Source organism: Lynx rufus, unplaced genomic scaffold (genome assembly GCF_022079265.1).
Source record: "Lynx rufus isolate CCGP_SWC_20201006 ecotype Redwood Valley unplaced genomic scaffold, mLynRuf1.p SCAF_12, whole genome shotgun sequence".
NCBI classification, from domain to species: Eukaryota; Metazoa; Chordata; class Mammalia; order Carnivora; family Felidae; genus Lynx; species Lynx rufus.
In genome coordinates, this window is record NW_025814826.1 from 13,518,064 (window position 1) to 13,590,152 (window position 72,089).

Below are 72,089 nucleotides of genomic sequence, written 5' to 3' on the forward strand. Positions count from 1 at the left end.
AGAATGCCCACTCACAGCACGGTGCTCTTTTGCACAATGTTAATTTCCTCATGCCCCAGCACCTCGTGGGACTGTCCTCCATGTATTTCCTGATTGTTGGCATTCTGAAACAGCTAACCTGTTCTACCCCTTGTAAGTAAGGGACACGTGTTCACTGGTGCACAGTAACAGTTATTGCCGTCCAATTTTTGTTTGAGTGAGCGGATGCACAGAGAGGTGAAGCAGATTGCCCAAGGTTGCGCAGCTGGGAAATGTGAGACCCAGAACCTAAGGCCAGCAAGTGGAGATCCAGAGCCAAGCTCTGAACCACCAGGTTTTGTTGACCCGTCAAGAGTGAACCAAACCAAAGAAGAGTCCTTATCAAAAAGAGAAATATGGGGCGCCCGGGTGGCTCAGTCGGCTACGTGTCTGACTCTTGATTTCAGCTCAGGTCATGATCGTGCAGTGATTCGAGCCCCTCATTGGGCTCTGCACCGACAACCCCTGCTTGGGATTCTCTCTCTTCCTGTCTCTCTCTGCCCCTCCCTCATTCTCGCTCTCAAATAAATAAAAACTTTTTTAAAAAACAGAGAAAGGAGCACCTGCGTGACTCAGCCTGTTAAGTGTCCAACTCTTGATTCTGTCTCAGGTCATCATCTCACCGTTTGTGAGTTCAAGCCCTGTGTCAGGCTCCGTGCTGACTGTGCAGAGCCTGCTTGGGATTCTCTCTCTCTGTCTCTCTCTCTCTCTGTCTCTCTCTCTCTCTCTCCCCCCCTGCTCCTCCCCTACTCATGCTTGCTCACTCTGTCTCTCTCAAAATAAATCAATAAACTTAAAAAAAAAGAAATAGCGGCCTCACGTATAAGGAAACGATGCTTTAAAGCCAACAAAGTAAAATGTGTAACAAGTCAGCCAGAAGTTTCACTGCAAAGCTGCAGGAAATGGAATCCTTGCTTTCAAATGCAGCAAGAGCAAGGACACCACAGGCCTGGTCTTGGCCTCCGCCCCAAATGAAGGGAACTGGAAGGTGTAGGGCCTCCCATGGAAAATGCGGATGAGGCGTCCCATTGCGGGAAAAGCAGCTCCCTAAGGAATGGAAGTGTGTGCCCTGAGGCCTGTAGCTGCAGCCCTCACACAGACCGTCCAGCCGTAGGAGTTGGAGAGCTTAGCCGGTGAGTCAGGCGAGGTCTGCCCTGGGGAAGTTCACCAGCCTGAAGCCTCCCCTGCATATAAATCCTCTCAGTTGGCCATTTCCCTCGAAAACCTGTTTAGATTCCTGCCCTCCTACTCAACAGTAGGCATTTGAATAATGTTGTTCGACGACAGCCAGTTGTGGGGTTCTTGCCTCGGTCGGGTCCGGTCAGTGGGAGGCAGGGAAGCCCGTCCGTGAACCCCGCAGGGGGACAAAGGTGGTGCTTATCTTACGTAACTGTTGCCGCTTCAGAGATTTCTCTCAAACTTAGGGGCTTTAGAAAACATTTATCATCTCGTGGCTTCTATGGGCTGGGGATCTGGGCGCAGCCTGGATGCCACCTCCGGTGCTCGCAAGGCTGTCGTCAGGGTGTGGCCCGGGGCAGCTGTCACCTCAGGGTTCCGCTGGGGCAGGACCCGCTTCCAGCCTCCCTCATGTGGCGGTTGGCAACCTCAGTCCTTGGTCACTGCCGGCTGGAGACGTGAGTTCCTTGTCCACACGGACCTCGCCACAGGGTAGCTCACAATGTGGCTGCCAGTCTCCCTGAGGGGGGGGTGGGGGGGAGAGAGAGAGAGAGAGAGAGAGAGCGAGAGCCAGGACGCAGCCGGAGCCCTCGTATAACTCAGTCTTGGCAGAGGCATCTCATCGCCCCTGCCCCATCCTGTTTGCCAGAAAGGAGCCAAAAGATCCAGGCTACCCTCGGGGAGGGGCTGACATGAGGCCAGGAGTACCAGGGGGGCTGCCTTAGAGGCCAAAGGAAGACAGAGACGGTGAGAGATGCGATGAGGGAAAAGCCTTCTCTCAGATTATCATCTTTCATACAAACACTCTCCTCTGCATATCTAACTGCAAGAAGCCTATCAAATTATATACAGATACCTAAGGAAAATGCGGTGGCCTTTTCTTGGTTTCTGTCTGAGTTGCCTGCAGACCGTTGGCACTTCTCCTTCCCTGGCTGCACCGCTTGCTTGACCCTTCAGAGTCCCAGGACTGGTGACCTGTCACTAGTTGTGCCGCCAGTATTTGGGGCACGTATCTAGGGTGGTAATTTATCATCCACGGCGGGACGCTCTGAGAGGAAAGGCTACTGTTGCTAATTATATGGGAACAACAGGCAAACCAGGATGCAGAGTCACCTCCTCTTAGGCCAAGTTACCATTGTAGGGGTACCTCCCTCTCTCCGTCCTTCTCTTCTGTCATTCAGTCTTCACCGCGTCTCTCTATACCACTGGTTTTATTTTTTTTAATGTTTATTTCTTTTTGACAGAGAGAGAGAGAGAGAGAGAGAACGAGTAGGAGAGGGGCAGAGAGAGAGAGAGAGAGAGGGAGAGGGAGAATCTGAAGCAGGCTCCAGGCTCTGATCTGTCAGCACAGAGCCTGATGCGGGGCTCGAACCCATGAAACGGGAGATCACGACCTGAGCCCAAGTCGGACGCCCAACAGACAGCCACCCAGGCGCCCCCGTGCCTCCGATTTTAAAAGTGAGCTGAGATAGAAGCATCGTTCGTAAGCAGCACTGCTGGCCATGCTCCCCTGCTCCGTGCTCCCGCGTTGCCCTCCGCTCTCCTGGATCTTCTTCTCCAGCTGCCTCTGAAGATGAGAGATCCGCCCGCACGGTGCTCCCTGCCGGGACTTGGGTTCCAAGCACCCCTCGGTTCTTTCACTGTTGCGTTTACCTGACGCTGGGGCCACTGTGGGGCGTGTTCTCCTTCCCACCGTCAGCCATTCAGGGAGTGTGTGTGTGTGTGTGTGTGTGTGTGTGTGTGTGTGTGTGTTTGTATGGGGTGTTCCTGGTCAGGGTATCAGAAATTGGAAAGGATTAAGAGGAATACTGTCAGGGTTGTTGGGTTGCTTTTTGTTTTTATAAAGCTTTTCTTTGGCATCTCCTTGTACAGAATATCTATTAGCTACTGTACCATCATTTTATGGTATTTTTTTAAATTCTGCATTTAGAAGTTAACATATCATTAAAAATATGTACTCTGGTGTTTGCCCCTAACTTGGGATACGAACTTTGTAACCAAAATTGAATATAAAAACGCGGAACCATTGACATCACTTACCTAATATGTCCCAGTCTTGTCCCTCTTTAAGGAAACAATTTTTTAATTTATTTTTTTATATTTTATTTTTATTTACATATATATTTAGAGCAAGAGAGCATGAGTGGTAGAGGGAGAGAGAGATTCTTAAGCAGGTTCCACACTCGGTGTGGAGCCCGACATGGGGCTCAATCTCACAACCCTGAGATGAAATCAAAAGTTGGACGCACAACTGACTGAGCCACCCAGGCGCCCCAGGAAACCATTTTTTTAAACTCTATTCACTATCGCTAGTGGATAGACATTAGCCAGATTGTTGCTATATAAATAAAATTAAGGAAACTACATCCGTGAACTGACTTGCTCATTGAAATAATACTGTTTCCCATTTATTCAGTTACTCTCCCATCTTTCTTAGTAAACATCCTTTAACTCGTTCTAAGAAAGCATGTATATGAACAGAAGAATATTTTCTTAAAACAAAAAAAAAAGAAATCTCTTATGATCTTAACAGCAATCATTTCTGTATCATAAACTCAAGAGCAGTCCAAATTGAAATTAACAATTACAGTTTCTAATGATCTGGAGAAGCCATATGTCTTTTTAACTGTTCAGTTGTTCAAGACAAATGAGCACAAGAGTGGATTTTTTCCTTTTTCTCAACTCATCCAAATTGAATTGGCAACAAATATGAAATCATTTTTCAGAGCTATTACGGAGAGCATGTACAGTATTATCAACTATAGTCTAGACCGCTATTATTTTTGTAGCAAGGAAATGTTTCCATCATATGGTCCTTATCAAGAAAACTAAATAGAAGGATTGATAACTGGTGGATAATAGTCTCTCATAAGCTAGCTTTTAAATGGGTCACATTGTTCTCCATTGCATTGGAAACTGAAAATAGATGCTATATCAGCAATGTTTGTGAAAAATAGCACATTATCTGGAACTGACTGGTAGGGGTAGGGGGACAATATATTTCTTTATAAATTGAGCCTCCAGCAGAACCATAAAGTTTTTAAATCTGACAGGGGCTTTACAGCTCATCCATTCCAAGCCCCTCATTTTCTATCTGAGGAATATGACATCCAGAAATATTGAGGAACCAAAGTAAAACAACTATTTAGTATTAGAATTATAATTCCAACGGTAAAAATTCCTGTTTCATCCTAAATGCATTGTCTACAATTTTTTTCTGAATGAAGATAGAGTGGAGAAAAAGAAAATTTATCCTTAGGTTATCCAGTGTAGTAAAACTCCTTTAAGATTCTAAAGATTTTACCACTGATGATCCTTAAACTAGAATAAAAGTTGAAACAGAGAAAAACAGAGAAACCACTTTTCCTGTGAATAAAATGGAAGCCGCTGCTTCTCCCCATCTCGGCCAATAGGCCGTGGCCCCTGCAGTGACAGAGTGTGCTCCCCCCGCCTCACGGGCGATACCACAATTGTCCCTTCTGCAAGGACCCAGCACAACTATGGCCTTGACTTCAGCCACTTGGGTCTCCCTGAAGTCAGACCTTAAGGGTCAGAGAAAGGAGTCAGGAGAGGCTTTGCTCTCCAGGCTCCAAAGGAACCAATATGAACAACACCCTCGTTCTTGCCTTCCCAGAACCAAGGTGACAGTCAAGCACAGTCTAAAGCCAGTCTGCAAAAGCACCTTTTGAACAAGATCAAATACCCATAGTACCAGATTGCCTTTGACCTCTAGGCTACTTGCCGTTTACTGAATACATTACAGGCTGTAGTTCATGTATTTCAGGCCTGAAGGGGGCTGAAAGTGAAAGTTTTGTGTCCAGAATACATTAAATCAAGTTCCACTTTCGAACAACTTTTTTCCTGTCTCTTGCTTGCTGCTCAGAGCCATTTTGAAAAACAAGCAAATGAACAGCTGGAAGGCTAAGCAATCAGTTTTTTTTTTTTTTTTTTCTTACATACTTGGTCTCCTGCATCTCAGCTCAAGGACATACAGGGAGACTGTGGGCTCTGCTAAATTAGTAGCTAGTGGAAGTCCCTTGATAAATTAAAAAGAAATGAATTAATATCAGTGCTTTGTAAGGTGAGGCCCGAAGCACCCCTCTGGCAGAGATAACTTAGGATGACCCAGTTATGATTATAATGAAGAGCTGAACAGGGTGATATTCCCAACAGAATTCTGAAACTTTCGAGATTCTGCAGTAATGTTAACCCATGTATAGACAATAGCTAACATTTACGGAGCACTGAATGTCTGGTAGACAATCCGCCAAGCTATTTACAAACATCATCCCCTTTATCCTCACTACAACCCAAAGAGAGGGTTTGATTATGATCTCCATTTTATAGATGATGAAACGGAAGCTTGGGACGGTTAAGTAACTTGACATAGGTCTCACAGCCTCGAAAGAATGGAATCAGGCTTTGAATCTACGTCGCCTGACTCCTGAGCCCACACTTTTAATGCCGTTCTGTAACTGATAAGGAAGACATTTCTCAAGTTGTGATACATTCAATCACTTTTAGTATGCACAAAATTATTTAAAGACCAGAGTCAACTTATTCAAAGACCAGCAGGGTGGGATTTCCTGCAGGTTTTCCACCTGAGAACTCTCCCTGGGTCCAGGGGTGAAGATGTGGCCGGGCTCTTGAGTAGCTACCTACTAAGACAGACTCTCAAGGTGAAGGCAGGCAGGCAGGCAGGCAGGCAGAGTCCCCTTTCCTGAGGGGAAGGGGTACCAAGAACTACTAACCCACAGGACTAGAGGGGACAGGAATCTGTCTTCTGTGCTCGCCCCTCCTCAGTGGGTGCTCTGCCCCAGTATGTCTGTTCCACCTCCCCTTCCCAGCACTCATGTCACGAGTCAGAACCCAGAAGTTCATTAAAGAACATTGAACCTGCTCAAAAAAAAACACAAAAAAACAAAGGTTTCCAGAGTTGAAAAGGAGGTTTGCACAAAATGGCCAATTCAGAGACAGGAGAGGTAGAAAAGCCTGTGCAGGGCCAGAGAGGATGATGCTGGAAGGTCATTTAGGAGAGAAGGAAGCAAGTCGACACTATGTTTTGTCGTTCTCAGGGATAGCATAGAGCAAAATTTTCCTCCCCGCCCCCCCGCCTCCCCCGCCTCTGCCAATGACCCCAATTCCAAGTAAGTAAAACAAAATAAATTCACACAAGCAGCTGTCATTGCATTTCAACCCCATTATTCTTGTCCCTGAAAATGTAAGAAATGATTAAGAAAGAATTGGAAAGGGGAAGTCCGTGGGCCTCCCCCTCCAGAGTTCAAAAATATGTGCTTGGGCATGAAAAATCTCCACTCTGGATTTGTGTCCTTTCACGGGAGTGAAGAAGTCTGGGTCTTTGGTTTGGGAGAATGTTCCAAAGATATTATGCAGCTGGGAGAAGAGTGAACAAATGTTGGGAACAAATAGCAACCTTAAATTGAAATGAACCCAATTTTAACTTAGGGGGGAAAAATCACCTATTTTATTTGCATGAAAAGGCCTGTTTTAAAGAGGAGTAACAGCCCTTTCTCCAGATTGTGTCACTCGTGTCGTTTAATCTTGGTTTTGTGCATCTGAGGAGGCCTAAGATTTCGTGTTATTTTATGTAAATAGTTTCTAAACTTGACGAAAATAGGGTTTCACTCTGGCCGAGAGGATGGAAATCCCCACACTCCAGCCTTCAGTTGAAGTATTCCCAAGTTCCATTTTCCTCTACAGAACAGCCATTTGGTTTATGCAGCAGTGTTTGGACTAAAGCGTGTTGCCAACTCTTGTACCAGATACTGGCAGTTTTATTACAAATTACAAAATCGGAAAACCACAGGTATAAATGTTGCACGTTTCTAATTTATTTAGTGTAACAAGTGCTAGTTTTGCATTGGCCACAACTTCTTATGTTTACATGTTGAGAAGTTACAGGAATATACGTTGGATTACGAATTGCTTTCCAATGATCCCTTTGTTAAGGGAAAAGCCGCAACATTGGAAATGTACCTTCTGTTCATTGTGTACCTTCTTTTTATTCGTACGTTGTGGCTTCGGCTGACTTAAGAGAGGCCAGGGGCCTACAAAGTTCAGTCTCGACTCTATAAACAGTCTGGTAATCTTCCAAAGCGTTTAAGTCATGAATAACAGTCGCCTGACTATGCTTTAGAGGAACTGAGCTGGGCTTAGACAACAGTAGTATTGTTTTATTTCCAAAAGCACGGGACCGACGGGAAAGGTTTATTAAGAGTCTGACCCCAATGAAAAGGATCGTATCAATTTAAATCCACGGTGCAAGAAATCGCAGAGGATGAAGCGACAAGGAATGTGTGTTCAGTGCCTTCTGTGGGTCGGGAGCTCTTCAAATGATTTGGACGCTGGATACAGTGGCTTTCAAGATGCTTCTGGAAGGACCACCCCTCCTGGAGTTTAGAGTCTAGCTGAAGGATATTGGGGGAGGTGAGGGTAGGGGGGTGGGGGGAGGCAGACAATGAAGCCCTCAATGGTAGGGATCTGTGTTAAGTGTTGTCTTCCAGGAAGCACAGGCCTGTAGAAACCGTGTGCATAGCAGAGAAGGGGAGGAGAGAGACGAGGAGGGGGAGACAATCCCCGCCTCGGCTTGTGATGTAGAGAAGGAGATAAACATGCACTAAGTAGGTTTTGTGTGTGCGAGTGATCTTAGCAAGGAGACTGACCGCAGTTGTAAAGATCAGAGAAGCTTTCTTCAAAGAACTGATATTTGCATCAGGGATGACAGGGAAGTATTTCCGACAGAGCAAGGACTTGGAAGCATTAAGACACAGAGAGAATTTAGGGCACAGCAGGTAGCACAGATAGAGAGCAGAGGGCGTGCCGAGCAGCAAACCGGGAAGGCAGGTGTACCAGATTTCAGATGGGTATCGGAACCCGAAGAAATGCAAAGCTAAGTTTTCCCTTAAGCAAAGATGTAAGTCCCGAATATGACTTAGCTCATTTTTATACCATTAATTCAATAGGAGAAAAATTGATCACTTTGCTCCTGAAATCTCTAAAATCAGAGGTCTCCCAAAGGCACAATTAGTATTTGGAAAATGCCCGAAGGAATTCCCAATCTCTTTAATGTTCTTTCTGCCGTTGGATTATTTATTAGGTGTTCGGAGACTTCAGCTGCCTGAGGTAAAGGAATGTAGGCACCTTGTCTGCCATTAGCTTACCATGTTACAAGATGATCGTTTTCTAGTATAGAAAACAGGAGAAGCCTTTGTCATGCATCGTTGCTACCCCTTACCCCCCAAGAGATCAATGTAAGGTGCTGTCTCTCTATGGCAGTCATATAGAGACTTCTTTGTCTGTGGGTCATTTTAATAAGTTCAAAATGCAAGGCAGGGCAAAGTTTTACAAATCAGGAAGCCCCATAGCAGCTTTATCCCAAATGAGCAGGCTTTATCTGGATGCTGAAACTCTAGATCATTCCTTCACTGGTTCAAGGATTACTTTTCTCCGTTGAAATTACTCTGCCTCCAAGAATAGATTTCTCAAAAGCTAGACTTTTATATACTCACCATCTTGACAGATTACGGATGTTACAAATACATGTTCTTACGTTTTCCCAGCCAGGGAATTGGTCTTACATATGACCAATGGCTTCTGTGAAGGATCACTTTGGTTTTCTTCTCTCAAACACATTGGTCTTTTAAAGCACATCCTATAAGATTTTAACCCATTATTATGAGATACTGTGACTTGATAAAAGGCAATATTGATGCTTTTGAGTTTTCCTACAATAACTGAGGTAATTTAAAATATGTGATTTAAAATATGGGGGAAGTGGAGTTTTAAAGAAAATCACCTTTTTCCCCATAGCACTTTGCATGAGCCTTGTACCTTCTCTAATAGATCTCTGTGATGCTGTTTTAGTGTTATTAAAACTGACCTCTTCCCTAAACTTATTAACTTCAGTCAACTTATTAACTGTCTAAAGACAACCAAAAAGATGTTAAGTCAAACTCTACTTCTACTAGGACTAAAACTGCATTTGTCCAATGTAGTAGCTCGCCGAGTATAAAGTTTTAAGAATTCCAAGTATTATGGTAATCTTTCCAAAGTGAACAATCTCTCAGATTTCTCAAGAGGCTGTTCTGAGAAGGAATGTGAGGCCCCGCTGATCTAGAATGAAGCCAGCAACTAGAAATGCACCAGGGCAGGGCTCCAGGGAAGATAGAAGCTCATCGTGTTCTTCACCGAAGCTGGAAGTTTAGACATTCTATGGTGTCCGTGGTTCCATGGGGCTTGGTAAATGGGAGTCTGTGCTCTCTGGCCCATGTGTAGTCAGCACGGTGACTGCATTCATGGGTTCACCATGTCAGCACCAGGGTGATTAATAATAGAGACTGGCTGATATCAACCTGCCGGATCATTCTGTCTGTTCCCTTGTCTCGTGCTGTTTCTAAGGGTACGCTCTCACGGGTTTTAACATGTGACACAAAGGTCTTCACATTCAGGCCCACTCCTTACGTCCATCACATGCATCTGTGATCTTCCAGCCTTTTTCCTTCCACGGTCCTGCCCAGCCAGCCAAGCCATTCAGGATGTCCCAAGAGTCTCATGATTTCCTAGCCATGGGCCACTTCTCTTTCGTTACAAAGCGGGTGACTGAGTACACTGCCCGCGGGGAGGCTTTTCTCTCGCCACATTCTATCCAGGCCACCTCTGAGGGAGCCTGTGGCATGGCTGTCATCCATTTGTGGTTTGCCTCCGTATAACAAACTCACCCTCTATAGAGCCAGCTTGGGCCTTTTCTCCCATCTGTAGGATCCCCCATAAGTATAGGAGCACGGTACCACAGTCGTGGCTGCATTGCTCACGCTGCGTGCTCATGTCCACTGGTGCTGTTCACGCTTAATCCTGGATGCACCCTCCTCACCATCCGATACAGTGGATTGTGGCTCAGCCAGCCCGACCTTATGATGTGCGAAGTCTGCCCAGCTCGCGATGGGCAGATCCAGCTGAATGGTCACTTGGTGTTCCTTGGTCGGTCATTCTGTCTCTACCAGAGCCCAGTAGCAGGTCAGGAAATGTTTTTCAAAGAGCATATAATTCTACGCTGCTGATGAAGTGGCATCCCGCCAGAACACTGGGGGCCTACTTTTTTATTCTCCCACTAGGAACTGCCACAGATTCCACGTCTTTTCCCACCGCTGATACCGCCCCCCGCCCCCAACACCTGCTGCAGAGGCCTTTCCTGCCCTGGCCACATTCACAGCTGGTAGGTCGCCTTTGGCTCCACTCAGTATTAGAGCCGGAGCGATATTCCCAGCTGTGGCATATGCTGCTTCTGGAACCCAGAGAGGCCCAGTAGGTATTGTGATGCCTTCTTTGTGGTAGAAAAGGGCAAGGTGTAGTACTTTGGAGATGTCCTGGCACATCCCTAACCACCAGATCCCTGAAAATTTTATAAATAGGGTGACCACTCGGTCTACTGTATTCTTGGAAGTACCTACAAAACCTCCACACTCCATTGTAGGACTGGCTTTTTTCAGGGCGCATTCAGAAACTCTTATCTTTCCTCCATGCCAATGGTTTTCAACTCTAGAGTGCATAAGAATACATGTGAATGCTTGCCAAAGTTCTCAAGCTCTGCCCATGAAATTCTGATTCCAAATACATCTGCATGAGCCCAGGAATCTGCATTTTGCAAATTACCCACCCCCACCCCCTGGTGCCTCTGATGGGCTTTAGGAAGCTCTGCTTTATGCCTTTGAACATGCTGTTCACTCTGCCTGTGATGCTTTCCTGTCTTCACCTGGCCAACTCCCACTCATTCTTCAGGACTCAGCTCAAACAAATGTCACCTCTTTTGGGAAGCTTTTCCTAACTCTCCTCAGATTGGAGTTAGTCCATCAAGGTACCAGAGCAATTTTCATGCCTCTTTTTAATTTCCATAGTTATTTATGTGAAGTCTTGTGTTCCCACAAGCCTGCGAACTTCTTCAGCACAGAGATTTTCATGCACTTTTTATGCCCTACAGTTATCCCAATGCCAGGCACGTACATGAGAGGCACTCACTGTGTATTTCTTGGATTCATGAGTGCATGAATCCTGGGGGATATAACCATGAAAATCGTAACTGTGAATTGGTTCATTTCCACAATGTAAAAAGTTTGCATAACAACATTCGTTCCTTTAATTTTCTCACTAAATGACTACTATATGCTTTCTCCCGAAGTCTCATCCTATCCTTTCCTTAATCTCTTTATGGAGCTGTAAGACAAGGTCCTAATCCCTTAAGGACCCACATTTGATGAGCCCTTAAACAGCTCTAAACGGAGCATAGCTTTTTCCTGAAGCGTTCCAGGAAAAGTTTCCTATGAGTTTCCCATCCATTTCATGGTTGATTCTTTTGCTAATTAATTATTAATTTGCTTGACCTGACCCATTTTTGAAGTGCTGCGAGTTCAGTCCTCTGTGGATCCCATGTTTTTAATAAACCACAGCATGACTGGTAGATACATCTCTACTCCACCTTTGCCCTGTGAAATCCCACAAAGATGAATTTCCTTCAACCCAAGCCAGATCAAGTTGTTGACGGTGGTGGTGGTGGTGTTAATGCCCTTTCTAAATGCTCTGATCTGTTTTAGAAAATGGCACAATGCCGACATGTTAATGGACTCCATACTTGTGAATGCTATTGGTATCTGGAAGGAGTGAATCAACTAAAACATCAGAGCCACATTTGATGGAACTTGAGAAATTAAATGAATTCCTCGGGAACAGCCTAGGAAACGAAGAACCTCTGAGCAGAGCCTTGGTCTTGTGTGATATTTACTACCTTACCTGGATCTTAACTACTGAACCGTGCTAGGTAAACTCAACAAAAGCTGTTGAGTTTAAGCTTGTTAAGAATGAGTTTAAGAATGTGTTAAGGCACATTCTCTTTTATGTCACTAAACTATTTTCTCATACTGAAGAACCCTGGTAGCTTAATCCACCCTGTGAGAAGCTTCTAGTACATTGAAATAAAGTCATTAGAAATTAGGTAACAAATAACATCAAAACATGTATTGAGCTTTTTCGGTACAATAGACACTAACAACTGCCCTAAAAGAATGAAGAAATTATTTTTAATTACTTTTTGAGAATTTACTCCTCTACACAAAATTAAAGACAAAAACACACGAACTGTTTCCCGTACACCTGAATGTATACTGCCTGTTACCAACAGGATAAAATAAAATTTTCTTCTTAATAAAAGCAGAAAGTAATTTAAAAGTCACCTAATGCAAAATCACACTAGAAAATCTCCTCTTTATTTGAATAGTCCCTTCGATCTTTCCTTGCTTTTTATGAGTAGATACTTGTCAAAAAAAGAAATTTGAATTCTAAAAGAACAGGAAGTTGTTGCAGTGTAAACAGAGGACCAGATCCATTTATCTTATCACTGCTCACCTACTCGATGTTCCCCTAGCGCCTAGGAACTGTAGCAAACTTTTTCCTAGTTCAGAAAGAAAACAATGAGCTATGGAAACATTTCTAGGATAATCGAGCAGAAATTTGCTGAAAGGAACCACGAAGAATTTTTTTTAACAATGCAGGAAAATAGTCAGTGATTTTAATACTTATCAAATCTTCACTGTAATCGTAGGAGAGTGGATGGCATGTAGAGAACTATCAGTTTTAAAAGAGTGAATCTTCCACTAACCACATGCCTATTTACACTGACAGTTTGTGAGATGGATCAACGACCCCGTGGGCCAAATAAAAATAACTCCATTACGGAAATATATTCCTCTACCCACGATTCTGACATGTTTCACCCTCTTACCCCCAAAGGAAGCATCCCTGTCTATAAACATATACATATACATGCCAGCGGCAGCGAAGCACACGTTGGAAATTGCTTTTCTGGTAAGGGCATCCTCCTCATGGACCTACTTTGAAATTAAAATATTCCTAGGGAGGAGTAACACACGTAATTATTATCTTACTGGAAGTTGTTTATCGCATCCTTCTTCTCTGTGACCCAGGTTGCAAGAGAGGAAGTGGGGAGGAGATAGATGAAGTACGTGGACAAGAAGGGGAAGTAGTGGCCTCAAAGACAAACAGCCCTGCCACACGCTGTTGCCAGCCCCACGGCCAGCATTTGGGGCGCTTGCCAACGCGTAAGAGAGTTTTCGTGGCAAGCGCTGTTCCAGAGTAAATACCATTCATCGCCACCGTTAGCTACTGACCACATTCTTGTCTTTGGGCATGCATAAACTAATCCTGTGCCTGATAAACATTCTCTTGGTGGAAAGGAAGGATGCCATTGCTCTCTGCCATCTGATTTGTTCAAATCCCAAAAGGAAATTGTGGTCTGACATGTAGACAATGTGCACGGCTTGGTTGCATTTGATTCACTTACAAAGAGATTCGTGTGGGCCCAACTCTCTCTCTATTGTTGGATGTAAAGGACACAGATCCTGTCCCAAGAATCGATCATTAATCACTCTCCAAGCAGAAAGATTGATGTGGTGGTGGTGGTTTTCTCGAGTGACAATGGTCACAAGTTAGCCAAAGCTGTTTCACCCTGACGACACAATAGTTCTCTTTCCAAGGGATGGAAATAGATACGGGCAGCTGCAGATACGGTCTTCTGGTGCTAAATGATTTTATCTCATCACTGAGGAGAACTTCTGCAACAGAGCTCCACCCTACAGCGACTACACCTGTGAAAGTTACTTTGCTAAAAAGTCTTCCAAGCTCTAGATGAGTATTTTTGGGGAATTTTACCACTTAAAGTCAAGAGGCAGCTTCTGAGTAGAAAATCAGCATCAAGTGTTCAAAAGTCAGTACCCCATTTCAGCAGCTGTTTCAGGCAAGTTCAAATATACATCAGAAGTCAGAACGGTCTGGAACTTGCTGGGGGGAAATATGGCAGCTACTAAACAAACAGAGCTCCCACATACACACATTTAATCTGGTTCTAGCCTGCCCTTACCTTTCTGCCATCAATACTTGGAAGATTTAACAGGTAGCGACTTTTCTTGTAAAACACTGTCCTTGAAGTATATTTCTCTAAGCCTTACCCTGCCTGTCCACCATACCACTAATATATTTGCTGGCATGCAGGAAATTCAGTTAAAGAGTAGAAGATGTTTGAATCTAACCAATATTTACACTGCAGCTGAGTGTGAGCCTTTCAAAGGCCTCAAAAATGTGCATATTGTTGATCTACCAATTTCATTTCTAATAATTTTTCCAAAGAAAATAACTAGAGGTTTGCGCAAGGATTTAGCTACAAGGATTCTTATTGTAGAGTTGTTTTATAATATAAAAATAAGTAAAAACCCTGAATAGACAGCTATGTGAAATCTTTAATTTGTGGTGAACCCATATACTGGACTATTTTTGCTATCATTTACTAGTATTAAGTCTATCTGACTGGATGGGAAAATATTTGTAGTATAACATTACATGAAAAAGCTTAGAAGGCAGCATTTTCAACTATATAAACTCTAAGGGAGAAAAAATTGAAAGGACACACACCCAGACACTAAGTGCGGTTATATGCGAAGAACGGACAAGCAATGCCTTCTATAGTCTTCTCTTTGCTTTCTTCTATTTTCCAAATAATCTACAATAAATATCTATTAGTTTTGTATTCACAAAAAAGAAATTTCCTGAACAGTAAAGTAAATTCAGAAGTGTGGATGTTAGGGGCACCTGGGTGGCCCAGGTCATGGCTAAGGTCATGATCTCACAGTTCAAGAGTCTGAGCCTCAAATGAGACTCTCTGCTCTCAGTGCTGAAGCCCACTTCGGATCCTCTGTCCCCCCCCCCACCCCACCCCTTCCCCACTCATGCGCTCGTGCTCGCTCACTCTCTCTCTCTTTCTCAAAAATAAATAAACGTTAAAACAAGAGAAGTGTAGTGTCAGTGGTTGGAAGCTCCGAGCTCAGGGACAGCAAAGGCTTGCCACTATGTGTGTAACCTTTGAGATGTGTTAGGTGGGAATGTGTGCTGTTGCTACGTCTGTGTTAACAAATTACAATGCTTCGATTCCCTTAAGCGGGAACTTTGGATGAGTATTTCGACTAGTGGGTAGGAGCAAAGACCTAGGGAATAAAATGTTAGCTAAGGAGTAAAATGTAGGCAATAACACTAAGCTTCCTGCAGGTGCTGTGCTCAGAATTGCTGGGAATAAGGATAAAGGTTGACCATTCCTTTGACCCTATACGTGGGCTGACTTTTCCTCTGCCCCTAGCATCCTGTTGCCCATGTGTCCAGGTGCTACAGGCACTCATGCCCTGTGGGCTCAGCAGAGCGGGTGACTTGGCAGCTGAGAAGTCTAGAACACCCAGCACTAGTCTGTTGACAAGCACAGCCCCAATGGCTATGTACCAGTGCAGATAGGAATTGAAGCAATTCAGACTCACAGTGGAAGAAATGTTCCTCAGGATGCAAATGGCTGAAATAAAAAACATCAACCACAGGAGACGATGGGAAGGAGCCAAAGCACAGTTTTAAACTAGGTTTTGGTGGCAGCAAAGCACTGAAGTCATTAAACTCCACCGAGTTGAATCGTAGCCATGCCATTTACCTACAGAAAGCCCTTAGGCATGTGACCCTGGGCCTCAGCTTCCTCATATGCAACATAGAGACACCAAGTGATTCTCCTATTCACAGTAGTTATATTCTAGAAAGTTGCTAGAGATACGGAATTAGTGAACACTGAATCACTGAACCATTGTTCCCACAGGAAATATAGGGTTAGGTTCCTATGAGATTCTGGTTACAATATTTTTGCCGACTTGTCAATACATAGGCTTGTTTTATGTGTGTTTGTGTAAAGATGCCTTGCTTAATATTGACTCCTTGACATTGAACTCACTGTCAACAGCCTGTAACCCATGATAAGCAAAGCCTATCTAACACTTTTTTCCCACAAGGCACATCGTGGCCTTCTTGCTCTTAGGAACACTGGACAGCACGTCAGCCCTTTGCTTTAAACAATGTTTTAACAATGAAATGTCCAACATAAAACACAAAAATGCACACACACACACACACACACACACACACACACAGTGCTACATAGACAGCAAAAAGGACACTTGTTTACAGTCTGAGAGCTTGAACAAGAAGGTAAAACCTCGTCTTGTCCAACCTCACCTGGGAACGTGTGCATTGAGCAACTCAGATTTTTTCCTGCTCTGCACGTGTGCACATCCACGAGTAATTGCAAAGGTGCCACAAGTATTGATTTGGGATTACAAATAAATTTTCACAAGCAGCTGAATTTCCAAATACACAAGCCCCACACGCTGAAGAACGATGTTAATAATAGCATCATCTTCAGCAAGTTATGTAGAGATAAGTGAAACATTTTATGTCAGGCACTTAACACAGAATTTGGTACACATATACCATATATGTGCGGGAAAAAATGACTGCTGTTTTGTAAAATATTTTAAGCCCCTGTTCAGTTGTTCAGGATATAACTATCCATATTCCCATACACCGTAACTGAATACTCTAGAAAGAGGATTACAAAACAGCCTAATGTTAAAATTACCTAATAAACTGGTACAATTTTTGCCATGACTTTTTTCAAATTATCTTTAAAAAATCCACTTAAAATAATACCATCTATATTTTCTGTAACAGGTTTGTTGAGTTGTCATTAAGACCTCTGGGAGACCTGGAAGTGGGGAACCATGGGAACAGATCAATTGTTTCGCAAGAAAAACTGCCCTGACAGAGAGAATTAAGCCTTACTCAGAAGTAAATAGGGATATTTCCTCAATAAAACATTAATAGGACTCTAGAAAGGATGCTCCAGTGTAGTCCTTTTTAAACTTTAAGAACTGGGGCACCTGGGTGGCTCAGTTGGTTAAGCATCAACTATCGATTTCAACTCAGGTCATGATGTCACAGTCGTGAGGTCGAGCCCCACATCAGGCTCTGCTCTGGGCACAGAGCCTGCTTGAAATTCTCTCTTTCCTTCTCTCTCTCTCCCTCTGTCCCTCCCCCCTCTCTTTAAAAAAAAAATAGTAAACTTTAAGAACCACCTTGTTTGGCATTTATTTCTACTTAGGTGTAATAGTAAACACAAGGGATCCTCTTTATTTGGCATAGAATCTCCTTGCCAGAAAGTTAATATTTGATGGTTATGTAAGGAGCTATAAACACAATCTCCTGAGAGATCTCCTAAGAAATTTACCCGCCTAGCCAAATGGATTGAGAAGATTTCGAATCTAACCTCCCTTCCAAATGTAGCCAGTTGGGCATTTTGTTCTAATTCATTCCTCCCAACCCTACCACACTGGAACCCTTCTTCTCTTCTGGGGGTGTAGAGTTCAAAACTCTGTGCCGAGCTTTTCCTTGCAGTTGTTGTTGTCTAAAATACTTGTGCGGTGCTATCCATAGTATCTGTAACATCTCCCTCGGTTGTCTCCACTTCCAGACCCACTCATCCTGCATTCCTGGCTCCATTCATAGGATCACCATTCTTGCAGTTGCCCAGGCTTGGATTCGGCATTTTCATCTTCCACTTCTTTGCCACAAGCCAGCGGCATCCTGTGACTTCATCCTGAAGGGACCACATTTGCATGTTGGTCACATCAGCCCCCATCTGTCCATCCCTCATTGCCTTTTCCCTAGTCGAGTCCCTCAATCTCATTGCCTGAGCTAAGGCAATAGCTTTGTAACCCCCTCTCCCCGAAACCATTCTACCCATGGCTACCGAATTCACGTTCATAAAGCACTGTTTTATTGTCACACCCCGGAGAGAATGCTTCATTGGTTCCCCAGCGTCCACAAAATAAAATGCTGACTCTCCTTTGCTTGTCAGGGAGAAGCTTCGGGGACCTATCCGTGATCGTCCCCTGTAGCCACATCTCCCGCAGTTGCCTTTCGGGAAGTCTGGGCCAGACCAGAACGTCCTCTCGCAGCAGTCTGTCCTTGCATCCAGAAATCCCGCTTCCGGTCCTCACCTGCTACATTCCTTCTACTCACATCTGCCTTCCCTAACTCTTGGGTACTCTCCACCACTAAAAGTTATTTCAGGCCCGCCTCAAATGCCACCTCTTGCCTGACACCTTGCTTAATTCAGGCCACCACAGTCGCCTCCCTCCTGAGATCACAGCGCAGACTCTGAACCACACTACAGCCTGGGCAAAGGGTTCACGGTTAAGTATTGGATGCAGTAAAATGATCAGCCGCCTTCCTGGAGGGAACCAATGATGCAGCCGTAAGGTGAGGGCCTGAAATTGCGTCAAGGCAGGGTAGGCCTGTGCAGACCCAAGAACTGAAACCCCCAGCTGCTGCCTGCCAGGCGACACAGTTTAAAGAAAAGGACAAGACGGGCGCTTGGGTGGCTCAGTTGGTTGAGCACCAAACTGCAGCTCAGTTCACGATCTTGCAGTTCATGAGTTCAAGCCCCATATCGGGCTCTGCACTGTCAGATCCTTTGTCTCCCTTTCTCTCTCCACCCCTCCCCTGTCTCTCAAAAATAAATAGGCACCGTGTGTGTGTGTGTGTGTGTGTGTGTGTGTGTGTGTGTGTGGAAAAGGGCAAGATAGGGAAAGAATTGAATAAATAGAAAGGAACATATTTGAGAGGTTGCTGGGGACAGAATGTTTGTGTCCCCCTAAATTCATATGTTACAATCCTGATCCCCAAAGGTGATGGGATTAGTAGGTGGAGCCTCTCAGGGGTGCTTGGAAGGGTAGAGCCCTGAGAAAGGGATTAGTGCCATGTGAAAGACGCTCCAGAGAGACCATGTGAGGTCACAACGAGAGGGCGCCAGGTATGAACCAGAAAGAGACCCTTCACCGGCCCCTGCTGGTGCTTTCGGATTTCCTGCCTCCAGAGAAATAGATGTTTGTTGTTTATAAGCCACCTAGTCTATGCTCTTTTATTATAGCAGCCCATGGACCGAGACAGAGGTGTTTTTCCATTTTTAGCGAACAGCTTCGGGAAAGACTCACACTCAGAAATAGAACAAATTATATAAGAGAAATATTTTACATGTACCAATTACTAGGTTGCAGCAATTAATTCTTCACGTTGTTTGAAAATATCTCATAGAGACAGAAACAGACATAGATAGAGATACAAAGACCACAATGGCAATGGTCATCATTTTGGGGTAGTGAAATCACTGTATTTGTCTGACTGTAGTTTTTCACTTTTTTATAACAAATACTGTTAGCGTCTAGGACAGTGGTTCCCAATCTTGGCTGCGCCCCTTAATCACCACAGAAGCTTTTCTTTAAATGTCTAAGCCCCACCCCCAGGGATTCTGGTTAGTCTGAGATAGGACCCAGATGCTAGTGTCTTTTAAATGTCCTCTAATGAGCAGACTGGTTGAAGACGCTGCTCTAGGAGTCCTTTCCTCCCCATCCCACCCCCTCGCTCTGTCCTGAGAAGGAAGTTCGCTCAGACTTTAGAGATGAAGACACGGGGCGTTAAATGAGCAAATGTGCTCTCTACTGTCCACTGGCTGGTGCAGTGGTTTCTTGTTCCATTGCGACGCAAGTTCCCAGACCTACCTGTGTGCAGGGGTCAGCCCAACAGCACACAGTGTGCCTTGTTCCAGGCCCGGCATGGTCACCAGCCTCAGGGAAGCCTGCCCTCCCAGGAGTCCATCCCAGTCCCTGCTGCTCTGCAGGGGTGTCTGGAGCTAAAGCCCAACTCAGAAGAATGTACTTCTTTCCAACTTCATGTGTGTGTTATTCCCTGGGGTTACATCTTCAGGAGAAAATGAGAGAGCTGCGTCAACAAAGGATTCAAAACTTGGTGTTCCTTGATCAAATACAGGTCTCCCCGCTTTCCAAAAGTTTGCCTTGTGCCACTCGGCTTTTATGGAAAACCGACCTTACAACATGTTTTCGCTCACCCAAAGAAATTTGAGGATTTTCACATTTACAAACTGGTAACTGCTTCTTCATGACGTTTCACTTTATGACAGGTTTCAGAGGAAGCTCTACTCATGGGTAGCGGGGGAAACCTGTCCCATCCAGTATCAATGAGCCCTTGACTTTTCACACACACGTTTTGCTTACGTAATAAAAAATAATTTTTATGTACGAAAAATTACTGCTTGTTTGGGGAGTGGTTAATACTGCTTATTTCAATTACCAGCAAATACTCCAGGGGAAGTCAGCCATTCCCTGGCTCTGGATGGCCCTGTAGTTATATTTCACCGGGCAGTTTTTCTATCAGATAGATTTAATAGAGATAGTACCTGAAAGAAAATGGTGGAGAGAAGAAAGCGAAGTTTCAGTGGTGGAATCTGTGCTAATGACCCAACAAACATGAAAGCTGGATGGAATACAATGAGGGTAGGAAACTGTGCTTCCATCAAGAGGGGCCTCCCTTACAGTATTTATCGCAAAGAAGAAAACTCCAGGCCCTTTGCTGGCAGATAACTCTACGGGGTGCAGACCCTGCTACCTAAACACTAAGCTGAAAATTACCTAGTTCTTTTTCAATACTAAGGGCCCAGTATACTCTACTAAAATCTGAAGGGTTATGTGACCTTTCTGTTTGCCTAGAATTTTGAGTCGCCAAAAATTGCTTAAAATAAGTGGGCCATCAGCCTGAATTTGAGAATTTTCCCACGTTCCAAATGTCCAATGAGTATATTTGACCTGTGTATATGACACGTATGTCACTTCTTTCTACCACTTACATTCTTCGGGTTGACCCATTTTCCTTTGTATAATTTGTCACAAACCCTTTAGATTTTTTTTGTTAGTAGGAATAATGAAAATAATTTTACCATTTATTAGCCATTTGTATACTTCAGGCACTATCGTAAGTACTTTCCAGATACTATTTCATCTGCTCTAACAAGAACTTTGTGAAGTAGGTGTTATAATCTCCTTTTTGAAGATGAAATAGAGGTTAAATAACTTGTCTACGGTCAAGTCAGTTGGTAACATAACCAGACCTGGGTATCTCGAGTAAATAAATATTGATCTTATAAACTGCAGTAGCCAAAGCATTTGGATTGAACTAATGAATACAATCTTCTCTAACATTATGAAATCATAATCTATAGCGAACCTGGAAAGAAACCCAAAGATTTACCAATAAATCAGAAATTCAGAGAATATTAGCAAAATCAGCTTACTTGTTTTTGAAAAGAAAATTGAGAACCCAAGAGAAAAAATAACTTTCCCTAATATCACACACAAAATTATGTATGTTAGGAATAGGCAAATTTAAATTTTCCCAACGACCCTCTGAGATAAATATTAATATCCCCATTTTAAGGTTCCAGGGAGGTTGAATAAACTTGCCCAAAGTCACAGAGCTATTAACTATGGGAGTTTGAATTCAAATCTACAACTATGGAACTCTCATATTTGAGTCATTAACTTCTCTAATGTCTCCCAAATAGTTAATGACAGAGCATGGATTAGAGTCAGGGGAAAGATTGTTTTACTACAAAATCAGGGTTTTGTTTATGGAACAGATGAAACATTTAGGGAATAGCGTTCCTCTTCTCTGCTCCCAGGCCACACAGAGTAGCTTGGTAGGGTCCTGCTCTGAGGTTCACCAAAGTCACCCGCCCTACAGGATATCCCCGAGATCAGATGAATTAAATGGGGAGGGTGGAGGGCAAGAAACTCATTGCTTGATAGATTTCATCATTTGCTTCCTAAAACTAAGATCCAAAGTTTAACATAGTGAACACATTAGAAAGAGGAGGCAGAAACTTCAGGCCTTCCAGTCACTGCAGCCTCTCAAGTTCCACCTGCATCTGGAGGGAAGGAGTCAAAGAGGCTGAAAGGGGTGTTGTTGTAGTTTGATCTTGGTATTTTATTTTTGTTTGGTTGTTATTATTTTTCAAACCCTGTATGTGATTTTTGAAAAAAAGTAATGATTAGCTATAGACGAAATATAAGACATTGTGTTCTTCATCAGTTTCTATTTTGAAAATATAACTTCCATCCCAAATGAGGTTTTGGTACAATTCTGTGAAGAGTAGTATGAATGCACCCTGAGAAGCCAGCGTTAGAGGAAGCAGACTTTGTTGTTAACTCCTGAGTGTCTGAATTCCAACAGGGAACAATTGGATGTGATCCAAAACATGTTCGTGATGTTGAGAGAAAATAGTTCTGCAATAATGCAGGGGAGCCCTAAAATCCTCTTTTCAAAGAGTGTATCCCCCCTTTTGATACAAGGTTAAATGAGGGGTTGATGAAATTCTGTGACTTAGGACACTGAAAAAGACAAAATTCAGACTTGACAGTTCTTGCCATTTCCTTCTTTACTAAATTCACTGCTCTTTTGTGTGCAATAATTTTGTTTTAATTTTAGAATTAAAAAAATCTTCATTGTCCATAGTAAAAATAAAGACTTTAGACCGATCTCTGTTTTCTGTGCTTGGTTGGTGATTTTTGTATGTATTTATTTTCAGCACTGCTCTGAGTTTAGGCATTCCATCCAACATCACTAGATTGCAGATTCTCTCAGATGGAAGAGTAGAAAAATAACGAAAGTTGCCCCTGACTCAAAATCTTCCTTGAAAAATGATGGCAAGAAAACTGACTCGTTTGGTAAGTAGAAATGAGAGATTATTATTTCCATTACCTGCAAGATATGATGTGTCTTCCAAAAATGAGAGCATGACTAATTTAACTAGAAAATGTTGCAGGCAGCCTATATCAATTCTCCACTACCCCAACTCAAGGCCGAGTCAATATGTCTTTACTTCAAAAACAAGTACAGAAAGGGGGGAGAAGGCACTATTTATTTGGGTGTGTAGACAAAAGGACAAAGAGAAATTGCCCCTCCCCTAATCTCCTAATACTGGCCCTTAAATGAAAGAGTTTCGTGACCTGAAAGTTACTCGTCAGGACGGATGTAACTGAAAACGCATGGGAAGTTACAGTCATTCATTCTCTCCTCTTGAGCTAGTACCTGACCAGGGAGACATATTAAGTCACTTGGCTTGTTCTTCGTGGAGAAGTTTTAGTGTCTAATTGGATCACAAACAGAATGTGAGCAAGTCCATTATGCAAGAAAGAAGCCCCACCTTCTGGCCACCCGTGTAAGTCTTACAGTGCACCTCCCCACCATATCCCCTGCCACACTCCCAACCCCTGTGCATCGGGGCAAAAGTAGCTCTCCACTGGGCTTTATTTCCTAAAGCAGGAAGCTTTCCTGTGTACTTGGGAAGAAAATATTTGGCAATAATGGAAATCAAAATATTTCTCTAGACAGTTCAGCATTATCTGTAAACTCTCATGCCCTTTCAAACCAAAGCATACTTGTTTAGTAACAACAAGTTATTCCCTTTCTCTGCTTCCCTTTTTCATTGGTGGGGAGAAAACATAACAGTATTCTATCCTGGAAAACTCCATATACAGTCTGACAATTGCTTTATCTTTTCCTTCTCAGCTTATAAGCTTAGATCATTATTAACAGAATTTTTGTTTGTCGATACCATTTGCAAATACGTCATGATTCCTTTCAGTGACATTATTAATCAATTTATAATTCAAGCTATAGCTTCATTGTGTCCAATGTATTTTGCGTTTGTAATATAACACTGTGTAAAGTGTCTCTTAAGTCTACTAGGTTCCATTTGTGTGAGACCACGTTTTGACCATCGTATTTATTTCTTATTGATATTACCTCACTAATGTAAGCAATGAGGTATAATAACCAGCATGCTTTCCATTGGACCCCATGTAGGTTCTCAGCACTAAAATAAGAAAGCTAAACTGGCATAAAGCTATGTAAGAGATTCTCCTTTAATTTACATCTGAGTTTTGTGACCAACGTACATAAATAAAGCATGCTACAATGAGAACGACCACTACCCACAATAGTTGGTAATTAAGAATAAGGGAGAGGTGAAGTGGGGTGAATTTCAGAATAAAATGTGTTCAAGGAGCGTGGCGATGGGTGGGGAATACGTACGTGGGAGATGTCATCGATCACTAATATGCTGCCCAGTGGGGACAAATCAAGGACACGATACTTTCCAAGTCCCACTAGTGTGTTAGAGACTTCTCAGTTTAATTGAGTATGAATATGCCTTTTCGTGCCCTCGATTTCCATCTTTTTTTTTTTTTTTAAGTAGGCTCCACGCTCAGTGTGGAGCCCAACCCCAGTCTTGAACTCACAGCCCTGAGATGTAGACCTTGAGCTGAGATCAAGAGCTGGATGCTTAACTGACAGCCACCCAGGCGCCCCTGTGCCCTTGATTTCTTAACGAAAATTGAATGCCACATTCTTCTAATTGTTGCTTCTTGGGAACGTTACTGCTAACTACTTTTTCCACCCCAGAACTGATAGTTAAAACAATACGTGTTGCGAGAACTGTCAGAAATCCGGACCAGCATTGTTCCCGGTCACTCTTCATTTCCTCCCTCCTCTTATCTCTTCTCTGACATTCACCTTTCACTGCCATGTTGGAGTCAATCATGAAGAGACCGTATTTTATGCTTTATTGTGATGTGTTAGGCCTATTTCTGAAAATGAAATAACTCCGTGAAAGAGAAAAACTCACAACCCAAACAAGACAGATATCCAAAATAAGTAAGATGAGTAAGTGACAAAAAACAGTGGGCCGGTTTTAGGCATTTTCTTTTGCGCTCTTGTCCTGAGAGGAAAACTTAATTCACTTTTATGTGTCTCATTTGTCCGTTTGTAAAAATCTTGTAGTATTTGTGTGTGTTTCTGTTTTATAAAAGTCATAATAAGCAGAATTATGTAACAAGTATTTGCTCTTTGTAGTGCAAACAGTTGTGCTTAAACCTCAGAAACATCTGGTAAGGCAGGAGTACCTATTCTCCCATTAAAGAAATGAGATCATGATTCTGCCAGGGTCACTTCTGATTATACATCCTGGGTTGTCTTTCTACACTATTCTGCTTCTAAGGAGTGGTTATTAATAACCAAATTGGGTTTTTTTTTTAATGTTTGTTTCCTTATTTTTGAGAATGAGCGAGCCCATCACAGGATGGGCAGGGACAAAGAGAGAGAGGGAGAGAGAGATTCCCAAGCAGGCTCTGTGCTGTCAGTGCAGAGCCCAATGCAGGGCTCGATCCCACAAACTGTGGGATCATGACCTGAGCCAAGATCAAGAGTCGGCCACTTAACCTACTGAGCCACCCAGGCACCCTCATCACCAAGTTTCTTGATGCTACTGAGGGACCAGGGACTACTTTCTAGCCCAGTGGACTATGGGAAAATTCATGGCATCTGTATCTTGGCATCTGAGGTAATGAGAAGGGGTTAGTAGATGTCTTAGTTCTGGCTGCTATAGTAAGACATAGCGTGCTAATACCATAGACTTGAGGTGGGGCGGCGCTTAAACAACAGAAATTTGTTTCCCCACAGTTCTGGAGACTAGAAAGCCCAAGATCAAGGTCCCTCAGGGTTCACTTCCTAGTGAGAGCTCTCTTTCCAACTTGCAGATGGCTGCCTTCTCCCTGAGTCCTCACACAGTGGAGAGACAGGGAGGTGAACAAAGGGAGGGAGGGAAAGATAAAGGGAGAGAGAGCAAGCCCTGCCCCCTCTTTCTCTTCTTATGAAACACTAATCTCAACATGTGGGTCCCCCACCTCATGACCTCATTTAAACCTAACTATGCCTCAAAGGCCCCACCTCCAAATACTTGGGGCTAGCGCTTCAATGTTTGTATTTTGGAGAGACGCCAACGTTCAGTCCGTAACATAGATTTAAGGCAAATGTGTCTGCATGCTGAATTTACAGAACTCAGTGACTACTAGAAGTATAGAATTATAAGGTGAACTCACATCACCTGGCAAATTTTTCTCTTTACAGAAGCTAAATGGGAAAAAATTAAGCGACCTGCCCAACCACGGTCAATTTATCATTTGCATTTGGTTCTCTCCCATTTTCCTGCTACAACTCATAGCTATCTCATACCTACATCCTTCCTCCCTCCCTATTAAATCCCTCAGTTTCCAGCAACCTGACTTACGCCTTCACTGGATTGCCTGCTGAGCCAAACCCATTCTTCAGAAAAGAACCAGTGAGACACTGATTTCCCCAGAATCCGTTCCCTGAACCCCCAGACTAGTAGAACCAGGACTGCATTCGCAGTCTGGCCACTCCTGGAGGGAAGATGACCTCAAAGTCCCTAAGGCAGATACTGAAAATTCCATCCCCACCCCCACCCCGGGGATCCCTGAGAAGTCCAGGAGCACTTAAGTTCTAGTCAGCTCCAGAATCGAGTTCTTGGAGCCACTATGTTAGCTCAGCTTAGGGAATGTCTTGCTGAGCTGTGTTGCTCAGAACTGTGTTAGCTCACGTGGCATTGAGATTTCTTCCTCCGTATCCATTAAACGCCATCTCACTCGACATTCATGTGAGTGGGAGTTTGGGAAGACAGACGGATTTTTTTTGGTACCTTTGACGACAGCTTAATACCAGCTGTTGGAGGACCACCTGTGGAGGCTACAGCCACTGCTGGATGGCAGTACCTCATGGTAATAAGGCCTTCTGTCTTCTTCCTTTGCTCCTTTCTCCCAGCCACCAGCTCGGCTACCAAGAGTACCTAGTCGCTTCCTGCACTGGAAAGTTCGACTGTCTTTTCTGTTTGCTCGGCTTCTGCTAAGTCATTTCCTCTTCCCACACCATCACTCACCTTCCACGTAAAGGCCGTTCTCTCCCTAAGAGCAACTCTGGTGCCTGCGGTAAAGAAATAAATGCCCTACCCCGTTTCGCCAGGTGAAATCATGGGCTTAACAACAACTAGACCCTCTGAGCCCAGTCACAGCATTTCTGGCATCTCTGCTTTGTTTAATGAGGTCTTCACTTTTTTCACACATCTGAAAGCCATCCCAACAGAGTGTTAATAGTCCTCTGGGGCCCTCACCAGGGTGCTGTTGACTGTGTTACCAAACAGCATCCCAATGTTGACAACCTCTCCCTTACCTAGATTTGTCTTCTGACGCTTTGATTCAACACCCCCGGGATCCACTCCCAGGCAGACACTTCTGGATCCTGCTGGTACATGTTAGCACACACGGTTGCTCTTTCGGCAAAGAATCCCTTTCCTCCTCCACCAGGTCCCGCACATTCACAGTCAGGATACACTGAGACTTGATGCTAGATATTGACTGGTGTCCAAGAGGAGAGCTGGGAGCAGATCTTCTGTTTTTAAAGTGCTTGCCCCGTTTGAGGCTTTTGCAGTCTTCAAATAAAGAGGAGCCAGGCGGGGTTTCATCTCACAACAAGAGGTCATGGGCAAGAAAGTTCAGGAAACTCTAGCCGGACTCCCCATCTCAAGTTTCAGATCCCCATCCCTTCCCTATCAGCACCTTGACCGTGGTGTAGGCAACCAAGGTCAGCTGAGAATTAAGCGTTCCCCGATGGTTGTCATTCACAATTCAGTCCTGTGCCTGACCTGGAGCTTTCTCTGCCCTGTGGCTGAAGATAGTGGAGGCTAGGGCTTGGGCGTGGTGGTAGAGATCTCTAAATATGCACAAAATCTCTGATTCTCAGACTTCCCTTTAAAAATTGCAGTTCCCCCGAGCCTGCCGTTTTCTTTCTTCGTGCATCATTGGCGTCCAGATAGCAACAGCTGTGGCTATGCAACTCCGCCATCTTTGTATGTTTTATTTCCCCCCAGACCTTTCGAATGCCAGACATACTCCACCGCAGTGCATCTCTTCGGCTCGGGTGCCACTGCAGTGGACACGTGCCTTAGCAGTGACACCATGATGGGGAGTGCCGGTGCCTCTGCTACCAGCAAGGATGGGTCCTCGGTGCCAGCCAAGATCTGATCCAACTCTAGTGTCCCACTCTAACACTGTTGGCTGTTGCCTCAGGTAAAACCCAAACTTAGCCTGAACCCTGTGGGGATGGGTGCCTAGAACAACAGATCGCCCCGTAGAGTTGTCCCATCTTTGAGGCAGGGGTGTCAGGGTTTGTACCCCGCTGTCCGTCACACCCCAGTTCCGGCAATATCGAATCTAGAACAGTGTGAATCGTCTGTCCCTTGAAGATGTTGCTTCTTCCTGGGTCTTTGATCTTGGGCAAATCACTTACCTCTTCTAAACCTCAGATAGCTTCTCTGAAAATGGGGAGATGAATTTCTATTTCAGAAGATTATTGGGAGAACTAAAGGAAACAAATAGATGTGAAGTCTTTGTGTGGCACGCTTAGATCAGTGCTGTAAGGAGCACTGTAAATGTCCGTTCCCAATCCTCTCCCGCAGTCCCAACATTTAACTACCCTTTGATTTGCAGCAGGTTCACCTTTCTGAACATGGATGAACTATGTCAATTCTCCCTTCCCGCAAATCTCACAAGACTCCTGTAGCATCAGAAACATACTCACACGAGTATTCTTTTTAATGGTGGCAAAAGGCACACGACATAGAATTTAGCATTTTATTTTCGAGAGTTCAGTCTTGTTAAGGGTATTCACATTGTTGGGCAACCGATCTCTAGGACTTTTTCACCTCATAAACCTGAAACTCTATTAAAAACCACCTTTCCATTCCCAGTCTCCCCAGCCCCTGGCAACCAACTTTCTACTATCTCTGTGAATCTGACTGCTTTGGATACCTCATGTAAGTGGAATCATACAGTATCTGCCTTCTTGTAATTGGCTTATTTCATTGGGCATAATGTCCTTAAGGTTCATCCATGTTGTGGCATGTGTTGGAATTTCCTTCCCTTTTAAGGCTGAATGATAAATATTCTAGCCTTTGTATACAACACATTTTGTGTTTCCATTTACCCACCAGTGTACCTACACTTGGATTGCTACCACTTTTTGGCTACTGTGAATAGTGATACTGTAAACATGGCTATACAAATATCTCTTCAAGTACACGCATTCGGTGCAATTGCTGGATTGTCCTGTAGTTTTATTTTTAATCTTTTGAGGAACTTCCATACTATTTTCCATAGTGGCCGCACCATTTTGCATTCTCATCAGCGGGCCACAGGGCTTCCAATCTCTCCATCTCCATATTCTTGCAAACACTTGCTGTGAGATCGTGGTTTCGTTTTTGTTTTTATATTAGCCATCCTGGTGTGTGTGGAAAATACTTTTAAACCTAGTTAATATCATTAACATTTAACACTTTGTTAGTCTCTGTAATGTTTAATTTTATGTGTCAATTTGACTGGCCTAAGGGATGCCCAGAGAGCGATAACACATTATTTTTGCGTGTGTCCGTGAAGGGCATGGTCACAAGAGATGAGCATTTGATTTGGTAGACAGAATAAAGAAGATCAACCTCACCGATGCAGGTAGGCATAATCCAATCTGTTGGGGGCCTGAATAGAACAAAAAGTCAGAGGAAGGGCAGATTTGCTCTCTGCTGAGCTGATACATCCATCATCTCCTGCCCTCAGACATAAGCAGTCCTGGTACCTGGGCCTTTGTACTTGGACTAGGACTTACACCATTGGCTTTCCTAGTCTACCACTTGCAGAGGGCAGATTGGAATGTCCCACGCTTCCATAATCACATCAATCAATTCCTATAATAAATATAACATAACATAAATGTGCATATGTCTGCATTTCATGTACATGTAAAGATATCTCCTGTTGATTCTGTTTCTCTAGAGAACCGTCACTAATACAGTCTCTATAACTTTTTGCTACCGACAGGCAAATCTTCCCGGTTTGTAGGAGCTCAAAAATCATTAGCATGCTCATTTCAAATTCCAAGTTTTCCTTGAAAGTTAAGGTTTCCAAAGCTTGACTCTTCTATTATTCTGTTGATATAATGCTATATAATATGAATAAAAACAAGAAAGAGAACTGTAACGTATGATCCGGTATGCAATAATGAAAGTCCCTAAATCTCTGAGTGCAAACATAAATGATTCTTTATTATTTTTTATTTAAAAATTTTTTTACTGTTTATTTATTTTTGAGAGAGAGAGAGACAGAGTGTGAGCAGGGGAGGGGCAGAGAGAGAGGGAGACACAGAATCCGAAGCAGGCTCCAGGCTCCGAGCTGTCAGCACAGAGCCCAATGCGGGGCTCGAACCCACAAACTGTGAGATCATGACCTGACCCGAAGTCAGACACTTAACCAACTGAGCCACTCAGGTGCCCCAGTGATTCTTTAATTCTTAATTTTAAATCAAGGCTTTTTTTTTTTTTTTTTGATTCAATGCATAGTCCAACTACAATTCATTAACTCTAGGATGGATCCTGTCTGAAGTCTCATGGGCACAATTTCTTACATGTTTTGTTAGCAATAAATGAATGGAATAATTTTAACTTATGTTCTCCATTCCGTATTTTAAATGGAACATTATAGCATAGAAAAATAAACCATTACATCATAATACCTACAGAAAAAAAAAAAAGTAGTGTTTTGTTAAGTGTTGACAGATTTGTACCTGGATACTCAGTCCTATATCTTAGGTGTCTTTTCCTAAAGTTATAACCTTAAAAAAGATCACATTCCAAAATATGTAAAATGAGAGCCGCAGAAAGAGAGGAAAGAGAGGAGGGGACAAAAAGAATATTTGAAGCAATAATGGTCAGAATTTCCCAGTTTGATGAAAAACATCAATCTACACATCCAAGAAGCTCTAACTGCCAAGTAGGATGGAAAGAACAGGGATAAGGAGGAATTAACTTTGTCAAGGATTTCATGTTTAACTTTGTAACTATGTGAATAAATTTTCAAATTTAAGATTATTTTTTCTAATTGATTCTTATTTGTAATTGAATTACTTGGTTATTTTTGTCTTTACTCTCTATCTCACTCCAGGGGTGACAGCATTGTAGGACAGGGAGAGTCGGTAGAAGCTTAGGTCATTCTGCTGTCTAAAACCTAATGCCATGGTGGGGAAGGGTATGGAAAGGAATATGAAAAACTGCCATTGTCAAAACCCGTATGTTATTAAGAGCATAAAATCAAACTAAATAAAAGCCTTAATATGCATGCAAATGGAATAAAAATCTGAGTGAAGTTCAGCCTAAGGTGGAACGCTTTAAATATTCTGTAAGTTCATGGACCATGTCTCATTTGCTTAGCAATGTTCCCATGAAGCTTATAGTCATGGCCTAGAAGTCTAATATTTTGTTAAAGTTTAGCAGATCCTTTATTAGGACAATTTTAGGGGTAATACATTTAAAACAACATGAAATTAGGAATTTTTGTATTGCAAAACTGTTCTGAAAAGTGTTCGTAAATCTTACACCTTGTAAAACACAAGCACAAAGCTAAAAGCCATAAAGTGCCTTGGAAAGTTGTGATTGAAAATGAGATCATTCAAATCCAAAATCGATTTTCCTGAATTACAAAGAATATTTACAGAAGCTGGATGATTAATTTTTAGCATTTGCTAATTTATCTTGACTTTTCTTTCACCAAAAAATAAAATAAAATAACTGAAAGGTGTGGAGAATATGGTGGAAAATATTTTTGTTGTTTTTTTTACTTAAAAAACATAACATCCAATTTATTAAAAACTTAAAAGAATAGTATAAAGATTCCTGTATGCCTTTTGTTTGGTTTCCCAACTGTAAATAGTTTATACATTTACTTTCTCATTCTGTGTCTCTGTCTCTCTCTCACACACATGTGTAATTTTTTTCTGAACTAATTGAAAATAAATTGCAAACGTGACTCTAGATATTTTTTGGTGTATATTTCCTAAAATACAAAGACACTATTCTATATAATCACAGCACCACCAACTATATAATGAAATAAACACTGATGTAGCATGACCGTCTAATCCACAGGACCCATTCAGATTTTGTCAAATTTTACAATAATTCCATTTGGAGAAAAGAATTGCCTAGAGGTCCAAGATCAAATCCAGGATGATTCGTTGCATTTAGCTGCCAACTCTCTAGACTCTTGCAATTTAAACAGTTCTTCCGCCTTTATTTGACTTCCTTGAACCTGACAGCTTTTGGTGGGAACCTGACACAATTTGGTGATAATTTGACAGTTATTTTCCATAATACTGCTTAATTTTGATGAATATAATGACATACGTTTCTTTCTAAAAATGAACAGCAGAAAGAAACTTCAAACTACTGTAAAATAATCAGCATTCTCTCTATGCCCTATATCTCACCTCAGCGCTGCAGTTTAAATAAGAAAAAGCACCCTTACAAGAAAGGGAAGAAAAAGAAGGGAGGTGAAAGAAAATGAAATCAATAAGAAAATCTTCAGAACGAGAGAAACAACTTCTGCAACATTTTATTTAAGCCATAATAATCTCTCATAAGTATTAAATCCTAGATCCAATCCAGTAAAAAAATAATAATAATAACCAGTATCTATGTATAAATAGGGCACTCTAGTAAATAGTTCAATGTAGGTAGGTACCTAATGTCTCTTTCTACGCTTGAAATTCTGGCTTCGTCTTTGTACTTTGCATTGCCTGAAGCTTTTGCAGAACCAAACTATGAATGTCTCGCACCCAATTCCTCCATAGAAAAGTTTTCTCTTTATTGGAACTCATCTCTTTTACTTCATTGTCTGATTTTCAGCTGGTGTTTTGGCAGATTAACTGTTGGGCATCTGTTATTTAATGACTGCATTGTCATTCTGTTATCATTTATGTTGTTACTTATTTCTCAATAAATGTAATTCAGTCAACAAGTAAACTTCTCTTCCATGAAAACAATGAGTATTCATAATCATAAAAATTATTTTCTGGATGAAATTTTCCGTTATGTATTTGCAACATCAGACTAAAAATTTTTTTAAATTTTTTTTTAACATTTTGAGAGACAGAAAAAGACAGAGCACAAGCAGGGGAGGGGGCAGAGAGGGAGGGAGACACGGAATCCAAAGCGGGGATTTGAGCTGTCAGCACAGAGCCTGGTGCAGGGCTGAAACCCACAAACCATAAGATCATGACCTGAGCCAAAGTGAGATGCTTAACCAACTGAGCCACTCAGGCGCCCCCCAGACTACAAATTTTTGAGAAGTATATACATAATACCTAGGAATGCATTTGCTGCGGTGACATCATCACATTTCATTCATAGAAACATTCACATTTTATTATCTTTAAAAATTATACAGTGCTTTGATCAACACGGCAATGGCTGGTTAAGCTCTCATTTCTTTCATGAATCCTGTGGTTTGTGATCTATTACTCACTGATCCAGTTCCCCAAGATTTTATAAAAATCTTTACAGTATTAGCTCTGGATCGCATAGAGTTTTTATAAATCAGAATGATATTTTAACTTACCTAAAGGATATAGGTTAATTCCTTGCAATTTCCCTCGTAACTCCTATGTATTCTCCCTTTTTTCTCTGTACAGACTTATCATGCAGCTCCATAGGCCCAAGAGATGCAATAATGTAACAGACATGATCTTTTAAGGTAATTTTATCCAACATTCTTATTTGGAAGGCATTTGAGAGGAGCACAGAGAAACCAAGTGCCCAGGTTTCCTGATACCAGTTCTGCAGTCCTTGCTACACTACGCACCAAGGGACCTGCCGTCTTCATAAAGTTGATGTCTTCCGCAAAAACAAAACAACACAAAACAAGAAGCTGGCACAGAGTATGTTCTGTGTATCTATGACAGAACACCGAAGCACCCTCTATTTGGGCAGGCTGACCTCCTCGTGGCGAATACAGTTTGGGGAGGACGGAGATAACAGCCGATTAGAACAGACCGCGCAGCCAGATCAGGCACATACCCAGGCCAGCTGTCCAGGCCTCGCCGACAACCTTCTATAGCCTCACCTCTAAATAAACATGTAACAAATATCTCATGGATATCCATTTGAAAGGTCAGCAAATGATTAGCCTGCCCAGAGGGCCCTCATGTTTCCACCCAGCCCTGCGTGATTTGAGACCATTTCCTGCACCAGGGTGCCAAAAGAGAAATGGGATGCAGTTTCAACTAGCCATTTGAGAAATTCTAATCAAACCTTCCAGAGGCTTTAACCAAATAAACCAATCCAATGTGTATTTTAAAAATGGTCTGAGAATGTAAAGGGCAAGGAAAGGGAATGGGAGACAGAACAGAGTAGGGATATAAACATAACATAGAACAGCCGGATAAGAAATGGAAGTTTTAATCAAGTAACTGCTGTTTTGTACAACTGGTTTGGTTAGCATTTACTAACAGATGAGACTTGCCTTTGCTGGATTGATGTGAATAGACTGTTTCCTTCTTGGTCGGGCAGACGTGATATGCAGAGGAAGCAAAGTCGTAATTTACTTGTAAGAGGAGTTACATCAGCATCGCGATGGCAAAAGATGTCCCTCATTTTTGTCGCCCCGACAGCAAAAGTTCAGCATCCATGGGCAAGGGTGTGTTTGCGGTAACTGTGGCATCCAACACCACCTGCTAAGGGATCCAGGACAAGTCTCACCTATCAATTCATCAGGCAATAGGCAGACGGACCTTGGTCCTAGCTGTGGATCTTGTAATGGCACCTTAACTGGCTTCAGCCCCTCTTAGCTGTGGTCCAGAAGCTCCTGGAGAACACTGACTTAGGCAATTGCCTGTGCACGAAAGAGCCTTTGGGGAAGTCCACGATTACAGAGAAGAAGTGCCAGCACACTGCTGCAGCAAAAAACCAATTTGGCTGCCTTCAAGATAGCAGTAAAGACTGGAGGAGATGACGCGAGGATAGCCACGCAGAAGTTCAAGGAACAGGAATAATCAAGGTCACGTAACACCGCCAGAAGCTCGTAATAAGCTTCCTGTAAGCAAACTGAACACATGAGGATCTGCAGTTTACCAGACAAATAAATCAAAATAGCAGCTTTAAGGAAATTCAGTAAGCTATAAGAAAACAAAGCCAAATTGGTACAGAAACTGTGACACAGAGTGGAGTTTCCTCAAAAATTTTTAATGTAGAACTACTATATGATTCTTCAATCCCATTTCTGTGTATGGATCCAAAGGAAATGGAAACAAGATCTTGACAAAATACCTTCACTTCCATGTCAGTTCTGCACTATGCACAGTAGCCAGGATATGGAACAACCTAAGTGTCTGTCAACAGACGAATGGATAAAGAAGATGCGATGTGTCGCATTATTACGTTGTGTTGTAATGAAATATGTAACGAGATATTATTCGGCCACAAGAAGGAAGGAAATCCTGCCATTTGCGACCATATGGATGGACCTTGAGGGCATGAAGCTAAATAAGATAAATCAGAGAAAGACAAAGCCTGTATGGTATCACTTCTATGTGGAACCTAAAACTACTGAACTCATAGAAACAGAGAGTAGAAGGGTGGTTACCAGTGGCTGAGCAGTGGGGGAAATGGAGAAATGTTGGTCAAAGGGTACAGACTTCCAGCTATACGATGAGTAAGTCTGAAGCTAATAATTCTGTATTCTTCTCTATTGAAAGTTGTTAAGAGAGAAAATCTTGAAGAGTCTCACCTGCAAAAGGGAAAACTGGTAATTATATGACATGTTGGAGATGTTGGCTGACACTGTGATCGTAGCAATCATTTTGCAAAATACAAGTTTATCAAGTCAACACCTACATCTTAAAGTTACACAATGTCATGTGTCAGTTGTATCTCAGTGAAGCTAGAAAATAAATGAATCGTGTAGCAATTTCAGTTAACATTGATCGGTTACGTCATATTACTGAACATCCTGCCAGATCCTTTTGCGTGCAATCTTACTGAATTCTCATAATCACCTAAAGAAATGTGATTTCCGCTGTGTGTGCAGACCATCATCCTGGTTGCTACAGAAGTTAGGAGTTAGGAGTAGGAAAAGGGGAGAAAATGAAAAAACATCTACACGTGAACCCTCATGTTTGTACTGGTTATCTACTTATTGGTGCAAAATGAATCCACTGAAAACTTAGTGACTTGAAAACAATACTCCTTTGTCCTCTCTCACAGTGTCCACGCATCAGGAATGGGGCAGGACGTGTTGGACATGCCTTTCCTCTGCAATGCCTGCGGCCTCAGGTGGAACACTCAAAGTCTGGAGGCAGAAATCACCAGAAGATTTACTCACATACATCTAGTGGTTGATTCTGGCCTTGGGTCACAGATCTGGCCAGTCCCAGGCTTCCTTACATCATAGCTCTGGATTCTGAGGTAAGCATCATGGAGGGCGCAGGAGAGGAGCTCGAACCTTTCTGTGACCCAGCCTAAGAAGTCACATGGGATCCCTTCAGTCATACCCCACGGGGCCAGTTGAGATAGTCACAAATCTTGTCCTGTTTCCAGAGGAGGGACTATAACCCCAGCAGCCCCATCTCTGGGTGGGTCAGTCATACTGTAAAAAGAGTCTTTGGGATGGGATAAATACATTGGAGCAGCCACCAATGAGAAACAGAATTCCCCACAACCTTATACTTTGGTAAAGCCTTTAGGGTGAGCTCTGAAGTTAGCCAACACCAAGAAACATGCCTCATGCAGGACTCCATGGGTGGTCAGAGAAGGGAAGCATTAGAGATGATTTCAGACTAAGGATTAAGGCGGGCTTTATAGAGGAAGCAGTATTTGAATTCTATCTGACTGGGAAGCATTTTGATTCGTTTATTCATTGTGTGCCTACTTGGTGTATGGATGGTAATGTGCTAAGTGGAGAATATAATGGAAAATTCTACTCCCAAGGCACAAGGTTGAAGGTGATCTCAAAAGAGGGCCTCAGGACTTCCTCAGTGGGGAACTATTCGTTTGCACCCTTGCTTCTCTCCTCTCACCATCATATTCCTTCTTGTGTTGCCGGAAGCTCGCAGAGGTGCAGAGATCATGAATCATACTTCCCCTGACTTCCCTTTAGTCTCTGCTCCAACAGAGAGCAGGACCATGGGAGACATGGCACTGAATAATTTGGGGACCAAGCTGGAAATTGCTTTGTATTTATTTTTTTAGTTTTTTTTAAGTTTTATTTATTTAAGTAATCTCTACACCCAACGTGGGGGCTCGAACTCACAACCCAGGGATCAAGAGTCACATGCTCTTCTGACTGAGCCAGCCAGCACCCCTGTTCAATATTTCTAAAGGAAAAAATTCTACAAAACACTGAATGGAATGAAATAATCTATTTGTAGACTATTGAGTTGCCAGTGTTTAAATCTTCAAAGAAACCAAATTTCTTGTGATGTGTGAACTCAACAATTTAAAACACACAGAAGCAAATATTTTTATAGTTTCTCTTTTCTGTTTTATTTCAATATATCCCATTTCTTCTCTCTACCCATGTGATTCCACATGGAATAGAGATCAAAGCTTTTACTTGTTGATGAGGAAATGCACAGAAAAATCTAAACATTTACAGTAATTAACGGTTGGACCAGAGAAACTAGAAATGTCAAAGCCATGACTGCGACTTTTTAAATCCCGTCAATTATTCTGTCCCTGAGCAAGTGAAACTTTCAGCAATACTAGGGCATTGTCTTTTTTTAAATAGCTCCAAGACTTGTATTTTACTACAGAACAACTTCCTAAAGTAGGATATGCCCCAGATTTATACAAGAGCAGTTCAGTAAAATATTCACTGTTTTAAAACCCATACACATATTTAAAAAAAAAACAAAAACAAAAACTGACTCTGGGAACTCACTGTAAATTCCAAGCCTCTGTTCTGATCATGAAACATTGACCATGACTCAACTGTGATTTCTTTCCTCATATAGATGAGATTTGCTTATAGCTTTAGACTTATCTTGAAAGTAGATCATCAAATACCTTTACAGTTAAGAATTTTGCAGATTGTATTTCTAATAGAGGATCAAGGCATGGGTATTTAAAAACCAGTGATTTCAAAAGGCTAAGAATTTCATAGGGTAAGAACATTAATTTACTAGGTTGGAAAATATTTTTTTTACCACAGAGATGGAATGATCCTAAACTCTTGTTTCTCCCTTCTGAAGCTCTTTAGAAGTGGCTCAGAGATAAAGTTCAAATACAACGAACTTTAGATAAACCAGCTCATCAGGTTTAAGCGAATTCAGAGGCCTTCCCACTGTGAGTAAAACCCTAGATAGTCTGTCCGTTATGCTGTCAGAAGCAGCATTCTGTGATTCACATCAAGCCTTAAAAGTACAGAATGATTACTAGGCGTGGTCTAAGCAGCTCAAGGCAGCCACATACTTATTCATATGGTGATCTCTTAGGTAAAACCACACTACCAAAGAATAAGGATCTAAAAATATGAGGGTATGTTGTAAGAATGTATCAAAATAATATAAGGATCCACAATAAAACTAGCTGATAAGAACCCCAAAATATGAGAAGTGGGGAAGAACCACCACCAATGATAAGACCCACTTGGCATCTGCACTCATGTGGGAGGAAATGGAAAGAGCAAAATGGGGTATCCGAGCACCCTGAGAAAAGGGGGATCCAAAATCACCAGCAGGTACTCTCTAAGCATGAAAAGACTGTCAGAGGAGTCTACAAATTTCATTCATGGAGGAGAGCAAGGGAGCCTGAGGAAAGGTCAGCAGGTGCCAAAATGGTCTTGGTCCTTGGAATTCACAAAACTTGTAATCCTGAGCTCACTTCTAGAGCAGACCTCTCACTAAGGAGAAATCGATGACAATCTAGGTTGCAGGACATCAGGGCAAAGAAAAGAGAAATCCGGATAAACATGGGGGGAAAGAGAGCAGAGGAAACAGAGCTCAGAGAATAGGCCATGTCTTAATTATTTCATAGAAAGAACAGACCAAGGAGCTTTAGAGCTATGAAGCTAGAAATATATCCTGGCCCACCCCTGCCTTCTTAAAAGTACAGAAAAACTCCTATCACTTAAAAATGAGCGACAGAGGGGCGCCTGGGTGGCTCAGTTGGTTGAGCAGCTGACTCTTGATTTCGGCTCGGTCATGATCTCAGGGTTGTGGGATGGAGCCCTGTGTCAGACTCCATGCTGACAGCTTAAGATTTTTTCCTCTCTCTTGCTCTTTCTCCCCACCTCTGCGCCTCCCCCGCCCCCCCCCACCATGCACGATCTCTCTCTCTCTCTCTCTCTCTCTCTCTCTCTCTCTCTCTCTCTCTCTCAAAAAAAGAAAAAAAAATGAGCAACAGGAAAGAATCATAGTCAATTTCTATACAATGTTATTATTATTACAAAGAAAGAAAAAAGTGAGGGAGGAAGCAAGGGAAGGAAGAATATCCTTACAATCAATGAAAGAAAAACATGCCCAGAGAGCAAATAAAACTGTTACCTAATGTCTCAATATGAACTAAAAAAAAATTAACATAATTGTAGAAAGTATTAAAGAATAGCATAAATCAGAATTGGAAAAATGTGGAAATAAAGTGATTGGAGAAAAGGAATATTTGAAGAAGTTGTCGGAACTCAAAAACTACATTTATTTATTTAGTTACTTATTTGAACATTTTTTTCAAAATAAAGAAAAATCATGCAAACTGGAATAAACACAATACAAAATGCCCTAAAAGAGCATTATAAAATTGAAAGAACAAATATTTTTAAAACCAAAAATGTCATTTTTGAAGGCGGAAGGGAAGACCCAATATACACATAGGAGTCCCCAAAGAAATAAGTAATAGATGAGAACAAATAAATCTGTAATTTAAGCAAATTTTCCTGAATGAAAAAAGACTTGAGCCTAACCTGGATACTTGAGAATATTGGCCCACAGCTGTCAATACTGACATGTATTCCAGGAACCCACAGTCTTCAAAAGGAAAAAAAGAAAACCTTTGGGTATTCAGCAAAAATACCAAGTCAGTCAGTAAGAAAGTAAAGAAAATCAGTTGCCGTCTCACTTTTCAGGAGCAACACCATAGGCTAGAAGACAATGGCATGATATTTTAAAATATGCAAAAAGGAAAATTCAAGCCAAGAATTTTGTATTCCACTAAATGGATCTTCAAGTTTAAGAACCATGTACTGATGGCTTTGAATTCCAGGAATATGGTTTTGACAAATTCTCCCTGTCAATTTATTACATAATTAGCTTCAGACTACCACTATGGAAGGGGATACATTGACGTAATACTCAATAATGGTTGTGAGATAGAATAGTATTTAGTAGGGGCGCCTGGGTGGCGCAGTCGGTTAAGCGTCCGACTTCAGCCAGGTCACGATCTCGCGGTCCGTGAGTTCGAGCCCCGCGTCGGGCTCTGGGCTGATGGCTCGGAGCCTGGAGCCTGTTTCCGATTCTGTGTCTCCCTCTCTCTCTGCCCCTCCCCCGTTCATGCTCTGTCTCTCTCTGTCCCAAAAATAAATAAACGTTGAAAAAAAAAAATTAAAAAAAAAAAAGAATAGTATTTAGTAATGCAGTCTGGTTATGTTACAACCATCGAAGCTTGATGGAAGAATGGCCAGAGTATATGACAGTAGAGTAACTTCATTTCTAGGCATTAAGTAGTAAAAGGACACTACATCAAATCAGATGGTATGGAGATGAAGAGAAGAGAAAATATGAGGACACTGGCTAATTTCAACATTGCTCCTAGTGGGGAAAAAAATAGGCAATAACCAAAAAAGAGAGCACTGAATGTTTTATATATAGTATAAAGACAACCTTGAGAACAAAAATATAAACCTTTCTGGAGAACATATTCACTTACACATTTAAAAGAAAAAAGAACACTTTCTTAAAGTTTATTTATTTATTTTGAGAGAGAGCGAGAGAGCAGGGAAGGGCAGAGAGAGAGAGAGAGAGAGAGAGAGAGAGAATCCCAAGCAGGCTCCCAGCTGTCAGCATGGAGACCGACGTGGGGCTCCATCTCAACGACCATGAGATCATGTCCTGAGCCAAAATTAAGAGTCGGACATTTAACCGACTGAGCCACCCAGGCGCCCCAGGAAGAACATTTTAATGGTTTCCAAAGAATGAAGGATGAAATAGGGTAGAGGGATCATAAGTTAGTCCTTTTTTGAAGATATCTTGTTCTGTAGATTTGACTTTGGAAACTTATAAATATTTTATACAATCTTAAAGCAAAATGAAAATTCTAAAAAGCAGTTTCTGGAGTTCCATTTCTGGGATGAAAACATACGCACCTCCATGGACCCAACCCAAGCAAAGTTCATGAAAATTATTCTTCTAACTTTTAAGTCTCTGGGAATTTCCCAAGGGCATACAGCAAATGAATCACGATTTAGTCAAGAAAATCTCCTGAAACTTATAGGAAAAATGACAGTGTGCACTTGAGCTATAACCCACCCACTCCCAGCCCTCTGCCAGCTAAGTTTGACAGAAGCCCCACTCTGGGCGGATGAGGCCGAGAAGACAGTTCTCCCTTCTTCCTCGACTCCTAAAGAAGGATTGTAGTATCTCACCAGGAGAGGCAGTCTGCCAGCATTTCTCATCCCCACCAACTGTAAGATGAAAAAGCTAAATTCCTGCTGAGAACAGCTGAGAGGTCAGGGCTCCCTTCCCCCACCTGGTCCCTCCTCCTCAGACAGACAGGCAGAGGCTGACTCCCAGTCACAGCATGCCAGGAATGCTCCGGGGCTCTGACCACCTTCACCCCAGCTGACTTGTAGGGCAGGGCGCTTCGGGTGGCGGGGTGGGGGGTGGAATTCACAACTGCAAAGGCCTACATAAAAACAAGAAAAAAGATCTTAAATCCGCAACCTATCTTTCACCTTCTGTCCCTAGAAAAAGAAGAAAAAACAGCACAAAGCAAGCAGAAGAAAGGAAATAAGGATTAGTAGTGAAATAAATAAAACAGTGTAAGAACAATAAGTCAGTGAAACCAAACGTTGGTTCTTTGAAGAGATCAAAAATATTGGTGAAACTTTACCCAAATTAAGAAAGAAGAGGGCGCCTGGGTGGCTCAGTCGGTTAAGCGTCCGACTTCGGCTCAGGTCATGATCTTAAAATCTGTGAGTTCGAGCCCCGCGTCGGGCTCTGTGCCGACAGCTCAGAGCCTGGAGCCTGTTTCAGATTCTGTGTCTCTCTCTCTCTGCCCCTCCCCTGTTCATGCTCTGTCTCTCTCTGTCTCAAAAATAAATAAACGTTAAAAAAAAAAAAATAAGAAAGAAAGAAAGAAGAAAAGAGAAGATTCAAATTAATAAAAACATAAAAGAAAGGGGCACCTGAGTGGCCCAGTCGGTTAAGTGACTGACTCTTGATCTCGGCTCAGGTCATGATCTTACAGTTTGTGGGTTCAAGCCCCGCATCTCTGTGCTGATGGCGTGAGCCTGCTTAGGATTCTGTCTCTCCTTCTCTCTGCCCCTCCCCTACTTGTGCTCTTCCTCCCTCTCAAAATAAATAAATAAACTTAAAAAAAATTTTTTTAAACATAAAAGAGGAAATATTGCTACCAATACATAAATAAAAATAATTGTAAAGGAATACTATGGGGGTCCCTGGGTGGCTCAGTCAGTTAAGTGTCCGTCTCTTGATTTCCACTCAGGTCACAATCTCACGGTTGGTGGGTCTGAGCCCCACATCGGACTCCAAGCTAACAGTGTGGAGCCTCCGTGGGATAGTCTCTCTCTCTGCCCCTCCCCCACTCACACTCACACAATCTCTCTTTCTCAAAATAAATAAGCTTTAAAAAAAAAAAAAAGGTATACTATGGACAACTGCCTGCCAACAAATCAGACAACATACATGAAATGGACACATTGTAGGAGACCTACAGACTACCAAAAGATCCAAAAGAAATAGAAAATCTAATAGACCCATAATCAGTAAAGAGATTGAATTAGTAGTCAAAAACACTTCCCACAATAAAAAGCCTGGGTCCAAATGGCTTCACTGATGAATTCTACCACATATTTGAAGAACTGGTACCAGTTCCAAAGCATTCCAAAGTCAAAGTGTTCCAAAGTACAAGCGTTTCCAAAAACATAGAAGAAGAAACAAAGAAACACTTCCTGACCCATTTCGCATATCATATATTGAATAGGAGACTTGTTTACGGAACACATAAAAAACTCTTAAAACTTAATAATAAAGAGGCAAGCCAATTTAAACAATTTTGAAAAAAAAATTCCTAAAAGAAGATACATAAGTGGTCAATAAGCACATAAAAAGATGGTCAACATTACTAGCCATCAGGGAAATGCAAACCGAAACCAAAATTAGACCCCAGTTCACACCTACCGGAAAGCTATAACAAAAGATGGGTGACAAATGTTGGCAGGGACGTGGAGAAACTGAAACCCTCCTATGTCGCTGGTGAAAATGTAAAAGATGCAGAAACTCTGGAAAACAATCAGCTCCTCGAAATGTGAAACATGGGGTTGTCACGTGACCTGGCCATTCCACTCCTGGTTTATACTCAAGAGAAGTGAAGACACAATGTCCGCTCAAGAACTTGCCCACAGGCAAAATAGACGGTAATTACCCACCATAATTAAGTGAAACGTACATGTTGAACTATAAAAGAAAATACAACTTGCAAGATCTGATAACTGGAAAAAATTGACAACATAAACTCACCACCAGAATACCAGAGTAACAGTGTCTTTTGTGGTTGTCATTGTTGGTTTGTTTGTTTCCTGCCTCGGGCTTGGGTTTGGCTTTAGATCCATGAGGCACTATTTTCAGTACAGAAAACAGGTGCAGCTTTGACGAAACAAACAAGAAAACAACTCGCAGCTTTGCGGAGTGTTCAAGGCAGCTCATGAGTGACGTTCCAAGGCAGCTAAGGCAGAGCCAGAAATCACTTCCCGTTCGAAGTACAATCATCAGGGAGTCAAAATCAGAGCTGTAATGAAACTTCCTAGACTGTTGCTTCATCGGGACATTCATATGTGCATCCACAGTGTGACCTGTTTGAAGTTAGAAGTAGAGCTTGAATGTCTGACTAGCCCATATGCAAAAGCAATTCGGAAGATTGCTGGAGAAGCGCCTTCATGCACAGAAAGGCTGAGGGATGCGTAGCAGCTGAAATTGCAAGGGGAGAAGTCTGAGGCTCGGCTGGCCGAAGCCACCAGCCGGGTCCTGAGCAACGGTGGGACAGCCTGGGCGGCATCTCTGGCCTCCTGCCCTCCTGGGAGCCCCCCACCAGACAGCAGCAGCAGCAACAGATCACAGAACAAGGTGCCATCACCTGTTCTGAGACGTGCCTAAGGCTCAGCGGTACCCATGCGTCATCCCTTCCGCTTTGTGCCAACCTCATTTCTCAACTCGGCATCTTCACAAGTCCCAGAAACATTGTGTTCGGACTAAAAACATTAGTTTTTACAACTAAAGACTTTTCTGAAGGTTTCACATGAGAAATGGAAAAGAAAGATCAACCCCACACTGCAAAAGAAACCACTCTAAAACTCTTCATTGAACAGGTGAATCTCCAAGGTTCTGTCCTCCCCACCAGGCCACTCCTGGCTTCCTTCCTCAACCTCCGCCACCCCCCCCCCACTTTATTACGTAGAGAAAATCATTCTTGCCCCATTTCCATCTTCTCCCTTCAAACATAATCTTCACAGTGTTGAGCAAACAAAGGGCTTTCTGGAACCCAGGATCAGCCCTCCCTGTTCCCCATAAACTGTGGGATTATAAATTATCTTTTAATTTATTAGTATTTAATTAATTAATTTTATTTAAATTATTTAGTAATTTGATAAAAATTATTTAATTTTATTTATAAATTTATTAATTTAGTTATTTTTTAATTGAATCCTCTAGGATAGGATTTGGAATTGAATCTCAGTATTATTTTCAAGGGACATCGTGTAAATACTGATGCATCTAAATCCCAGGTAACAATAAGTTACAGTTAATAGGTTTGTACTACATCAAATGCATACTTACTACAGGTACCTGCAGAGAATTCCTGACAAATGCCAACTATAAAAGAAATGTTAACTGCGCATTTAACAGATGGAATTTTAGAGACAATGTATTACTGACTAATACCCCGCTGATACGCTTTATTTCCTCAAATAACACGCAACAGTTTCCATCATTTAAATAATAATGACTCATGAGAATTCTTCCACTATTAGAGTCAGAAGATTGCAGGAAGCCCGAAAGGATACTGAATGACCATCGCGTTCCTTCACTTTTCAGGCAGCTTGTCACTTGATGGACTAGTATCAGTTGCTTTCCAGAACATCCCAAAGGTGAGACTCCTACAGAGTCATTGCTTTAGCTCTGTTCTCATTCGAGGAAATAGTCTGGTGGCCCTTCATGGAGAACACCTGGCTTTCCTGAGTTCCCAGCAATGTGGACAACCCATGTTAAAATTCATAAGAGAAACTCCTCAGACTTTGAACACTCTAGACTCTGTGTCAGCAGTAACTGGGCAAGACCACATCACCAGAGGCTTAGGAGTCAAAGGAGCAAAAATGAAACCATAATCATTAAATACTAATGACAACTTAATTACTTTCTCAGAGAAACAGAACCATTTGAGACCATCGGAAAGCAGGAAGTGAGATAGATAATAATTCAGCAAGAGCTTTCATGCTGTTCGATGCTAAGAGTATCTCGTGGATGTGCCCAGCCTCTGCCCATTGTCCTTTAAAGTTAATATATGCCTTTCCAGGACCTCGGGGACTCATTTACAAATAATTACAAATAAACAGATTTCCTTTCTGAGTAGCTGGACTTCTGACACTACTTAGAGAACATGTGTATGACCCACACATCAGATTGCTAGGATTTTAAGGACTCTTAACCACTTATATAACACACGATAAGGAGTAGGCAAATTGATTTACAAAAGATGAAAGCTCGAGGTAGGACTGGCCACATATTGGGGAATGCTGTGGTCAGTGCATATGGCCCACATCAGTCCTGCAACGCAGGGCCAGAAGTACATCCCTCTTAGCCCTTGGGAAAATGGAGTTGCCTGTGGCTCTGATTCATGGTTCCGATACATCCCCAGAGCTGGGCCTATATCCTGTAGTTAAAGCTTCAAAGGAAAACGCAAGTCTTCTATCAGGGAGAACTGATTGTGGAGCTCAAGCTCTTATTTGGAGAAAAATCTGTGCCTGTTCTGATATGGGTAGTCTGTCAGACTTCATGGACTAGTATCTGAGTCCCAGGGACAAGGGGCTGAAAGCAGAAAAGACCAAGGGTAGTGTGACCCCCAAGTCTCCATGGGGTCCTGGGGGCATTCTTGTGGGCCCATCCCGACAAGTGTAGAGCTAGGTGTGTGAGCTGGGGTGGGACTCAGGGCATCCAGGCAGGGGCACAGGGTGACTCCAAGGAAGTACCCAGGGAACCAAGCCCATAGCAGCGTGACTAAGGATGCCTCCCTCACCTTCTCAGGTGGGGAGGTCTGGGTCTTAGATTCCCATAGAGGTGGCCGGTATAGGGACAAACCTAGGAAATACTGTTCCCGCCACCAGGGCAGGTAAAGAAAACTCTCAGGCATGTGAGTCCAACTCTTTTTTTTTTTTTTTAATTTATTTTTGGGACAGAGAGAGACAGAGCATGAACGGGGGAGGGGCAGAGAGAGAGGGAGACACAGAATCGGAAACAGGCTCCAGGCTCCGAGCCATCTGCCCAGAGCCTGACGCGGGGCTCGAACTCACGGACCGCGAGATCGTGACCTGGCTGAAGTCGGACGCTTAACCGACTGCGCCACCCAGGCGCCCCCCAACTCTTCTTGAGAAGAACCATAACCGGGAAGGAGAGGTGGTGCTTGGTGCAGAGGCAGGAAAGACATCTTTATGCTTTGGCTACTGTTAGTGTTTGTGTGGGATCCCAAAGTGTTGTCAGTAGGGGCAAAAATAGCCATGAGGTCCCAGAACCTCCTATAAAAAAAGGTAGGGGAAATAAAGGAGCGGGGGAAGACAGTAACGAGTTGAGCTAAGTGAGCATCACCGTCAGTGAAAGTGAGGTTGAGCACTGTTAGCAGAAATAAGTCAAAATTGAGGACTACCTTCCCTGGCATACAACCTCTAGCCTTCTCCGTTCTAGAATGGTTTTTAAGCCAGATACTAAAAATTCTGTGTTCTGTTCTCATGGCTGTCTTCTCTCCTCCAGTGCCGGACCGCCTCCCACCTCCCCTGCCTTGGCCCATGTCCGACACGGGGGAAGATTCACACCGTCCTCTACCACATTTTCTTTCATGGCCCCTCTCAGACATGAAACAATCTGATGGGCTGATTCCCACAGCAAATCTGTTACCTCAGACCCACCTGATCGTTAACAAAAGACTCCTGAAAAGACACAACCTTCGTTCTCAGGGATAAGTTTAAATCCTGGCGTTTCAGTCATCAATCATAGCAGACTGGTGAAGACAGGGTTTCCCTCAAAATTCATCATGAATTACTTCATTTGCAACCTAACTTTTGTCTCTTTAGGCCACTCCGATTTGGGGCTTAAAATAAATCTGTGCAAACAGCAATTATGTGTAAACCCCTGACTCCTTTTCCCACCTACAATTTCAGCACCTCCCACTGGAAAGCTCCACCTCCAGTTATTTCCAGAAAGTTTTCTATTGAGGAGGGAGGCTGGTTCTTACGTTATCTGCTATCACCCAGCACCTGCAATTTTATTGTCCTTCTACTCCTGTCCCTTTTTGTGAGGGTCACAGTCTGCTCCCTGCCAAGCTGTTTAAGGCCCAACCACTGCCATGAACGGCGGAGTCACCTCGTGCCACTGAGATTGCACCCTGTGCACATTTCCATTAGCTCTAACCCCCTAAAAAGGGGCAGCTGGTGGCTTCATCGCTTAAGCCTCCGACTTCAGCTCACGTCCTGATCTCCCAGTTCGTGGGTTTGAGCCCTGCAGGGGCTCTGTACTGACAGCTCAGAGCCTGGAGCCTGCTTCAGATTCTGTGTCTCCCTCTCTCTCTGCCCCTCCCCTGCACGTGCTCGCTCGCTCTCTCTCTCTCTCTCTCTCTCTCAAAAATAAATAAATGTTAAAAAAATTCTAAACTCCCCCTCCAAAAAAAATGTAGTTCTGAGTTATTTCTTTATTTTTACCAAATCTAGTCCTAAAGGATTTAAAGTCCAAAAATATGTACAATGAAATAAGATAATGAGTAGAAACTGAATTTGTAGAAAAATAATGGTAGAAAGATAACAATAAAGCTATCAGTGAAATTAGCGCATAAAACACATGCCCTAAGATCACGTGTGCTTGCTTGAGGTGGTCCGAAAATTTGACTCTGAGCTTTTTAGCAGCCGCTACAAAGAGGGAACCATAAGCAAATCTTTTTAATTCTCGGTATCCGAAATCTGAGACAAATGTCTCCTATGGATAGATCTTTTAAAGAAGTTTCTCTTTCATGTAATAATACCCTGTTACCTTCCTCAATATTCTTATAGTAAACCCAATAATATGCATGAGATCAGTTGTAGCATTTCTTCAAGGTGTAACTAGGGCATGTTACACAAACTGAGTTCAGAAAAGTAATTTCAATGTAGGAAAACAAAAACAAAAACAACGTGGTCTAGGTTTGGTGCAGAAATAAAAGAGTAATGAGAAAACAGGCCCCAGAGAGCCAACACATTGACTTCTACATTCAGCTGAAGGGAGGGTAAGGTTGACAGGTTTTTATAAAAGCTGAGACCCCCAAAGAAGGTGTGTGTGGCGTAGAAGGTCTCCACCAGTGCACGAGGTAAGCAGAGAGTACAGGACGACACAGGCAAGACGTTCTCCAATGTGCAGAGAAATGAGCAGTCAAGTCTCAGAGCTAGAATGTGAAAACAATCATTTTTGTATGGAAAACCATTTATGAAAATCTCAGCAAAAACAAACAAACATAACCCTCATTGGAGTATCTATTGAGCGTCCAACTTCAGGCAGGGTGACTGCCCAGTGAACCCTCCAAGACAATTGACTGAATTGACCCTAACATAATTGACGGGATTTACCAGTTTTCTAGGGCTATTAACCATCAGCCAGTTGTAGGTTGATAGAGTCTAGTAAAAATGAAGAGATTTTTGTTTCTGAAGTCCTTCTTTCTGGAGATACTTGAGAAGGACAGCCAGTTGCCAAGTAAGGTCACTCTTTGTTCATTGAACTAAAACATGGGATCTGCTTATAATAAAATGCTAATATTTATTTCCATAGCCTCAGGATGGGAATTTTATTGAGTCCTTTTCAATTTAGGTATGTTCAACTGAAAAGTAAACATTTCCTTCTGTCCAAACTTTGAAAAACATGTAGGCCCCTTCCAAACCCAATAAAAAAAAAAGTCTGTATTTTTCTTAAAGGAGCACATTAATAGTTCAAGTGTAAAATTTTTGCATTAAAAAAATAATAACAAATCTCATTAGAAGGTGCTAGTCAGATATCGTGGTTTGACTCTGAGTTTAAGAAAACAAAAGAACAGACTGGTTCCATGCAAGGGTCTGTTTATTTATTTACAACAGCTACAGCAGACAGGAATGTTCCTTTTATAGTGAAGAGCTCAGGGCCATGACAGTCTACAATTAAACACCCTTTCTCTCCTCAATTTCATCTAATCAGTGGTCCAAAGTCAGAGATGTGATGAGGGCCTATGTGGGGTTTAACGTTTCATCTATGAACTTGCTAAACTGTCTGGGGACAAATTATGTCGACTTTCCATTATTTGGCCCATTTCACTATCTGTTCACCTTTATCAGTGCAGAGGAAGAGAAATGCCTATTTATTTTAAAAGTCTTAAGTACAATGCCCTGGGAGGATGTAATATAGAAAAGATAGGAACTGACCATGTAACTGTTTCATATCTGCAAACTCTTTCACTCTGGTATCAATTATGGAGCCAGATTTCTATTCATCCTATGCAGCCCTACCGTTACCTCATTATTATATATTATATGACTATGAAAGCCAGATATTTAAAATTATGAATCTGTGTTTCCATAATAAGTGATTTCAAAATCATTTATGGCTTATGGCTTAGAAGAAGAAAAATCACATAATTTAGTTCCGCCCCTGAATGTCCAAGCATCGTAGATATCACCCTACTTCGCCAGTAGTGGCATTAAGGGAAGAAATTCAGGCCCTTTACCGGACCCCCAGAGAGGGAAAATATTTCCCAAAAGATCAAGACCAAAGCCACCAAAATAATACAAAAAATACTGGAAACACAGTGACGAAATAGAAAATGGTTCCTTAGAAGGGGTGAATCATACAACTGTAGACATCAAACTAATAGTTTAATGTTGCTATAAATGTGTGTTTTACAAGATGAAGCGATGATCTGGGCATGTAATCAATACCTGAGATTCTGCAGTCATTTTAGATCAAGACCTTCAAGAATTATAACTTCCATTCATATACTGTAGTTCAGAATCCACGACTGAGGGAGAAACCAACATCAGCGATCACTGCCAGAGTTCAGACTGATGTTTAAAACCCAAGACTCTAATCCGTCCTTCTCTGATACATCCCAAGTTGAAGAAATAAATGTCGAGAAAGTAGAAGGCCTTTCAGCTAGATAGAACATTGTGCTAGAATGAGAATTAAGGGAATTTGATTCTGACATGACCCCATCAAACCCCAAACCTCATTTTGCTGATAGATACCAGAAGGAAAAACAAAAAGGTTGAATCTACGCTTGCGTGCCAGTAAAAACTCCACTACAAGTTTCACAGAGAGAACGACTGACATATGGGAACGCATAGGGAACGTGGTTAAAATACCAAATAGAAGTCGCAAGATTAAATTTCTACCTTCCAGCAGGTATTTAAGCAACAACAAGGAAAAAAAACAAAACAGTAAGAGCTCACTATTAGGAAATCTTTTTTGTTCCTGTCAGCAGCATATCTCAACCTGAGCTATCGTTATTTGTTGGTGGGAATATACAACAAAAAATACCTATAGCAAGCAAGGTCCTGACAGCCAAGTTCCATTGTTTCCATGAAGCCCCTCCTCTTGGTGATTGTGCAAAAGACACTCTTCCAAATGAGGTAACAGAAAGTAAGAAGGGATCATGAACTTTGTGAACCATTTTGTAAACTAAACTATATTCCTGTTAATGGGCTCTTGGGTCTGGCTTTTAAAACGTTTCAAGAATGTTCTAAAAACTTTCCATTTTGCAATACTGGTAACGCAAGAGAAATAGCAAATTCACTTTTATACAGATTGCTCTTGTGGTCCTAGTGAGTCCTGAAATGCATGTTAGAGTTGACTAAATAATTTTACAGGTGAAATCTTTTGGGATCTCTCGTAGTTAGCATGATTCCTAAGTCATTAGCCAAAAGAAATAAATAGTTGGCCAAGGTTTGTTATGGGAAATATACATGTAACATCTAGCAGACTTGACTGCACAGCTATTATGGGTAGGCCCTGGAGGTCCAGCGATGAGCCCCTGCCCTCAGATGCCTTAGGAGCTAGTTTGGAGACAGACACTCAACATATTTAGTGGCAATTATAAGACAGTGTTGCATGCTTCTTGTAATCAACCCAATCCTGTCTCTTGTGAACAACAGCTAGAGAACAAATGAAGTTAAATAGGGATGTCCTAGAAATGCTGCACGGAAATAGACTTAACATGGTTTCCGTAAATAAAACTGAGGACACTGACAGCAAGATGCTGAATCTGGAGTTTCCTAGAAAAAGGGTGAAAATTTGTCTTTTGCACAAAAGTCTTTCTGCACAACCCGGTTACCAACCAGTATCACACCCAGATCCAGAGATTTATGTTAAGGTTGAAATGTGGCTACTGAGCAAATTAAGGTGTAATTTTAATGTAAAACATATAACAAGTCTTAAAAAACAATATGAAAGAAAGAATGTAGATCATCTCATCAGCAACTGCTTTATGTGGATGACATTTTGAAATGACACTGTTTGGGATATATTGGCTAAATAAAATAGATCTGGCGGGGCACCTGGGTGGCTCAGTCAGTTAAGGGTCTGACTTCAGCTCAGGTGATGATCTTGTGGGTTCGAGCCCCACATCGGGCTCAGTGCTGACAGCTTGGAGCCTGGAGCCTGCTTTGGATTCTGTGTCTCCCTTTCTCTCTGCCCCTCCCCCTGCCCATGCTCTGTCTCTCTCTCTCAAAAATAAATAAACATTAAAATTGAAAAAAAACTTAAATAAAATATATCATTCAAATTAATTCCACTTATTTCTTCTTGTTTTTTAATATGGCCACTAAAAACTTATTAATTTCGTGTGTGGTTCATGTTATGTTTTTATTGGACAACACCGGCTTAGCCTCTTGAACCAGAGAAAACTGAGTTCAAATGCACATATTAGCCAGGTGGCCTCGAGCTAGTTACTTCACTTCTGACCACTTGCCATGTAGCAGGTTCTGTTTGAATTAGTAGGGATACCTGGAAGAATTGTTTTTTAGGATGAAGCTTACCAAGTGACTTGTTCAACGTAAGTCTCTAATTACTTTTAGCAAATATTTTCAAAATATCTCAACTTTGCAGTGACCATTTTCTTCACTTTACTGATAGTCATCGCCTAAAAGAATCCCACAATCTAGGGGTGCCTGGGTAGTTGAGTCGGTTAAGTGTCCAGCTCTGTGTTTTATCTCAGGTAGTGATCTCACCATTCGTGAGTTTGAGCCTCGTGCTGGGCTCTGTGCTGACAGTGTGGAGCCCGCTGGGGTTTCTCTCTCTCTCTTTCTCTGCCCCGCCTCCACTCGTGCTCTCTCTGTGTCTCTCTCAAAATAAATAAACTTGAAAAAAATCCCATGATCTAAATTGACCCGGGATCTTCACAAAGGAAGTGGCATTTTCCACTGTCCTCTGGATTCTTGTTTCCAGCCTTCACTATTCGATAAACTTCTACTCAGCCTTCAAGACCTAGCTCGGATACTTCTCCCGTAAAAACTTCCCTGACTTTCCTGTCCAAGCAATGATTCTCAAATCTATTCTTTATTTAACAATTTTTTACTGAGCACCTACTATGTGCCCACCCTGCTTTGGGGTCAAAATATAAAAAAGTGAGCAAAGTAATGTTTTCGCCCCAGCGGTGCATACCTTCCTATGAAAAAGATAGACAATAAACAAAAACATACATAGCATAATGCCAGCTAAGGAGAAGGCTAGGGAAAAATAAAGTCAGGAAGGGAACAGAAAATGACAGAGTCAGGGAACACTGTTTTACATAGTGTGGCCCATGACAGCCCTTCTGGAGCATTGACATAGGATGCCCTACCTAACATACTCAGTGTGTGGACAAATACCAAGGAAGGAGTGATTCTTGTGCCACGATTCTCTCATCCAGAAAGGTATGCATACAGCAGTGTCCTTGGACACTGACTGGAAATGCCCCTGGAAAGCAACTGAGCAATTGTCTATAGTCTTCCTACTCTGCAATCTCCTAGAAGAAATAACAGAGAAGCCTGTGAAAACATCTTGCCGTCAAAAAAACTGCCCCGTGGCTGGTCGTGAGGACATTCTCCTGGCTTGTCAAAAGTAAGGGACTGACTAAAGCCTTTGGAGGCTCTTGTCTCGGCCACATCCCGTTAATGTTTTTCTTCGTGTTAGAAATGATAAATGATTTTTATAACTTAACTAGTTACATTCTTGCCTGAAAAAAAAATGAAAGAATTAGCAAACTTCCATTTCATCAGGCTATGTTTAATGTGGTCTACAGCATTCTTTTTTTAACAGAAATATATTTTTTTATTTTTCTTAAGGTAACAAGCGTTTAAATTTAAATAAGATAGGAACATTTTTTTAAATTTTTTTAACGTTTATTTATTTTTGAGACAGAGAGAGACAGAGCATGAACGGGGGAGGGTCAGAGAGAGAGGGAGACACAGAATCTGAAACAGGCTCCAGGCTCTGAGCTGTCAGCACAGAGCCCGACGTGGGGCTCGAACTCACGGACAGTGAGATCGTGACCTGAGCTGAAGTCAGACACTTAACTGACTGAGCCACCCAGGCGCCCAAGACAGGAACATTTTTAACAAAAAGCACCAATCTCTTTCCTAAGTTTTAATGGTCTCAGTTCCATTTACCAGTGTGCTATATTAACTCTGTCAACTTTTCTGTGTTTACTTTTTCTAGCTGTCGCGTGGTTCTCTAAATAACAGGCACGCGCGTAGATCACAATTGTTTGATCCATCAAGTGTAGACATCTGTGGACCTCCTACCAAGATAGCTGCCTGATCTCCTTCCCACCTTTCTTCTCCCATCCTGTCAGGTAAAATTATGATCGTAAGTCCTTCTGTTGGTTGTCTTTTTAACTTAAATATATGAATATACAAGCATTTCTTGAGTTCTCACTTGGTAAAAATGGATTCTTAATGGCCCTGTTCTTTCTCCTTTTCTCCCCACCCTACCTTGCAACTTCAGCTGCTCAGGACCTTAACTTTTCCTTGTTGATTTTGATAGTGCTTACTTTTTAAAAATAACGTAATTAAGTCTTCCTTACATATTGGTTGATTCTAAAAGCTGAAAATCAGTAGACAGTATGTGTGGTATTATGACTTTGTAGTGTCATTGACTGTGCAGCCAAGTAGTATATTATTAGTGCATTTAAATTTTCTGTTTTCCTTGAGTTTTTGGCTATCGCCTCCTCCTCCTCCCCCTCCTCCTCCCCTCTTCTCTTCCTCCCCCTCCTCCTCCTCCTCTCCTTCCTCCTCCTCCTCCTGCTTCTCCGTGCTCTTCTGCTTCTGTTTCTTCTTTGCATTTCTTGCCTTTATCAAATCCTTACTTTTCCAATAGCTCAAGGATTTCGCAAATTTTTGGAAGAATTCCATCGTTCCAGATGGAACTTTTGCCCCTCGGTCTAAACTTAATGCTCTCCAGATCTGCTCCTTACTGTAACACCAGAACTTCACTTTGTTATTCCTTCCTGTCCTTTTCTTCTTCCTGTTTTATCCCAGCTTGGCTAGACCATACCCTCTAAGCAACTGTTACATACGTAAAAAACTGTATGTAACAGACAGACTTTCTAAGTCCTTAGATGTATGAAAATGCATTCTATCCTCCGTCTTGATTGATAGCCTTGCTGAGTATAAAACGTGAGATTGAAATAATTTGCCTCATAATTTTGAAAGCATATACCATTATTTGCTGGCCATCCTGAGCTGCTGAGGGGAGGGTCAAATGGTCGCCTGATTTCTGTTCTTCGGTAACTCCTCTGGTTTGTTTTTCTCTATCCCTCTCTGTAAATTTTTTGATGTTTTCTTTTATAGATTTTCTGAAACTCTATAGGCCTAAGTTGAGATGAGTCTTTTTCCTATTCAGTGTTCCGGGCAACTAGTGTTATTCAGCTCTGAGAATTCCTTTTTTATTTCTTGAGTTATTTCCTGTCTTCCATTTTTTCTGTTCTCTCTTCTGAAATTCTTATTGGTCAAAATCTCAGATACTTTGGGTTGATCTTCTAGGTCTCTCCTTTTCATTCATATCTTTCATCTCTTAGTCTTTATGTTTTACTTCTTAAGAGAAAGGGGGAGTGGATACAGAGCTGGCTTAGTGTAAAGGGCCTCCAGTGCCAGAACTGCTTTGGGGAAGAAATGCTCATTCTTGCTGCTGGCTCTGAATTTGTTCAATTTGTTTATTGTAACATGTTTAGGGTTGTTTGGAGGTAAATTACTGACCATCACATGTTTTGAATGCACGTTTGAGAGGAGATGGAATCTTTCTAGACAGATTTTCAAGGAACCCTCTTGGTGTCAGCCCAGTGAATCATTCCTGCTGTCCATCAGAATTGCCATAACTGAATCCCAAACTTCCACAGAGTCCTACATATGCTAGAATGCAGTTTACTCTTCCCTGCAATCTTTCACCCACTTGCTGCCATCCCAAAATTTGCTAAAATCTCTCCTTCCTTTGCTACCGATCAACTCCTGCCCTTTTTGATTTTGTGATTGATATCTTTAAGACTTTTATGATCATTTTAATAGGGTTTTTAAAAGGAGAAAACATAAATCTGGTCAGCCACCCATGTTGAGCCAGAATTCTATGGCTCATTTTAGAACAAGACACATCTTGTTTGTCTTGTACACCGTACAATAGATTTCTCTTTTATTTACTGCATCTCAAAAAGTATCATTTTGGAGCATGCTACATCGCTTTGACAAAAATGAAAAGTAATGATGAGAATCTTCCTGAATGAATTTTTAGAAGAGTAAAGATCAGCAGAGACTGATGGGTGACCAATAGCACCAGGAAGGCCAGAAGATTGAGAGTAGAGAAATCCTGCTTCAAAGTCTGATTTTTATCTCCATTTGAATTAATTTTTTGGTCCAGTGAATAAACATTTGTTGATTACTCAGTGTTCTTTAGGCATTGCTATAAATTAATACACACACACACACCCTTCACGAGATCAGAGTCAAGTAGAAGAGTATAATACCCATCCTTGCACCACATGACAACTTACAGCTATAGAAAGGTTAGAGAATGGCCCCTGCTTGCACAAGAAAATCCTAAATAATTTATTAACTATCAAGTGGCTGTTTTATTTACCCACAACTGTGTGACAAATTAGCCATGGTTTCCACCAGAAGGATTTACTACCCAGCAGTGAAAGAGATTCACGCATTCAGAGCATTGGCTTTGGAATCACACGGACCTGAATTTTCATCCGAAATTCTCCACCACTCACTAACTTGTAAACTTACAAAAGTTGCTTTGCCTCTCTGAGACCCCATTTTCTCTTTTATAACATGGGTAGTAATACTACACTGAAGCTCCCTTAGCCAGCCTCCATTTAACCAACTCTCCAGATTCATGAAGACTCTTCTTTCTCCATAAAACTTGCTGACTGCTGCTCAATCATGCTGGAAGCACACACTTTACAGGCCACACAAGATGATGCCCCTCCAACCAAGTCACGCCTACTAGATACACCTGTGTTTGCTTTTAAATATATTCATGCTGATTTTAGTTAGTTGCAAGACAATTAAAATCTTTATTACAAGACAATTAAAATTTTTATCACAAGACAATTAAAATATGAAGGCAAAAAGTAAAAGGTAACTTTTTAAAATACTGTCAAATTAGTTGGTAAAAAGATACATAGATAGATAGATAGATAGATAGATAGATACTTAGATATTGGTGATATAATTGGAAAAAATGGTGTGGCGAATTTGTAAAAATCTAGAAGTGTTCTGTACTCAATATGTTTTGCAGGTGTAGTTACATCCTGAACATTTCAGATGTCATAAATAAAGCAATAGGTATGGTTTATGCAAAAAGACTAAGGGAGATTTAATCAATAGACTCATAATAAAAGAAAAACCCTTGGCCTTATGAATAACATGTGAATAAAGTGTTGTGTGCTTAGGATTAAAATAAAATTTTGTGGAGTGATTGGTTGAGTTAATTAAAATAGGTACAGCCTTTATTAACAGTGCCAGGCACACAGACTTTCCATAAGTGGTAGGCATTGTTGTTAGGGACATGTATGATTTCATTTGACAAAATATTTATTGTGGGTCTGCTCTGGGGGCGGCTGAGTGGCTCAGTTGGTTGAGCCTCAAACTCTTGATTTTGGCACAGGTTAGTCATGATGTCACAGCCGTGGGATTGAGCCCCAGCAGGCTCCCCACTGGGTGTGGACCCTGCTTGGGATTCTCTCTCTTCCTCTCCCTCTGCCCCTCCCCGGCTCACTCGAGGGCTCTCTCTCTATCTCTCTCTCTCAAAAAAAAAAAAAAAAAAAAAAAAAAAAAACTTAAAAAAATTTTTAAAAGGAGTCCACTCTATGCCAAGCCGAGCATACAACGGTGAGCAAAGCAAGTCTGGACACTGCCTTTATGAGTCTTGCAATGTAGAGGGAGGGCATATATTTGACCAAATCATTACACAAAGCCAGAATCGCAATGTATGATGAGGGCTATGAAGGAAAAATACAGTAGGCAATAACAACATACGTCAGGGGACCTGAACTTTGAGGGTCGCCAGGAAGTAGCCTCTGAACTGAGTTCTGCAGCATGAATCAGAACTAGCCAGACAAGGAAAACAGAATTGCAGGCAGAGAAAACATCATGTTCAGATATCCTGAAGCAGGAGAGAGCTTCCCATAGCGAAGAAGCTGAAGAAGGGCCGATGTGGCTGCTATTCAGAAAAGCGAGCATGGCATCTAAATATACCGAATAGATTGGCAAGGCCAAATCTAGCAGTGCTTTGCAGGCCGGGCTAAGAATTCGAGGCATTAACATCCTGCGGTGCAAATTCAGAGGTCACAATCTACTCGAAGATCAAATTGCAAAAGCATCTTCATTCCCTTTGAAAGCCTGTATTAGCTGCCGTAATAGACACCAAAACTTCAGCGTTCTGACCCAGGCTGAAACTGATTTCTGGCTCAGTAATAGTCTTCGACGGATACTCCTAGCTGGTGGGAAGCTTTCCTCCACACAGCGATTCAGGGACTCAAGCTACTCCCATCTTAGGACGCTGCTATCCTCCAGACTTCATCAACCCCCACACCTCTAGCCGACATAAGGGAGAGAAGAGCAAGAAGTAGACACGCCCACACTCCCAGAGTGACTTACATCACTTCCGCTGCCATTCCGTGGATGAGAGCTCGGCAATGAACACACCAGGTAAACAGAGGAAAGTAGATCAGCTGCTCCCAGGGACAGCTGCTGTCCATGAGTAGGGGAGGGTGATCTGGAGTGCCCAGCTCTGCCACAAGCCACTTAACGTAAATTAACATTCGTGCCAAGTCAGTTTTTCCTCTTATCTTCAGAAATCTCCCTTACTTCAATTTAAGTGCATTCTCAATATGAGTTCATAGTCAGTAATCCATGTGGCTATTTTAAAAGGCATAGCAAATATTAGATCTTTCTTATAAATGCAATGTACCATAATAAACATTAATGTATTTGGAGGTCCTACTAGTCTGGACACGTAGTAGCTACCAGTATTTGGATGGTCTGAATTCTTCTAATGTTTTCGTGTTCTACCATTAACGGAAGTGTTTACAGTGTCCAACTAACGTCACTCCTGGATATTCCCAAATGAAGTATGGTGTCCCGAGTACTTCTTCCATCAGCTGTCCCAAGCCTACTTTGAAAAGTTCCACCAGGGGCGCCTGGGTGGCTCAGTCCATTCAGCGTCCAACTCTTGATCTCGGCTCAGGTCAGGAGATTGAGCCCAAGTCAGGCTCTGTGCTGGCGGTGTGGAGCCTGCTTGGGATTCTCTTTCTGCCCCTCCCCCAACCCCTGCTCTCTCTCCCTCTCGCTCTCTCTCGCTCTCTCTCTCAAAATAAATAGATAAACTAAAAACAAAACAGTTCCACCAATACTCAGCACCCCCCACACGTATACACAACTAAAATCTCCACTAAAAAAAATAAATGTTAAGCCTGTTGTCATGTATCTTTTCCTCGACACATGTGTCACCTGATTTTGAATAAAGAAGAAAAACAAAAAGCTTTCTGTAAAATCTTCTTTAGACCCTCTAACCTCAAGCCTTCACATGAAGAGGTTCAGATCTACAGCTACTCTCTCAGGTCCAGTTTTTCCTTCAAATAGGTTTAGCTGGGTTTGTCTCCTCTATTGCCCATGTTCACGGACATGATAAAGTCTAGCACATGCCCTGTTTTCCTTCTGTAGAATAAGCTATACCAGGGATGTGACATCAAAAGTACAGGCAATAAAAGAAAACCCAGGTAAGTAGGACTCAGTCAAATTTAGAACGTTTATGCCTCAAAAACACTCCCCACAGAGTGAAAAGTTAGCAGGCAATGGGAGAAAATACACAATGGCTACTAAACTCATGAAAAGATGTTCAACATCACCAATTGTTAGGGAAATGCAAATCACAACCATAAGATACCATTTCACAGCCATTACGATGGCTGTTATCAAAAAACAAAACAAAACAGAAAATGACAAGTGTTGGTAAGATGGAGAAATTGGAACCCTTGTGCACTGCTGGTACATTTTACATTTGTAAAATGGTGCCACAGGAGGGAAAATGGGATGTGGTTCTTCAAAAAAGTACAAATAGGGGCACCTGGGTGGCGCAGTCGCTCAAGCGTCTGACTCTTGGTTTCGGCTCAGGTCATGGCCTCATGGTTCATGAGTTTGAGCCCCCGCATTGGGCTCTGTGCTGACAGTGTGGATTCTCTCTCTCCCTGCTCTCTCTCTCTCTCTCTCTCAAAATAAATCCATAAAATTAAAAAAAAAAACTTTGTAAGTACAAACAAATTGTCATATGATCTAGCAACTCTCCTTCTGACTATAAACACACAAGAATTGAAAGCAGGGGACTCAAACAGGTATTTGTACACGCATGCTCATACAGCATTCGTCACAAAAGCTAAAAGATGGAAGCCATCCAACTGTCTACCAGCAGATGAATAGGTAAACAAACTGTGGTATATACATACGATGGAATATCTCATCGGTCTTTAAAAGGGATGAAATACTGATACAGTACAGAAGTGCTGATACTACAACAACATGAATGAATCTTGGAGACATTACGCTGTGAAATCACCCAGTCACAGAAGGACAAATACCATAGAGTTCCACCCATAACGAGGTACCTTGAGTGGTCAAATTGGTAAATGCAGAGAGTAGACTGGGGGCTGAGGGGAGGGGGAAATGAAGGTACTATATGAGTACAGAATTTCAGTTTGGGAAAATGAAAAAGTTCGGGAGACCGATGGTGGTTGTACAGAAAAGTGAATATAGTTATTGCATGTATCTTTTACTTAAAAGTGGTTAAAACAGGAAGGAAGGAAGGAAGGAAGGAAGGAAGGAAGGAAGGAAGGAAGGAAGGAACAGATGGAGGGAGGAAGGGGGAAGGGAGTGAAAGGAAGGATCTGGTACTTGAGACAAAGCCTGGTGGAAGCCATGGCCCCAAACAGAACCTGACATCCTAAGACAATGATGTCTCCTTTGCTACAAAGGACCAGAGCTTTCAGTGGGAGGCCCTTGGATCCCTTTATTAACTGGCAAGCAACATGGACTTGTTTTGTTGTTTAAGCTTTAGAGCTGAGGACAGAGTGTCTGGAACACCCCATAATCACCAACCCACATACTGAAGATTGGGTCAGTTTGTAAAAACGGTTGATTCAGTAGGGTTCATGCCAGTGTCCTTTATACATTTTTTATCTTTCTGACCAAAAAAGATAAAGAGTATATAGCATTTAATTTAATATTTAAGCTAAACTAAATATATATATGTATATATGTGTATATATGTATATATATGTATATATATGTGTATATACATATACATATATATATACACATTTAGTATGTATAAAATATACATGAAGGTAAAAAGTATATATTACTTCATTTAACTTAATTTTCAAGCCTGGTCTATATTCTTATTCCCAGCATTACTATTAAATCCAAGAAGGCAGAGGAGGAGAAGAAGAAAAGACAAAACCATGGATATCTCAGATGTTAAAGGGTGAGTCACAGTTCGCTTCATCCTAGGTAGAAAGAAGTCTGTAGTGTTAACTCTGGTTGGGTGGTTTACAGACCTAAGAAGTTTCCATTCTTACCCATTTCTTACTGTATGTAAGTCCAGCCTGGTTTGTACTCCTCCACGGCGGAATAATACTTACACCCTCCATCTATGTCCTTCCTTCTAGTTGTAGCTGTCTTTCTACTGTGAGTTTATTTGCGTAATTAACACACTGATTTATTTTGTCCTGACAGCCTCGGGCAGTGGTACTGGGGGTACAAAAGTTTAAGTCAAACAAATACTTTTGAAAACGAACCACCCAGGATTCCTTTCTTTTCAGATTCTCTTGAAGTCAGATAATAGGAATTCTAGGGACTATCCACTCGAGACAAAAAAATAAAAAGGAAAAGAAAAGAAAAGGTTTTATAGCCAACGATGATCTACATAAACTTTAATGCCCTTTAAGATCATGTGCCTTGCGGTCAGCTAATTTTTCTCGGAAGGTCTCTGAGATGAATGAGTGTATTCTCATATGTCAGCTAGTAATAAAGGCTAACAAGGGGTGACCCTGAAAAATATGTTGACCAGGGTTCTCTACTATCAGATTACGAGTGGAGGGTGTTGGATTGTTCATAAAATGCTTTTGATCTTTGCTGAGACTAAGTTGCTAAGCCAGCCAGACTTTGGGATTCAGAAAATCTACTCTGTGAAGCCAAACTTAAACTCACAATGGTCCTAATTAAGGACCAGTGAGTTAAATTGGGTATGTAGAGGCCAATTTTTTTTTTTAAATAAAGAACATTTGTTCAGAGTAAAGCTGCCATCAGGCTTTTACTCCTTGTACAGGTTTCCCTTTTACAACTCTGCCCAAGTAAACCAGCCAAATTCCAGAATCTCACCAGGAACACCAGCATGAATTAATACTAAGTCTGAATTACACGATAATTTGGAAATAGCACTTCCTTAATTACCATCAAGAATTTGCAAACAAAACAAAGCACTAATGGCTAACCAGGTATGGCCTAGAAAAACACTGATCACTTGACATGCAAAAGGTGACACCCAGCATATTCAAAGGAACACTGTTCAGGAGGGAGGGGGCCTGAGTCCTCTGTTTTTTCTGTGTGGGCTTGTACAAGTCAGTTAAGCTTTCTAGTCCTCTCTTTTCTCTTTTTGTAAAATGAGGGCCATATGCTAATAATCTCTATCTCCTTTCTGGCTCCCAAATTCTAATTTACATCTCTAAATCACTTAAAGCACAGTGTCTCTACGAAAACTAATCTTGCTAAACTGATTCCGACATAACTTTAGTTGACTTATTTAAGTAGGTTAAGCATCCCCACGTTAGGAGCTCTGGATCATGTTCTCCCTATTAATTTTCTCATAAATAGCACAGAAGTAAGTTGCAACCCAGTTTTGCCTGCAGTGCCATAAAATCTGAATTAGTTGAATTTAAACTGGTGAAGTGTGCATATGTGTTAGGTTAAAAGCCAGTATCAACTCACCGTGCATGCTCTTTCCCGGGTCATTGCCTCTTTCTCTGAACCATCTGCCCAGGAAATTGTAAATTGCCCACCACTTCCACCAACACGCCCGACTCCTGAAAGTCTGACTCCAGACGGTGTCTCTCCTGAACTCCAAACTGATGTTTAATAACAATGTCCACCACTCCCTGAATGCCTCTTCCAAGTCTGGTGCTAAGCTGTCATTTTACCAACGTGGTGTCGACGTCGACCGCAGCTCTGCAGGGTGGCCTTGCTATCTCTACTCTCGATGAGGAAACTGAGACTCAGAGAGGCCATGTAACGGATCAGAGTCACGCAGATGGCCGTTGTCAAAGCCATGATTCTAATCCAGGTCTTGCTGCTGCAGGAATCCATGTTCTTTTGACTATCTCACTAGCGTGAACACTATAGACTCAAAAATCGCGATCACTGTTCTGGATCAAAGTCTTCTTCTTCAGATAGACAGGGGCAGGTTGGCAAGAAAGGCACTCGTGCAGGAAGGACAGCTCTGGTCAAGAGCAGAGGAGGGGGATGCTGTAAAGGCATGTCTGGGCCAGCCTGGAAATAGCTTCGCGGGCCTGGACAAGGCAAGTCAGCATGGGGCATCAAAGGATTTCCAGAGCGAGCAGGGAATGATGTCTGTCATCAGTTTTACATTTTAGCAGAAACATTCTGGAAATGACTTTAAGACTAGTTTAGAAAGAAAGAAAGAGAGGGGCGCCTGAGCGGGGTAGTCAGTTGAGCATCCGACTTCAGCTCAGGTCGTGATCTTGTGGTCTGTGGGTTTGAGCCCCGCATCAGGCTGTGTGCTGACAGCGCGGAGCCTGGAGCCTGCTTCTGTTTCTGTGTGTGTGCCTCTCTCTGCCCTTCCCCCGCTCACACCTTCTCTCTCTCTCTCTCTCTCTCTCCCTCTCTCCCTCTCAAAAATAAACATTTAAAACAAAAGAAAAAAGAAAAGAGAAAAAAAAGAAAAGAAAAAACATAAGCAGTACGAAGATCGTTGAGGAAGCTATTCTACGAGCACAAAGAGAGGAGATTCAGCCTGAACTAGGACAGTGACAGAAGGAAGGGATAAAAAAAGGATGCAGAACTTGGCACACAATTAAATTGGGTAAATGGATAAGGATGAGGTTATATCGACCCCAAAGCAACTGTGATTTGTCTTTATCTTGCTAGCCCGCAGAGTATGCCTCTAGGGTACATGTCTTGCAAAGCCCACCTCCTCATAGGAGAAAGTCACTCACTGCTCTGGATTGTACCAGACCCAAAACATGCAAAGCTAGAATGTCTGGATCCTACTGAATTATTTCTGTGTCTTCTCTACTTTTAAGAAGAGAGGGCCCATAGTACAGGATTTCCTGTCCTTGAATGTCTGTGTCTTCGAAGAGACTCCCGGTAGGAAAGAAAAGGAGCTAAGCCGCTGCGGTGTATAGAAAACCGAAAGACACCCTTGGAGTGTCCAAATGCGTATCTCAGCCCACAACCTGGGGAAGTAATGACATGGTCTAGGTTAGTGGGAGCTCAGATCTCTGTCCTCAGCTTCTGGCTCCACATCCATGAGCCAAATGTAGCCCAAATTCAGTATTTCCGAATTTCTCAGCACCCAGGTCCGAGCAACCTCCGTCTGTCACCTGAATTCTTACGGTCACCTCCTAATCGGTCTTCCCACATCCACCATGGCTCCCACGCCCAGACCATTCTCAACACCAAACGCCCAAACCTCTTAAAACCTATCAGACCGTCTCACCCTTCTGCCCCAAACTACCCAATGGCTCCATGGCCAAAGTCCCTCCAATGGCCGTAAGGCCCTGCATGTCCCGGCAGCTCGCAGTCACTGACCTCATCTCCTCTGGTTCCTTCATCCCCCTTGGGTCCAGCCTCATTGGCTTCCTCGCTCCACAGATCATGCCTAACACATGCCTTCGCACTGTTTTCTTTCTCTGCCTAGCACGCTCTTCCCCCAGATATCCGTGAGCCCCACTTCCCTCATTTCCCTGAGTTTTGTCCGAATGTAGCCTCTTGGGGCGCCTGGGTGGCTAAGTCGGTTGAGCATCCAGCTCTTGATTTGGGCTCAGGTCATGATCTCACAGTTCGTGGGTTTGAGCCCCAAGTCGGGCTCTGTGCTGACATAACAAAGCCTGCTTGGGATTCTCTCTCTCCCTGTCCCTCTCCCGCTAGCACTCTCTCTCTCTCGAAATAAATAAATAGAACCTAAAATGTGTGTGTGTGTGTGTGTGTGTGAAATGTAGCCTCTGCAGTGAGTCATAACCGGGGCCACCTTACAGAAAATTGCAAACCTCCCCGCTACACTGCCTCGAGCACAGATGCTTTCCCCAACACAGTTACACTGCTTTATGTTGCTCCAAGTTATTATTACAAGTTAACATACTGTTATGGGTTGAATTATGCGCCCCCCCCCAAAGATGCTGAAGTCCTAATCCCCAGTATATGGGATTGTGGATGTAACTTTTTGGGGAAAAGGGTCTTCCCAGATGATTGAGTTAAGTTGGGGTCTTCAAAGTGGGCCTACGCCAATGGGGCCGGTGTCCTTATTCAAAGGGGAAATTAGGACACAGAGACACAGGCGTTCCCTGTGACGATGGAGGCAGAGGTTGGGATGATACTGCTACAAGCCAACCGAGCACCAGAAGCTAGGGAAGAGCCTAGAACAGATTCTTCCTCACGGCCCTGAGCAGGAGCCAGCCCAACTAACACCTTGATCTTGAACTTCTAGCCTCCAGAACTGGGAGACAAAAGATTTCTGTTGTCTCCATCACCCAGTTTGTGGTATTTTGTTAGGGCAGACCTAACAAGCTGCCTATCCTTTGTGTTTATGATTTGGTCTTCACCCCCAAAGGTAAGCTTCCCAGGGGCAGGGATTTGTTGATTTATCTTTGCTATCCCGTCTCCAGCAGTACACGAATCAATAACCCTGCCCCAGACCACACTTCTAGCCTTTTCTCCCACCTCTCTCTGAGACAAAATCCTTTCGGCCTTTGCCCCAAATACCAGGGACTTTGATACCTTCTTAACTCTGCTTATGCGGTTTCCTCTACCCGGGATGCCCATCGGCCCCTTCTCTGCCCCTTAACATCACCTTATCAGTTAAGACTCATCCGTGTCATTCCTTCAGTGACGAGTTTCCTCTGCTCCCCTCTTCTGCTTTATTATTCATGTGGCTGTGCCTCTCTGCCTGTAAACCGTGACCCCTTTGAGTTCTGGAATCCTATCCTATTAATCTTCCTATCCCCGGAACCTGGCCCAGTGACTGGCACACCAGAGGTGCTTAGTAAACGTTTGCTGGATTGAATTAAATCTGTATCCCGCAGCTTTTGCCCTTGCTGCCTTTCCCTCGACTGCTAGCCACAGCAGGGTACAAGAGGATTAGACAGGACTTTGCAGAGCAGAACTCAGATTAGAGCGTCGGAGCGCTACGGGGCTGCGCCTCTCGGCAGACCCTTTGTCTCGGTGCAATCTCGTGAGAGCTTCTTAAATTGGAACAGTCGGCGACGTTGTACCCAAACCACTCAGCTAAGCCCTAGGAGACGTTGGCCAGAATTCACAGCAACACAAACAGCTCAATCAAAGGAGAAGGTGTGCAAATCCTCTTACTTTTTATAAACTAGAGCAAGTATCCTGTTGGGGGAAAAAGACAGTTCTTTGAGACGGCACTTCCCAGGATGCTGGGCGAGAAGGTACTGGCTTTGATTCCAGGTAATGGTCTCATGTCTGTTTTCCCTTCTGCCCATAGATCTTTCCAGTGGGCCGGTGTTGTAAAGGCCACATGCGTCCACTCATCTTTGCAGAGAGGATGAATTGGAACCAGCTCCAGAGGTGACGGGTGTGTTTGGTGTGGCCAGTGCTCATTTAACCTATTTGAATACTCAAGGGAATGTAATCAGAAAAGGCGGGAATAGACTCCATCCCCCCAGAAACTCAAGCTGAAAGGAGCTAAAATATCAAACATGCATTCTAAGGAATCACTATTGCTTCTCAGAAGGTTCTCTGCCCCTCTGTTTTTTCTAAAAGGCATCCCAGTCTTGCAGTCATTACCACAACAGCGGAGTGAGCCCAAGGAACAGTAGGAAACTTCAGATAGCATTATTTAAATCCTCACTCCTTGTAGGTACCATCTGGGTGAGGTTAGCTTCAAATTCATAACAATAAGTGCTTTTGCCCATCCTAATGCTGTGCATTTGACATTTTCTTTCTTTTTTTTTTTTTTATGTTTTCATTTATTTTTGAGAGAGAGAGAGAGACAGAGCGCGAGCAACGGAGGGTCAGAGAGAGAGGGAGACACAGAATCCAAAGCAGACTCCGGGCTCTGAGTGGTCAGCACAGAGCCTGATGTGGGGCTCGAACTCACAAACTGTGAGCTCATGACCTGAGCTGACGTGGGACGCTTCACCGACTGAGCCACCCAGGCGCCCTTGACAGTAACACATTTTCAAATGTCCAGTTAATTGTGTTCACGTGGGTCATTCAGTCGTGGGCCCAAACTAAACACTTACACAGTACCAAGCACTGTGCTGGTCTCCAGTGCGTCAAAACGGGGGGCTTCTGTTTTTCATGTTACACATAAAGCTGATGCAACAATAACTTACTAGGCACCTACATTGTTCCCAGCAAAATGTAATCAACTTTGTGATTTTGACTAAAGAGTTGCACTCACATTGTTAGTAATTCAACTCAGCCCTGTCCTTGGTCCCCTCAAAGTCATGGGAAGTAATGTTTTGATCGTTGTTTGTACCTTGATCCTATGATACTTTAAGTTGTTATTATTATTGTTGTTGCTGGCAGTGGAAGGCCCTCATCCAGTGAGACTAGTAGTTTTTAACATTTTGGTGGTTACATTCTCCTTTCAAAGCAGAGAAGGCCAGGTGCCCTCTCTCCAGAAAAATCCACATGTTTCACACACTCATAATTTTAGATGTAAAAAGTTAACAGACCCTCTAGAGCAGAGTCAGTAGACTTTTTCCGTAAAGGCCAGATAGTAAATATTTTAGACTTTATGGACCGAGAGGCAAAGAATGGATATTATGCAGTGGAGACATTTGTCCCTCCCCCCAAACCCATGGGACATACGTTCCAAGACCCCCAGTGGGTGCCTGAAACCACAGATAGTACTGAACGTTATTATACTGTTTTTTTCTATACTTACATACCTATGATGGAGTTTAATTTATAAATGAAGCACAGGTTCTAGAACAATCGTAACAATATACTGTAATTAAAGTTAGGTGAATTTGGTCTCTCTCGTGCGCTCTTAAAATATCTTACTGTGCTGTACTCACCCTTCTTGTGATGTCACAAAATGAGAAAATGCCTACGCGATGAGAGGAAGTGAGGTGGACGATGTAAGCATCGTGACGCAGCGTTAGGCTGCTCTTGACCTCCTGACCTTCTGACTGTATCTCAGAAGGAGCGTCATCTGCTTCCTGACCACCGTTGACTGCAGGCAACCGAAGCTGTGGGAAAGCGAAACCGCAGCAATTTTTAATTGATAAAATCCAAACTATAGCAATTGAGTATGGGTTTTCGTAATGAAAATATATCACTTAATCACGGCTCCAAGTTAGTATCCCTTATCATCAAATCAGTTGACAATGTTCATCTGTAAAAGCCATCCGTAGCTTGAGGATGGTAAAACCCAGGCAGTGGCCTGGATTTGGCCGGTGGGCCTTAGTTTGCTAATCGCTGCTGTGAGTTCCACCCAGAGGAAAAGACCCAGGTCCAGACTGTTTTCAGGAAGCCCTGCTGAGAGTAGGTACAGGCACGGCCAGGATCAGCAATGCTGTTCGTGGCCCTCCATCTTGGTGGCAGGGGACAAGCTCACACAGTGGCCTTCCCTGGAGCCGGCAAGGATTCCTGGCACAGCACTCCCGCGCACGGAAGGGCTGGCTGGCAGCTGAATTAGGGTCCCATTTCTACTGCACGGAGTTGCAACCAAGAACGCATGGTGTAGTAAATTCTATTAACCTACATTCTGTGACCTCAATAAAACTTTCTCAATAATCAGCAAGAATAACAATGCACATGAAAAGAAATTCCTTTGCCCAGTGTTTGCAAGTTGAAATGTAAAAAGCACATCAGTGGATAAGGCTTTTTAACGAATAAAATCATTTCCTTAATCGGCAGTTAACTTTCAATCAATACTCACTCCCAGAAACCCCAAAAAACACCACCTCGCCAATTTAAGAGAGCTTAGAATAAACCATAATAAACTAATCAAGAGGCAGGGTTCAACAAAAAATGATTATGCAGAAATTTTAGCCTTGAACTCACATAGTTCATCTGTGTCTCCTAAAAACATGCCATGGTAGCAATCACAAGAGAAATGTAATTCTATGTAATGTTTTCGGGCCTATAATGTCTGGAAAGCTTAGGCCACTAGGAAGAGGCATAGACGCTTTTCATTGTTGGTTAGAACCCATTGCTTCGTTTCAATAATGGTTAAATAAATAAATAAGTAGATAAATGCAGCTCCCTTGACTGGCTGGCCGAGCGGCACAATCTGAGCGTCAAACTTGACACAAGTTCTCCACCTAGTGGATGTTTCAAAAGATGTGCAATAAAATAAAAACTGCGCGGGCTTGTGGAGGTTCCTCACAAAATTCAAAATAGATCTACCCTATGACCCAACAATAGCACTGCTAGGAATTTACCCAAGGGATACAGGAGTGCTGACGCATAGGGGCACTTGTATCCCAATGTTTATAGCAGCACTTTCAACAATAGCCAAATTATGGAAAAAGCCTAAATGTCCATCAGTTGACAAATGGATAAAGAAGATGTGGTTTATATATACAATGGAATACTACTTGGCAATGAGAAGGAATGAAATATGGAGTTTTGTAGCAACATGGATGGAACTGGAGGGTATTGTGCTGAGTGAAATCAGTCAGGAAGAGAAGGACAGATATCATATGTTTTCATTCATATGTGGATCTTGAGAAACTTAGAAGACCTTGGGGGAGGGGAAGGGGAAAAAATAGTTACAAACAGAAAGGCAGGGAGGCAAGCCATAAGAGACTCTTAAATACTGAGAACAAACCGAGGGTGGAAGGGGGGGGGTGTGGGGGAAGGGGAGAATGGGTGATGGGCATTGAGGAGGGCACCTGTTGGGATGAGCACTGGGTGTTGTACGTAAGCGACGAACCTCGGGAATCTACCCCAAAAACAAAGAGCACGCTTTACACACTGTATGTTAGCCAATTTGACAATAAATGGGAATACAGACAAAAAAAAGAATAGACACAGAGACAGAGATGCACACAGGGAAGTGGAAAGCATTCTGCGTGGCGATCGGTGACGACATATGAGATGTTCATCTTTCTTCACTTACATTTTTCCTCTTTCTTCTGTATCTCTTCCTACCTTAGGCCAGGTTCCCCAGGAATGACTCAGAGATAGACACTTGCAAGCGGGACATTAATTGGGGATTACTCGCAGGAAAAGCCCCCGTGAGGGAATGCAGGGAGCAGCCCCGGGCAGTGGGGGCGGTTGGACTGGGACCCAGGCGCCTGCCCCACGTGGCCGTTGGAGGGGTGGTCCCACACCAGGGCTCAGCACTGCTCTTGGTTGGACACTTGAGGCACCACTGCCCCGGTGAGTGGGAGCCACAGTGCCGGACCCACTCCTTGCCCCCAATCCTGCCACCCTCGCTACTTCATCTGCGGGTCCGTGTGGCCAGCGCTGGGTGGCCAATGATGAAGCTGGTTGACTCCAGCTTAAGTGAGCCATTCCCTGCTTATTTAACGCCTCATGTATGGTGGATGCTCCCTGGTGGCCTTTCATGTGCGAAACAGCCTGGGGCGCCTGGGTGGCTAGGTCAGTGGGTCAAGCATCCAGTTTTTGATTTCGGCTGAGCTCATGATCTTAACGGTTTGTGAGTTTGAGCCCCACGTTGGGCTCTGCACTGGCGGGGCAGAGCCTCCTGGATTCTCTCTCTCTCTCTCTCTCTCTCTCTCTCTCTCTCCTTTTCTCTCTGCCCCTCCCCCTCCTCAAAATAAATAAACATTTTTTTTTTAGAAAAAGGAAACAAAGCCCTTCACACCTGGTGTCCATCCACCTGCTTCTGCCCCAGACCCGCTTGTCCCTTGGTGGCCCACAGGCTTTCTCTTTGCGGACCTCTGACCGAGCAGCCAAGCCATCTGCCACTGTTGATGAGTCCACGTGCCTCCAGCCATTCTCCTTACACACGAAGTGGACGATTAGATGTGTCATCCAACTCGCTGCCCCTTGGGTTTCCCCCTCACCTCTGTCTTCAGGGCCAGCCTGAGGGGCTGTAGTGCGGCTACTGTTAAGTCTTAGCTTGTATCTTTCCCACTCCGACCCATCTGTAAATTTGGCTTGGCTTTTCTCCACCTCCATCACCCTGCTCATAACGGACCCCTGCCCCCACCATGCAGCCATAGGTACGAATGAGGGGAAGGACGAAATGGGAGTCAGAAGCCCCACCTTTTGTACCTCAAACTGGAAATCCCACCTTTTCTACCTCAATGCGGGGTGATAAAATGAAGGACACAGGGAGAATCGGAAGAACAGGAGAGTTTTAAGAATGGGTCGAAAGGGAGAAGGGCGCCTGGGTGGCTCAGTCGGTCAAGCGTCTGACTCTTAATTTCAGCTCATGATCTCACGGTTTCGTGGGATCGAGCCGCACATCAGGCTCTGTGCTAGAAGTGCGGAGCCTGCTTGGGATTCTCTGTCCCCCTCTCTCTGCCCTTCCTCCCACTCGGACTCTCTCTCTCTCCAAATAAATAAATAAACTTTTAAAAGATCAAAAAAAGACACAAGGAAGAAGTAACTGCACTAAAGGTTACATCTGGGATGTAGAAGAACAAGTGGAGAATCGAAAACTTCCTTCGCTTGCCTCCCACGCTTCGTGCTGACTCTCCAGCTCTCTCTACTCCTTCCCAGATCCCTTTGGCTCCTCGTTGGAGTTGGCGTCACCCAGAGCCCGGTGCCAGGACCACTCCTCTTTCCTTGTCACCCTTGATGTCCCCCGGTGTCATGGCTTCAGGTGTCTTCTGTGTTCCAAGTACCAGATTTAAATGTCCAGCCCAGACCTCCTCCTGCCCACTTGTACACTTCGCTGCTCATTCGCCACCTGACTCCGCCTGGCTAAAGGGCCTCTCAGGCTCAGCCGCTGGACTGCCACACTAGGTTGCCTACAGCCAAGTTCCTGACACCCACCCCCCCACCCCGGGCTTCTCCCATCTCTGTAAACGTCAGCTTTGGTTTTTCAAGTTGCTCCGGCCAAAAACTTGGAGGGGTCCTTGACTCCTCTTTTCCTTCCCCCCACTCCCCGGATCCAGATGCAAATCCTGTCAGTTATATTCTTAGAACACGTCCAGAATCCAACCTCTTTCACCACTCCTG

The 72,089-nt window shown here is 42.8% G+C and overlaps 2 long non-coding RNA genes across 2 annotated transcripts in view; both read left to right on the plus strand.

Annotated features, from left to right (window-relative positions):
- Window positions 1–22,611: 22,611 nt before the first annotated feature.
- LOC124507590 (uncharacterized) lies at window positions 22,612–36,172 on the plus strand. The gene is made up of 3 exons (XR_006961033.1): window positions 22,612–22,712; window positions 33,409–33,470; window positions 35,978–36,172. It is a non-coding gene; the product is annotated as an uncharacterized LOC124507590 (long non-coding RNA).
- A 24,967-nt stretch (window positions 36,173–61,139) lies between these two features.
- LOC124507675 (uncharacterized) overlaps window positions 61,140–72,089 on the plus strand; it is a 17,189-nt gene continuing 6,239 nt past the window's right edge. The window contains exons 1-2 of the long non-coding RNA XR_006961087.1: window positions 61,140–61,206; window positions 66,460–66,549. This is a non-coding gene — a long non-coding RNA (uncharacterized LOC124507675). The remainder of the gene's footprint in view (window positions 61,207–66,459; window positions 66,550–72,089) is intronic.